At 36.1% G+C, this 60,978-nt stretch overlaps 1 protein-coding gene across 2 annotated transcripts; it reads left to right on the top strand.

Moving 5' to 3' along the window:
- Positions 1–4,606: 4,606 nt before the first annotated feature.
- On the top strand, positions 4,607–56,532 carry LOC105563330 (calexcitin-2). 2 transcript variants are annotated; one of them, XM_012014837.1, is made up of 8 exons: positions 39,864–39,896; positions 39,997–40,101; positions 45,304–45,370; positions 51,297–51,349; positions 51,585–51,704; positions 52,067–52,181; positions 53,158–53,255; positions 53,385–56,532. In XM_012014837.1, the coding sequence occupies exons 1-8, from the start codon at positions 39,879–39,881 to the stop codon at positions 53,490–53,492; spliced, it is 684 nt and encodes a 227-aa protein (XP_011870227.1). In that variant the 5' UTR covers positions 39,864–39,878; the 3' UTR covers positions 53,493–56,532. The 2 variants fall into 2 exon arrangements, with proteins under 2 accessions (XP_011870228.1, XP_011870227.1); XM_012014838.1 differs by lacking the exons at positions 39,864–39,896; positions 39,997–40,101 and adding an exon at positions 4,607–4,844.
- The last annotated feature ends 4,446 nt before the right edge of the window (positions 56,533–60,978 follow it).

Below are 60,978 nucleotides of genomic sequence, written 5' to 3' on the forward strand. Positions count from 1 at the left end.
TCCAACGAGACCAGGATCATCTTCCTACGATTTTTCTGTGCCAAGTTATTGACGATTATATCGACTCGCGATCTTAATCCTGACAATGAGATAGAAGCAGCAGACGACGCGGCGTCTCCCGCGGCGTCTCGCGCGGCGGTGTACTACCGAACCCCTGGGCCTCGTATGTTTTGATGCCAGTTTTTTGGGGACGTAGTAAGCTCGCGTAATACTTACGTAATACTCGCGCGGCCTTGTCTAATGAATGGGTGCGCGCGCGCCCGATTTTTAAAACGCTATAACTCGGCGAAAAATCGACGTAGCGACATGAACCAAAAACCAATCTTCTTCGTTTCGCATCCCGCAGATGTCTAAGTTGAATATGTATGCCCTTATCATAAAACTTACACACGACAATGGAATAAAAAGTAAAATTCTGAAATATAAATTATACGTATAACTGCTAAATATAAAAATTGGCTGACGAACTATAGTATATTAGACTGTATAGCAAGATTGCCCAATAAAATTGTAATATTGAATATAGAAGAAAGGCTAATGTAATGCCAATGTTACGTATCAATAATGGCACGGTATTGCATTATTTCCCAGTACTACACTAATACCTTGTGGCACCCGGGCTCTATCGACACGTTATATTATAATTCAACTACGGATTTAATATTTTTATTTTTATTGCAAGAAACCAACTGCAAAGTAACGATTCGTTACTTTTTGAGTAACTGTAACGCGTTACTTTGCAGAATTAGTAACTTGTAACAGTAACTAGTTACATTTTTAGTGAAAAAACTGTAACTGTAACTAGATACTTTTATAAAGTAACTTTCCCAACCTTGTATTTTTACTATTATAATTAAATATTTACTAATTTCATTGCTCATATAATCCCCGAGGGGATTATCGACAAAAAACCGTGCAATTACATACCTATATGTATATTTAGAAAAATGAATATTGAGTGAACATAAATTAGGTTTGCTTAAGGAATAAGTGTTAAACGCTAATGTTATACTCGTAGGTATACTTGATAAATGATGTCCCGTGACTCTTAAGATTTAAATCGCTAAACTCGTATATTGACCACGATGAAGCAACTTTAACGTAGGAGCCGAAAAATTGCGTGCCGAAAAGTGAAAGTTTTAGAAATCCATAGTTCTGACAGGAGTTTCCTATACGCCCGGACAAATCCTATCGATTTCTCTTAAGACTTGAAGCGCTAGAGTCATTATTGACAAAGATACGGCCACTTTAAGTGGAGGAGACGAAAAATGAAAAATCCCGAAAAGTAAAAATTTTCGAAATTCGCAGTTCTGACTATTATCTTAAGATGCTAATATGACTGGGTTTGCCCTTTCTACACCTATAAAAATGATCTTACTTTTGTGGCTCATCCGAGAGAATAGATACACGGGCAAAAATCGCCGTGCCAGAGAGAGAATCGTTTATAGACTCAGGTACCGTTTTTACATAAGAAGACGGTTAAAAATTATAGTAAAATCGTACAAAAATTATAATACTTTAGTACGATGGTTATGCTCAAATGTCTGTGTAAATTTTTCCATTTGGACAAGCCACAAGCAGGCATCCTTATGGCATTTATCTTCGTTGGATCTTAAGAACACATACTCTAATCAGACTCACGAATTTTTCATCAGTTGCAATGTAGTTTTGTCTGCTGAACGCAGCTATAAGGGAGAAGGCAGTCGTTATGCTGGCGATCTAGGGAGTTCTGAAATCATGCTGATTCGCAACGCCATCACATCCATTTTATTTTATCATGGCCGTGGGAACTTTGTAGCCACATCTATTCGCAGGATAGTAAACCGCTTTTTGGTTTATAACGTATCTGCTACCGTTTCAATATTACAGAGGTTACAAGTTTTCAAAAGTATATACAGAGAAGTTAGAAACTTCAAACTTAAATAAAATAAAATGGTGAGAGATAGAGAGTCGAAGTTTCAATAAAATTTGTAGCTCTGAGCGTGTCCTACACGGTGCCGCGAACGGAATCTTCGTATCTTCTACCGTTTCGGAATTACAGAATTTAGAAAATTCTCAAATTAATAAAAGATAGACATTTTAAACTTAAATAAAATAAAAACGGTGAGAGATAGAGAATCAAAGTTTAAGTAAAATTTGTAGCCCTGAGCGTGACCTACACGCTGCCGCAAATGGCATGCCACTGATTGTACATGTTTAAAGCGTTTAATCACCTTTCCCAAGTATCTTATTGTTAGATAACTTAGTACACTATTGTAACGACAATAAGCCAAGTCCTCTTTGAAACTTCGCCAAGGCTCTTTACAGTTCGAAGCCGTAGTAAGCTCCTGTGATAACTGCTCTCACAATAACGTTGCAGTCATCGGTATACTAAGTACTCTGATAACGTGAGATGTTACCGCAGGATGGTGACACCCTACGTACGTTCTAGAGTGTCGGTCGATGACGAGAAAACGTTACCGCATTACGGTAAAATTGTACATTGCATTTGTAATTTTTCCGTAAAAACCCGGAGAAAAGAATATTTAAGGATAATGTTCATTTTGAGACATACTCATCTTCGACCTTGAATATAATTGTATCGGATTGCCTGTAGCGTTGCAAAGTTGAAACCAAAAGAAAGGATAAAAAGTTCTTCATTTTCTTTTATAAATGTAATAATTTTAATGTCGCTTGCTATCTACAACATTATATTTATATTAATATGTACTGCAGATTTGTGTACTCATAAATGAGAGGTTTGGAGAGGGAGAGAGGTTTGTAATTTATATCCTGAATTTATCAAGAAATACGCTTCAATCAAGATAAAAATAATAACCACCCATTTTCGTGGAAAGCAAATAACGATTAAGCCGAAATTGTGTGAGGCTTAGTTAGGAGACTAGTAGTGTCATCAACAGACGTAAAGGCTTCGCGAAGCGTAACATTATGAAGGAAAGTAGTGGTTGAAGCAATTTCGCTGTCACAGGCGATATCACGAGGCTAGATAAATCTCCCGACACTTCCGCCATACCTCGTTTTGTAAACCATTTCGACCTAATTATCCGCAATAAGTGACAAAGCACGAAATGTATATCTCATATCTCGGCTTTTTTATCAGACGAACGATATCTCAAAAACTTGTTTTTAGGAGATCGTGATTATTCAAAGAGATCTATTTGCAATTATACGAATTTTATCTATAAGGGAGAAACGAAAAATAATTTAGGGCCAGTTGTTCCAACCTACTGGTAAATTAACTAATTGTATGTGTCTTTGTTTTTCCTTCAAATTAAACACGGTACTTTGCAGAAGTTAGAGACTCCACGCCAATTTTAGCGCACACAAACATACGCACAGACATTTTGGTCTAAATGTGATTTTTGGAACATTTCTAATACATTGGCAAAGAAGCCTGAGAATCCATTTTTTTTCACGAAAACGAAGCTTTCTCTGTAGTCTACTAAGAGTTTGAAAACATAGACCGTTAGGCTCGGTTTTTCATTTTCTGGTCAGCTGTTAAATCAGAGGTTAGTCGACTCTTTTTCTATATTCTTATATAAGAAGAGACAGGTAATCGACTAATCTCTGGTTAATATTTAACCAGAAAATGAAAAATCAGACCTTAATTATTTAATTATGCGTTTTTTTTCTTAAAGTATTTGGCTATGTTCTCAATTGTTCGAATAATAGTCGTTTAAGTGATAAATGAACTTCTATTTTTATATTGTAAAAGATGTTAAATTAGTCCAAGTCGATTTAAAAATTTATCGTATCAACACCAAGTAAAAATCTGATAAATCGGCGAGTTTGACGTCGAAAAAGATTCGTATGTACTTAATGCGGTTACAATTTTTTTACACTCGTTTGCTCTCAAGATGTCGACTCAGCAACCATATCGACGATTTTCCGACTCTCAAGATCTCGACTTGGCTCGAATTTTATCTCGTCAAACTGTCACTCTGCAGCTAGTCGCGTTCCAGCGATTCGCGGTCAAGTATCACTTTTCGACTAATCGTGATACATTTGCTACATAAAATTCAATATAAAGTAGTACAAATAGTTAAAATCTTTATTAAACTTTCAAAATTTAAACGTCATAACTAAAATTCAAAATAACACGCATCTTGTTCGATGGACTGGTCCACACATAGATTCGTATAACTGTTTCACCTGCGCAAAAATCATTGTATCCGTCCTCACGTACAATTTATAAATTACCTGGAAAACATAACCGAGTAACATCAGTCGTGATATAAATTATGCTACGGATTTTATTTTCCATTTCTATGGAGAATATTATTATTTATCAATGCGCGCAATTTTTCATTTCAAAGTCAAAGCGCAGAATACGAGATGCTGAAAAACTCGATCGCTTTTAAAACACGATCTGAAAGGCTCCGGCAAACTCGCGCCGCTCGGGCGAGAGTAAAAAAAAAATACGTCGTTAATGCGTGCACGTGTCCTCAATTATTTTACAAATGCCACGCAATCAAGCTGGCAGCAGACTGCGTCGTTGGTGCACATGGAGCCGGGGCTCCGCGAGTCCGTCTGACGAAGGAAATGAGCGGACGGAGCTTAAGGGGCCGGTCTGCGCAAGCACAGGTGCAAGTTCGAGGGTATAAAGAGGAGAAGCTCGGGCTCGCGGTGCGCACTTTGTGTTTCATCTGTCCGTCATACAGATCGCACGATCGCATCGGTCTCGATATACGCACGTTTTACTCTTTCGCTCTCTCTCTCTCTCTCTCTCGCGACGACACTTAATTCCCTGCTGCATTCGGTTGCTTCGTGCGTCGCCTCCTCACGTCTTGGACGGGATTTCTCGACAAGTTGGACTCTCTTTCTGCACGGCGACATATAATAAGGTGAGTTTTTGGGTTTTCCTGCTCCTTTCTCTTTCGCATAACTTCGTCTAGTACAAAACTTTACAGTGACGTTAAATACACTGAAACTTCGGATGAAACTACTTTACCTCGGTTGCGGCTCGCGTTATCGCGCTATTATCACTTCTCGGAAGTGAGAAAATTGTTCATTCGTGTTCTACACTGATATCCGTTAATACGGATAAAATTTATATCCAATTCGCATCAACATTCCGTGTAAAGTAGGAGAATATTAATATAGTATAATGTATAAAAAAATTCTATTTGTTTCGCGCGACATTCTGTGAAGTGGCTAGATATATCGCGCAGAATAATTATTAGTGCCGCAACGATCTCGCAGTGAAACACGCCGTGTCCATCGTAATCGTTGACAGCCGGAGGTGTAAGGGCTTGAATGCAGATTGAATGCAGATCGAGATTCGTCGAGGTTTAGCGCAATTGTTGTCGTTAATTGCCCGTTAATGTAAACGGGAACGGGCGTTGGATTCGTTCGATTGAGCTAAATAGATTTGCATTGGTCCGTGCGTAGTGTGTGTGGTCATTGGACTTAATGAAATATCGTCGCGTTTAAACGGAAAATTAGTTAAAAAAAAACAAGTAATATTCAAATAATTAAATTTATACTATTTTTTCGTCACTTAACGCGCACTGCATATGTGTGTGAAAAGACGCGAGAGAGAGAGAGAGATCGTTTATTAAAAAATTTTATACGAGAGATATAAAATAATTAACGCTGCAATGTCCGCATTCTTCATGCAAATTGAAATTGAAACTGATATAATACAACAAGATCTATGAAATATGCATGTGAACTGTGAAATATTTGCATTTACTGTTTTGAACATATTTATGCACGAACATAACACGTAATTTCTACTATCGTTTCCGCATGTAGAGCTATTATGGCTTTTAAAAAAATGTTATACAATACAAACAGTAAAATGGTTGGCAATAATGAATAAACAAAAGTAATTAATATTGCGATGTCCACATTTTTCATGCGGATTAACGTAAAATTTTCATTAAAACTGATATAGTAAAACGATATCTGTGAAATATACCGTGAAATTGCATTAACTGTTTTAGACATATGTATAATACATAGTACATAATTTTTATTCTCATTTCTGCATGCAGATTCTTTACGACGTTTTCATCAGCGCTCCGCGATCTTTCTTGAATTAATTTATGGATGCTCAGTTTTATTTACGCTGTTCACGAGGCCGAGGCAGAATTTGAAAAAAAATTGTCGGCGAAATGAAAAAATAAAAAATTGAATCTTCGCTTTCCATAAATTCATATGCAATTTGTTATATTTCGATGCGGTTAAAGCAAAATAGTGATTGAATGGACTTTTGCAGTATTTCATTGCAACGACTGTATTGTCGTATGTGCGCGTTCTACGACAAAACTGCATAGAAAATTTTACGTGACGTAACAAACTGCTTTTATTGGCATGTCATGTCTATAGATTGTGTTGTTAATTCGACATTTGATTTCAACGTAACGCTCTGCTCTTCGACGCGGATCGAGTGACGAGAATCCAAATACTTTAGCGAAGTTTGATACCTCTGTGTGGCGACCTCGAGTGACTAGCCTAGAGAGAGATAGAGGCAGAGAGAGACAGAGGCAGAAATTGAGAGAGAGAAAGAGAGGGGGTGGGAGAGAAGGACACTACAAAGGTGCACCAGTGTTATTTGAAGCTTCAATTACACCAAATGCGTGGTTTCCATGGGTCTATTTACATACGCCGTTTCTTTACCATTTTTTTACGGCGCACAATAACGTTGCGAAAACGAAGAAATAAATGCGTACAAAGAAAAGCGAAGATAAAACGCAAATTTTTATCTTATAATTGGTATTATCGTAAAGCAGATGCAGTAGGTATTATCGAAATCGTGCCTCTTTGGAAAGACTATTTCCCAAAAGTATTAAAATTAAAAAAAAACATTAAATTCACATCCGCAATCCATTTTTTGACAATTTTTTTTCACGAGTAAGAGAGAAAGAGTATATTTTTCAGATTTCTGCTGAACCGTCCACTTTTGTCAGTCATGATATCTTAGGTCAGTTCATAGAGCAAAATCGTTATGTTATCTTCGATTTTCCTCCCTCGATTTCTGCGTCGTTTGATATATGGTACTTCTCTATAATAATGCACGCCGATGGAAGAAGACATTTCATTTTTTATGATGCAATTACTACGCACGTGTGCGTTCACCGCCGCAAAATCACTATTTGATTATCGATAGGGTGCTGTGATATTTTATACATTGCTAACTATAGACAAGGCGAGCAATGGTGCGTACAGCATTAAAATTTGCGGGCTTGAGCGTGAATATTAATTGCACAAATGAATGGCATTAATAAATCTCATGGCACCGTTAATTAATCTAGTTCATAATGGCAGACGATCAAACCTAGATAAATTCTTTGCAAATTACATTTATATGTGGTTCTCACGGTTAATAGACAATTAATTCTTCATTAAGTGCGCTTACTGAGAAATGTGAAAGCAAGATTTTGACTGGACAATAAGAGTACAATCGATTACATACAGTATCTTAGCGCGATTCTTCAACTTCGTGCGATAAAAACATATCGTTCTCTGACAAAATCCCGTCTGGCTGCCGTAAAATTGTTAAGACCGATTTTATGTCCTACCACAAAATGGATCCGATTTGTATACACGTTATACTATCAACCAATCGATAATAATCGATATTAAATTTACGAGATGTTTTTTGTCGAATAGCAAAATAAACTATTGAAATTCTAGGGGTGTATCCATGAGTGCTTTCGGAAAGCTGTCATTTCTTAACCACTTAACGAATTCTTGCGAACTTTATATGAGTGTTAAGGAAGGATAGAATTTTTACACGCGCAGAATTCTTTGGTATAGTCGTGGTCATAAAGGTTGTCCGACAGCGAAATTTCGCAAATATAGTATATCGTGCAAGAGATTGTAGCTTTTGCTCACGGATATACACAGTGACGCATTAGAGCAAAGGAATGATATGTAGGGGAAAGTTGCCGAATACGTACTAGTCACCTAATGCGTGTCTCATCAATATTTCATATTATTATTTAACATAAGTACCATTTAGTAATAACAGTATGAAATCAACGAGAACTAAGTATTATAGACAAAAATATTAACATGATACATTTATTTTGTGAATGCTAACAACATTTAAAAAATTCAGGTATAACTGATGTTAATGTTTGATCAATTTACGTAACTGTTATAATGTAACTACGCTATTTTATTATAAATTTTTATTTGTTCATAAAAAGAGGTTTCTTGTAGAATAATAAATACTGTAAAATAATATTTTACATTTTTGCATATACATATTTACAATTATTATAATAACTAAATAAATATGTTTATAAAATCCATCAAGTTTCCTAAATCGCATCACGAGGTTTCCTCTCTCGTACGTCGATACGATTTTATAAGAAATAAACGATATATGTAAGAGTGATACAATTAATATAAATATCAATGTAAATTGCAAAAATAACTTTAAGCAACTTGTATTTTAACGTCCTTTCCATTATCGTTAATGATTATTTTTAAGTTGTTAAATATGTGATTTTTTAGATAAATTATTAATAAAATAAGTATTATGTATATATAGTTAATGCTTTCTTATATCAATCTTGTACTGTCTACTCGACTTTTTATTATTTTTACTCGTAAATTTGACTATTTCAAGGAGGTACGATTTAGGCAACCGGTTTCGTAATTTGTTAATAGGGAAATGTTAAACATACAATAATGGATGCTTGAAACATCAAACTACAATTTCCAAGGGTTGTTTGCGTACAAATTAGTACCAAATGGGATATATAATAAATAATGCTTTAAGTAGTAAACGTTCGGCAACTCTCCCCTATGAATATCTATGCAATGATACTTCCGAAAACTTATTTTAAAACGTCGGACACTCTTTCTGACCATGTTTCCGACTAAATTTCATAATTTTCTGACAAGCGGTGATGATCTATTTATTACACTCTTAAGGTTAAAATGTGTGAAATTTTTCGTAAAAAAAGAATCGAATAATGATGTGAATCGATTCTCGCAACTTTCGAACTGCTTGTAGGAAAATTACTAAATTCGATATAAATTGTTAGTCAACAATTGAAAAGAAAAATAATTACGTCTCAAAGAAAGTTCTACATGTGCTTACATAAAAAATTTCCAATTTTTCGATTTTGAGTCCTGATTAAATGCCTTCAAAGACGTTTACGATTATCATTAGTAGCATAAGATAAAAATTTAAATCCTTCCTTAATACTTTCGTTTAAAGGTCACAAGAATTGGTCAAGTGGTTTAGAAATTATAGCAGCTTTCCAAAAGTACTCACAATTTACCGATACATCCTGTATACACATCTATAAATATGGTATAGGTATAAATCAGTTATATATAAATGAGAAGAAATTCTCTCTCTCTCTCTCTCTCTCTCTTTCTCTCTCTCGTTACCAGATTTCTGAGAATACGTTACTTTTCATCGGGGGAGAGAAAAATCATGACATCTGCACGCGTGGTCATTAATATGTAAATGCAATCGATCAATTTTACATATCGTCTCGCAATATCCTGCTCAATCATTAAATATTACTATCGCTCTGTCGTCATTTAGATGGCCCGTTAAATCTTTATGAAAATATATCGGGATGTATTATCCGATACTACACGAAATCTAATATTGCCGGTGCACGTGTAACTTTTGTTTCGTATATCCGAACGTGATATAACTGTGACCCGTCCATTTATGTTCTCGGTGTACAAAGCGGCACGAACTCTACTGTGAAAAAGCGTACTAACAGTATCGGCTATTTAAATATCCGCGTATGTACGCACGTGTGTCGTTCGGATGCACCGAATACGTAAACGTGATAGGCCTCGGCGTTATTATTCTTTGAAATTTCGCGGTGGCTAATGAAATTATGGCGTGATTCATTTTCGTCTTTACTCCGGCGAACCGCCTGCACTGCGGGCAACTTTAAACGATTTTCTATCGCGTTGCGATACCGTAACTGGCATTAATCTCTAATGTGCAGCGGAACTTGCGCGGTGAAAGCATTGTCTGTTAAATCGAAAACTTTTATTCCGAGATCAAAATAGAGCTTCTTTCACAATTACTTATTTTATTTGAAACGTCGACTTATTAAGAAACGAGATTATTCCAAACGATACTCGTGAAAAACTCTGTCATAATCATTTCTGTCGATTCACCGAACAATTTCATTTTAGATAAAAACGGTATTTTCAATACGATACGCGTTTTCAATTGATCGTTACGTCCAATTGGTAGCACAATACAATAATAATTCTTTCCGTATGATTAATATTTAAGGGAATAATGATTTCATGAGAATCGTTTCTTGACGGCCGTAAAGAATGACGTCTAACTAATTATCGTGCCAACGGTAAGAGATAAATAGAGTTTTTCCTCTTTTGACCCCGTTCGCGAATCATGTTACACAATCACAGAGAAATTAATTTAATTGTTCTCACCGGGAAGCTTCGCTCGGCGTCTCTTTTATTACAACATTATTATCTCGCGCTGGTAATGATTTTGAAATCATTTAAATGCATTTACATAAAATGATTACTCGTCGCAATCTTCGCGGATGAAGATGCATGTATTCTTAATGAAGTACTAGAGAAATATTTTCACAATTCGTTTTTTTCGTAGAACCAGTAAACGCGCGCTTTTTCTTCCTCTCGTTAGAGGAGCGGCTCATGATCATCCTCTAAAATTTATGACACTCTCAACTACTTCGACTGCACAGAGTCTTTGGCATCGTGGGAATAATTTTGTGTTACGCAATCACAGACCCCCGTATAATTTCGTCGTCGCGAAGGAATTATACGGTTTGAACTTTCTGATTCTTGAGTGATTAAATTTAATAAAACAACATTAATTTTTTCAGAATAGAATCAACGCGTAACTATTCAAAATTGTGCTTCCTTTTTACTCCTTTGTCTCATATGTTAATAGACAGAATTGTTACGATACAAAATATTAGGTACACTATTTATATATACAATAAATTTATTCAATAAGATATTTTAACGTTTCACACCAAGCTTGTATATATTTAAATTTTTCTATTTAAAGGCGATGTTATTTAAGGATTAAAAATAGCATATTTCATAAAGCGGAGTTCTGCGTCGTCGAAGGTAGACTGTTATCTAATGTGATAAAATCTCATCTTTACTAAAAATATACCCAAGTTTCCCTCTTATTTCTTATCGCCATACATTACATTATTGAGAATAATTTGCTTGGAGGAAACCAGTGATCTTGAAAAAATCGCGAAGATATAAGAGATAAGCTTCATCGAATATCCATAAATGTGACTATGGTATAATATAATACTTATTACGCAACACTAGGTGTTCTTCCATCTCATTATTGTTCCGCTCAGTCAAATCGATATATTTCCCGAGGCAAATAAAATTTTCTTCTTGCCCGCTTATTATTCGCATCGATTCAAGGAAAGTTAGAGAGTGCCATTAAAATAATGATATTGTGCTATCAGATATAACATTCGCGAGATTGAATGCAACATTTATAGAGGACTTATTTTAATCTTTCCACAAATTATCTTGGAAACTTGCAGAGTTATCGAAGAAAGTATATCGGACCAAAATTATTATCGAAACAAAGGAACTTTGATGTGAAAAAAAACTTTTCCAATAATCATTACTTTCGAGAATAATCACACGGGGGGAATAAAATAGGACACTTTATATGTGCAGACTTGCAATGAAACTGGTAAACTGAAACTGCGAAAACATGACACATATAACAATTCACAAGCTCTGTTATCTTGTTTTCCCGTGTAATCGAGCTCGTAATATAATTTTCCACTTGTTTTCCCTCCAATTTATATAGATAGTAATAATTTCATGGTAATATAATTATGGTCGACTGCAATATACCATAAATAATCGGAGCGGATGCGATGGATATTAATAATTTAGAGTTTCTCTTATTTTTCGTTTATACGCACATAAACTTCATCAGCGGATATCGAATAATTTCTGAAATTATCGCACGCCTTAATAATAACGTCAAGCTCCACTACCGACTGTAACTTTCGCTACCTTTTATCTGGGCGGTCTCATCAATATGACCGAATGCAGTACAGGGACAGGCAGCGCATATACATACGCGTATATGTTGAAAACTTTACGGAATATACCGCGCGATTATTTCGTTATACATGAACTTTCGTATCGGAACTTACCGACGCGGAAAATTGGCGGTTCGTTCGGATATAACGAGCGCCGCAACATATTTCGCCAACAATAAGTGTAAAACCTCGGGCGATAATTTTTGTTTCTGACGTTTCGAAAATTATGCTGTGTATTACTTCCAATTTTCACCACGTCGAAGAACCAAGTGCTGTAACGATTTTTATAATGCCGAACGGCCTAAGAGCATTTTTTATCGTTAATCACGGCGCTGTTTCCTTCGCGTAGGTGGAGGAAAGTCCTCTATTATGCGATAGGATTCTAATGTGAGATAGTAGGTTTTCAACGTACAAATTCAATCGCAAATCTTTTTTCGCCACGATTACACAATCTAACAATGAATTTTCCACTAAACAGAGAGATTTCACTCCAAGGACAATAAATTCATGGTGGAACCAACAGATGATGCCTACTCAGTGAGAAATGATTCGTCGATCGACGTTGAAACGACGTCGAATCGACATCGACACCGTCGAATTGACGTCGATTCGACATCATTTCGACGTCGATCGACGAATCATTTCTCACTGGGATATTAATTTAGCAGAAACTCCGCTGTCTCATATTAGGAGTCTATCTCATGTAGAGGATTTTCCTCTACTCTCTGAAAGTCAATCAGTGGATTATAACTAAAAACAGTGAATACCACTGCAAGTTTTAGTGGTAGACTTATATCTGCAAATCAGTGACTATTCACTGTTTCCAGTGATAATCCGCTGATTGACTTTCAGAGAGTACCTGCGTACACGCTGATAAATTGTCCTTTCGAGGAAAGTTTTTTTAGTTACGTCATATCAGTTTTGAATGCACCTGCAAATTCATCGGTGCATGGTTTACTGTCGCAAGCCAGCAGTGCCACGTAACTTTAGAAATTGTTAGCGCAACGTTACGTACCATCGTTGCTGAATATCGCATATATAACACCCACGTCAGGAATGTGTCCATTTACATTTTCATAGGCAACAAGATACACTGGATGCAAAAACAGAACTGGCAAAATACCGCACTCTCTAGAGAAATTTAGGTATAATTTAGAATGTTTTTGTCGAACAAATCAAATTTTACAGACGAAACTCCGTCCCGAATTCTGAGTTGCGAATTGTCTCTAATAATATACCTACATAAAATTCGATGGTCATGATTTTTACTTGATATGTGACCATGATATGTGTAGACGAAATCGGAAATGTCTTTAATGTCGGCGACATTGGATAATGTTAATATTAGCGTAACTAGAACCTCTCATCTTCGTAAAACTAAAAAGAGACGAAACGAAATTGATAACACTCAAATCATGATGAAAGTTAAATGATATTGGCCGACGTCGGCCGCAAATCAATTCTTTAAACGATTTCGCCAATTATAAAGTAGTTAATATTCGAAATTTTCCACAGTTTTTGTTGATAATCGATCGTGTGAGGCAAAAAGTATATATTGTTCTTTATTAATTCAAGGAGCAAAATTGAGAATAATACTGCCAATACGATGCTGCCATTTATAGTATTATACATTATTAATTGGTTACATTACATTAATTGTCTTAACGATAATGTCCTATCGAACGAAATGTATAAAAAGATAGAACGATATGAACACCTGTGATAGATCGCTAATGCGTCGTTATGTGTTAAATCTTTTGCAAACGTACCGGTTCGAGCGCATATATTGACTTTGCATAGCAATCAGGCCAATTATTTGGGCAAATACAATTCAATACAATAACAGAGCAAGTTCGACTAGTTCCTCAACCACTTTCCGCACATTTGAGGGCGGGTTTCTTAATTTTGTCAGCCGTTCGTTTCTCGTTAATTTGTGTAAATTGCACAAGGGAGGTAATAAAAGAGTTTGATCGAGGTCTATTATATGATATATTAATACTAAAGATATTCTTAATTTCGTTTATAAATATTGACATGATGCTGTACGCGCGGTGGTATCGTTAGCGCAATAACAATATTATTTATTGATATAAAGGAATTTACATATTCGCACGAAGAGAATTGGATCGAGACTTTCAAAGTGTTATTTTAAAGTATTATTAAATTACAAAGTGAAGCCATCGAGTTTGTTGAAAAGATGCAAATTTATTCAAATTGTTGTAAATCTACGGCAAGATTAAATAATCAGTATTGTTACTGCCTCCTGCCACTTTCTAGTCATATATAAAAGTTATTATCATATTGAAAAAGCACATGTCTTTAATTCACCTAATTAATTTCTTCGCTGTTTTTAGAACAAAGTTAATTAATGTTAATTTATCAATGTGTTAGTATTTATTACAATTTTAGAAGAAAATTTATATCCTTTGCCTACTACAATATTACTTAATATTAATAATGTGTAGTTTTTTAAAGCAAATTTGAGGAAAAAATAGTCTAAATACACTAACTATTATACTTCTTTCTTGAAATTTACAAATAAAAATGTCTCTGATATAAACTGAGACACAAAAGCTGAGAAGTCGAGAACCAAATACATATAATGAAAGGGAGATTATTTCAAACTAATGTGATATTACACAGCGCTAGCTACATCTTCCTAACGACAAGTGTAATTCGAAATGCGCTTGTTACTTGTATATGTTCACGCACCGTTTGAATTATTATCGCTATCGTGCATTTCGTTAACGTTTCTCTTTAAAGTCTCTGTTTATCTTGCTACTTTTATTTTGAGCATTCAAGAATGTTCAAGTTTTAACAATATATTTAACTTCACAGGCGTTGCTTTATTTCCGCGTGTATATACACACGGTTTTCCATTTTGTAGCACATTTTAAGTGCTAATAAAATTAGATATATGTCACAGATTGTGGTTAATCTTCTTTTATTTGTTACGCTAAAAGGGAAGTCGGGACAGCTGACCAATGTAAGATATAGAAGCTATAGAAAAATAAGGTCTATTTTTGCATTGTAAATCCACGCTTCACATTTCCGAACAAATAGAGGAAAGTCCCCTGTTATCAGGTAGGATCCTAATATGGGATAGCGGGGGTTTCTATTAAATTAATAGGCATTATCAGTTGATTCCACCATGAATGTATTGCCCTTGGAGCGAAATCTGTTTAGTGGGAAAATCATTGTTAGATCGTGTAATCGTTGCGAAAAAAGATTTGCGAGATTGAATTTGAGTGTTGAAAATCTGCTATCTCATATTAGAAACCTATCTCATAATAGAGGACTTTCCTCTATAACCGTGAGAGAAATACACCTCGACCTCTGTATTACACGCATGAGAATCGAAAGGAAATATTCTTCTACGTACAAGGGTACAAAGGTTTTCTCCGATACTGTTCAAGTTTTTCCCCTCTTGGCATAATAAATAAATAAAACGGTATTGTTGCAATCATCTATGGAGTCTCGAAACACGGCGACTGTTGAATGCAGCAGCAGTGTAACGTGAGCAACCTACACACTATGCTGCAATTGGCTCCGTTTATTACGAGTGCCACTAAATGGTGCCTTAAATGCGATCCGATAAAAAAATGTTGTATTCATAAACATGAATACGTATATAAAATTATATAAAATATACATTAAATATGACCATACGTATTTTTACATTGCATATTTCTATGTAATTTTATACAATTCTACACAGTTCTGTATAATTTTATAAATTTAGACATGCTTTTGTATAAAAAATTGCTTATTTATAATTTTATATAATAATATATATTTATGCATGCTGATGCATGAAAAATTTGTTATCGGGTAGGAAAATCGGAAATGACTCAAAAATAATTACGTGGAAATTGGTAGTCTGGGCCGCGACATATCTTAATGGCAAAAGCAATTGTAAAACTGAGATAAGCACTATATATAATCATTACGGTATCTTACTCTCTGCGGTCGGTATCCACAGTCCGTTCTTGTATCTACTTGTAAGATGATCTTAAGTATACACTGAAAAAAATTTCTGGTTGAATATGGACGAATCAGATAATTCCTTTAGGATTTACCAGAATTCCTTTAGGATTTCTAAAGGATTTCTAAAGGAATTATCTGATTCGTCCATATTCAACCAGAAATTTTTTTCAGTGTAGTCTTACTGTGTTGTACACCATTCGCAGAGACGTAGTATCTTAAGACGTTACTTAAGATGAGCTTGATATAAGAATCGACTATGAATACCGGTCTAAAAGTCAATCAGTGAATTGAAAACAGTGAATACTCACTGATTCTCAGTTTCAAGAATACCACTGATTGTGAGATTTTCAGGCCCGGTTTTTCATTTTCTGGTTAACTAATACGATAAGGAATAGGAAGTCAGTCGACTCTCTATCTTTTTCTATATTATTATTTAAGAAGAGACAGAGAGTCGACTAACCTCCGGTTAGCAGTTAACCAAAAGATGAAAAACCGGGCCTAAGTGGTGAGCCACTGATTGACTTTTAGAGAGTAACGTGCTTTGGAACTTTTTGGATCTCTGAATGCAGACCAAGTAAATAATAGAAATAATGGACAGAATAAATAAAGAAATGAAGAGGAAATTATTTTTCTCTTTCCAAAATTTATTACTAATCTTCGCTAAACATCAAGCATGTAGTTTTTAACAACCCGAGTCGATTCGGAATTAGGTGGCGGCAGGAAAGGCGATATTATCTTCGAAATTCGAGACCGCGACAAGTGTCGGCGGCAATTCTGAGGTGATTAAAAAAGCATTTGTTGGAAGACATTTCAGATCTCCGCTGCGAATGTTTTCCACGACAATTGCGATCACTTTTGATTCGCCACGTGCGTCACCTTTCTTCCTTTGTGCGCTCTCTGTATAACTTTTAACGACACCTTTCTCTACATCTATAATTAAGTACGTAGAGTCAAGCCGAGCGTTATTCTATTGCGCGCGCGGAAAGCGGAGGAAGCGCTTTTTTCCACGGTGCTATTTTGTGACACCAGAAAAAAAAACATTTGACGACATTGTGACAGCTTTTGCCTCGCTCTTTATCTCGTGCCTGGCAAAATTATATGCAAAATCGATTGCCGAATAATTTTCGTTAGACGCCAAAAGCCATTCTGCCCGTTTGCAATAAGTATAATGTGTGGAAATGTAATTTAATAAGTGGTGTGCTTGCCACAAACATTGACCCGTGGAATCAAAATTTACTTTTACTCATGAGAGCGAGAGTCGAGCGGAGGAGAACATTTTATTACAACGTTCGTACGTTGAAATTAAGTCTCGTAGATTTGCAATTTGCCGCACTCGTGTTATCAAGGACTTATTCTTTTTCACAACAGGTGTTCTAATCAGGTGTGCAATAACGAGCCTGTACGGACGAGTTACTGCAATCATTCTGTAATTCATTATTTAAATTTTTTGCTGTGATGGTAATTTGCGTAAAGCATGGTGCGCTACATAAAGGTACGTTGTAAGTTTCAATTAAGACTTTAATGTAAAATTTTAATTAGATTCTTTTAGAGAAAAAATTATTATCGAAGCACAATTGTGCGCCGTTGGCTCGTTCTTTCTCCCCCTCTGCTCTCTAACCTTGCTCTTCCTTTCCTTCGCTGTACGCACCGTCTAACCGTATAATCTAAAAAAATTTTGATTAACTCGCAGAATCCGTTCATAACTTGTTCACACATTGTCTGGAGCGATAAGATAAACTTATCGATCGGGAGCAGCGTGTGTGTTCAGTTGCATCACTTTATCTGCTGTATGCATATGAGACGCCGAGAAGGTAAATGCAAGTAAGAACGTGCGGTTGATTGAATTCAGGCATGGGAAATCAATGGGCTGACTGTGGTTTGATGCGAGACTGCGAATAAATGCACTGTCGCTCGGTTGCGTGACGAGAATCGTAATCGATGGTTAATAAATTGAGAGAGTTTGGCACGTTGGGCATCGCGGGGGTGGGCAGACGTCACTATTTATTTAAGGCCATTGCAAACGCAGTCCGTCCACATCAACGATAGACATCTTATGAAATTCCCGACGATACACGCTAATTAGCGCTGCAGCGAGAATTGTAAAGGATACTTAATAGTCTTAAACTCGAGGAGAAGAACCGGCAGTTGGCGAACTTTCGTACATGTTGCGACGGCTTAGTTCGCAGTGACTCTGTCGGCAAATACCGGGGTATACCCTCGTCATAAGACGCGTTCTCGCGAAAAGCAGCGATTGAACATATTTATGAAGTTCGATTAAACTCGCGCCCCGCATTGTGTTACCCTAATGGATCGCCTAATTCCCGAAACTGTTCCGCAAGTATCGGCTCGCGAGCGAGCTATAGGCATCGCGCAGGACAAATTTTCCCATGTTCTACGCGCTGACATTACAACATTCTGTAGCATAGAAAGGATTTCTAATAACAAGGCAAAACATACTCTTGACATATTTAAGCGTATCACAACGGCTGCGTTCAGCAGCGAACGCTGCAATTGTTGTAAAATTCGTGAATCTGATTGGCGTATTCTCTTGAGTGAATTTAAGAGCACACACCAATCAGATTTACGAATTCTACAACAGTTGCAGAACAGCTTTTTTTCTGCTGATTGCAACCAATGTTACGCAGTAAAAATAATAAAGGATTGAGATGCTATTTTATAATAGATCGAAGTGTAATAGCATTGAAATCGGAAATCTTTTCTGCGGGTGTGTCAGGGTCAAAGGCTCTAATTGAATATCGGTAAATGCGATTATGCGGCTGAATTTTATTCATTCCTCGTCAACTTTCCTTAATTACGTCTTTATGCAGCGCGTATTTACAATGCTAATAACGACGGTAAAATATCTTTCACGGCACGTGCGTATGGATAATTTCAGATCTATTATATATACGCGTTTACCTCGCCGAGGATTACGAATCGCATGATTTGAGATGAATTTCTCTTTAGCGGCGAAGAACAATCGAGGGCTGTGATTAATTGATCGATGGAAATGTGGAAATCGCATAATTAGTCTTTCTAATTATGCGAGTTCAACGACTCGCGAAACAGACGTGCGTAACCGGAGGCTATGAAACTTCAACCGCATCAGAAGCTAGTTCTGCTATAGCTTAATTAAATTTGAAGATCCGCTTACTCGTCGCATAATTTCCGATAACTACGAATTTATAAGATATACTCTATCATTGTGCAATTGCAACGCATTAATAAACACGATGCAATTGTATGAAATGGAAGGAAGTTTGCTATTTTTGCGGTATATCACGATATCGCGAAAAAGACCGAAAAGTCGCCGAGAAAGAAAATACCAACTGAAATGGACTCTTTCGGACGGTCTTATATTTAATTTGTCGTGGATCCAAAAACCTTGATAAAATTTATAGGACTTCTATGAACAGGACGAGAAAAAGAAAGACAAAAGAGAGAGGGACAGAATCGAGCGTCTGAAAATTCTTGATAATGATCTTGATAGATTTCCTTTCTAATATAGAACAGTCATTTTCTAATTTCGTAAAAATCTTTATCTTGCCGCGCGGTATGAAATATATAACACGGTATAAAATGTGCTGGCATATAAAAACACTACTTTTGAAAAAAGAAGCCAAATATACATACGCGCCCATAAAAAAATAAACTATTATATAAACCAACTTTTATTTATGCCGATTAAAGTGTTTGTAATAAATATTTCAATAAATAAATTTATATACTTCAATTTTACACGGAAAAAAATGCTGTTGAATTTAAAAAATTAAGTTGTCACGGGCTACCACAAACATGAATAATTAACTCAATTGTGTTTGCTATGGATTTTAATTTTAAGCATTGAACTAAATATCCAGACTATTAAGACAACTATCCGATCTTTCTTATTCGTTAATACTGATGTTGTTTCAACCTTCTTATTTCAATTGCACTGGTATTGTGGATACATATTTTTTTCGTGTACAAAACTGTTTCTATACATCTAATAAAATTATAAAATAATCACATTGCAACATGAACACGTTGCTGAGTTTGTACAAAAAAAATTGTTTAAGTAAATATAAAATAAATTAATGTTTCATAATTTGGAAAGAAGTTCTTTTTAATGTTGAAATTATAAAATTACGTCAAATAAAAAATCAAAATATAAATTGTGAAATATTTTTTCGACGTCATTAAGTTGTCTTTTACCATAGACACGTACCTACGTCTAAAAGATGTCTTAAAGTTATCTTTATGGCGCCTTTTAGACACGTGTGCTGTCTGAGTAGGGAGGTCCAGGTTCAAATCCTGACTGAGGTAATATTTTTCGCAATAAATTCTCTGTATTATTAAAATTGCCAGGTACGGTCAAGAAAACACGGACGTTGTTAATTACCGCTGGCGACATTGCAAAATTCTTATTAGTCCATAAAAAAAGGTTTCAAGGTACGGACAATCGGCGACATATTCAAACGACAATATAGAAAGAAAAACGAAAAGAATGAAAGAATAAACACTGCCATTCCAGTTTGACGTTATTATACATATAATACAATCGCCGTTATATTTATCGTAAGCTCGACGATCCCGCGATAAGTCCGATATTGCAGTAACGTCTGCAATATGAGATTAACTTCGTGGTCGTTATATCACGTACGTGGTCTAATCCAATCTATTTAAGCCTTGTGTCAGACGATCACGAACGTTGCATTGATAATAAGCCGCACGTGAGTCGGCCTAAGTCTGATATTAGATTAAGTTCAATCGAGCAATCGTGCCGCGGGTCATCGAGACCGCGTCTGTTCGCATCATGCAACCATTCGATGTTTTGCTCCCCGTGTTTGAAACGCAGGAGCAGCGAGGCATCTCGCGTTCAAGCCTATAATAGAATGTTAATCGGCATATTAACAGCGGATACGGTAAACAGCTCCGAGCCCGATCGGCGCGAGAATTGGACCGACTCTTTGCGAGCGTTCGCTCTCGTTCTCCTCGAATTATCTTAAGCGTTCTAATGTCGCGGCATCACGCTGTTCGCTACCGCTCGTGGAGAGGCAAAATGTCAGTGTCGCGCGGCGCGTAACGAAGAACACGCTTCAAAGAGAGTGTAAAGGACAGGGGGCGGTTGGACTTTGAAGGCGGCTAATTTAATGGTCGCGCAGTGCCAACGACGACGACGACGACGACGACGGCGATGTCTCGATCGATCATTAGGAGAGCGGAGCGGTACCACACAGCCTGCCGCAGTGGTACCGCTCGTTTGCGAGGTAACGTTTGCCGTGTACGAGCACCCTGTGTCCCGGGCCAGGTCGACGCCGAGGGCGTGAGCGCGAACAGTTTCAATCGCTCGGAAGTCCTCGGCAGGATTTGCACGCGCCATGCAGAAGTTAGCGAGTAATTAATTTCAAGCGCGAGGTGACTTTTCCGCGCCACGGGCGAGCATTTTGATAATATCTGACGTAGAAACGACGTCTCTCTCCGCGTTTCTCGTTCGAAACCGTGGCACGTGTACGGGAGAAGTTCGTTCGCACGCGTTGACGTATCAGGCTTGACAGCAAACGTAGGCTCGAGATTCGGCCGAACGTATATTTGGAAGAGAGAATTTATGCATGACGTTTCCCTACGTCGTCTTAAATTCATATTTATCAAAAATTGTGCAAAGTTTGTGCGTCCGAAAATTAGTCGTATTTTCAACGGTTTTTAAATTTTCTCGCAAATCTTTAACCCTTTTATGACTACTTGTGCAAAGGAGACAATTAGATGACTCAGCATACATTCGCGAGAAAAACGTTATATCGACGCAAACTGAAAGAGCAAAAGGAATTTGGTTGTGAAGGGGTTAAAATCATGGTTGCAGCATTAATTAAATCGTTATCAGAAATAGCCTGTGGTAACCGACTTGATAGTGTAACTTACCGAGGAATAGAATTTGGGTGTATGAACGTATTATACACCATCGACTAAAGACCGACATAATACGGTCGCCGTAATTACTCGGTTAATAAACGGGACAACGTATATAAACAGTTTCGCTGGGAAACTCGTATAGGTGGGTAGACGAACGCAGTAAGGTAAACGGTACGGTTAATCGACTTGGTACGCTGATCAAATTTGCACCCAAGTCTTATGCACTAATTTTCCATTGCGCCCTGAACCGTCACGTGTCGATGAAAGTAGCGAAAGTAAAAGAGAGTAGACCCTCTCTCAGAAAGGACTTCTGATAACAAGACGAAACACATTCTTTGGGCATATTTAAACTTCACGACCTTATTTGCGATAAAAAGTAAAACAATATTGAGATTAAATCAATAATTCCTATTCTCTCTCGAATTAAATAAGATCGATTTGCTGCAGATTGAGATAAAGGTAATTTCTATAGAGGAAAGTCCTCCATTATGAGACAGGATTCTAACGTGAGATAGTAGGCCTTCAACTTCAATCGCAAATCTTTTTCTCACAACGATCACACGATCCAACAATAAATTTTTCACTAAACAGATTTCACTCCAAGGGCAATAAATTCACGACGAAACCAACAAACGATGCCTATTAATTTAGCAGAAACTCCGCTGTCTCATATTAGTAGCTTATGTCATAATAGGGGACTGTCCTTTAAATTTATATATTCCTGTGTATAGAACAAGTCTTCGCGCGATGTTATACAACGCGTTATTATACAACGCGCGCACCCACGTCATTTTATTCTACGTTCATCAAATGTTCGTCACAGTTAACATTTTTAATCTACTTGACCCCTTTGACTTCAGTATTTTAATTGTTCCAACATGATTTTGTTATGTACTCACCGTTGTCTAACTCAAATCGCAACGACCTGATTTTTATTCATTGCGCTGAAGATGACTCAAAATGGAATCGAAACGTTCACTAATTGTTACTATCAATTTTTTTTTACAAATGTAATCATAATTGAATGCAGTTGATTGTGTGATTCACACAACAATAGCCGCGTTATACTTTCATAGCTCAATTGTTATTTCTGTGTCTACTATCGATAGTTACATTTATTTATTTATTTTCTTAAGATTAACATTCCTTTCTCAGTAAAAATATGATTATCGCTATATGGATCCTATTTTGTAGTTCGAAGTGTAACAGCATTGAATACGGAAATCATTTCTGTACGTGAAACAATTAAAATCGCTACTCGTTTCTGAAGCGCACATTGTAGTTATGTGAAGAAAAATTTTAAAAAAGGTAAAAACAGACGCCATATGTACGCGCCATATGAAAAAATGAACTGTTATTCAAAACTACTTTCATTTACACTGAATAAAGTGTTTCTAAAAAACAAATATTTCAATAAATTGAAGTAAATTTTGCACAAAAATGTTCTAGTATATCCAATAAAAGATATAAAATGATTGTATTACAGTATAAACATGTGACTAATTTTTGTTGGTATTAAAAATTATATTAAAAATTATATGTATTAAACATTTTTAATTAAAAAGTATGGATACGTGTTTACCCAAATTATTCAATTTTAGTTATTACATAATTTAGATTTAACTGGCAATTTTTGATCAGTAACTGAATCAACTTGATTTCGAAAATAATTCACGTTTACGATTATTTCATCAAAACTCGGTAATTTCACGTAATTTTCGATATAATGTAATTTCACGTGATGTTACAAACCCGACGCGACATACACGTATGTATATGTGATCAATTTATGCGTTTTACCGCCAGGCATGCACCGCAATCGTCATCGATACGATATTGAATGCCTCGAGCTGCAGGACACACGTGTTTTATTTGCATCGGAGTGGAGATTATATTTTTCAGCGTGCCGCTGAATAAATTGCGAGGGATTAATATCGGTTGGGGCAGGCGTCGATTATACGCGACTGTGGATGTCCCCCCCCTCTCTCTCTCCCGCGTTGAATGCGCTTTACTTCGTCGAGCTTGTTTAATCAGGTATGCGGTGGTACATTAAATGGAGGATACGCGCAGTTTGTTGAAGCGCGCTTTTATTGACTCTTTTGTCCAAAGCTCATTTTAAAACGAGCGTTTAAGCCGGCGAGCTCGGTGCGCGCGAATGCTTCGAAACTTTTCTCGTATCGTCCCTATAAGCACTAAAATAAGCGACCGTCGCGGACATCTCAGCGAAGTTAAATAAAAATACCGCGAGACAACATCAACTTCAAACTGATCTCGTTTCGCGATTTATAATATCTATGTGCGCGCACGCGCGTGCATGTAAACGTAAAATAATTTTAATTAAAACTAGAGTCATAAATCAAGTTCAAAAATTAAAATGTAAAACGAAGCTGAAGTAAGTGCAGGGCGTCCCAGAACTTGATGGCACGAGCGATGGTGATTCCACGTAAAATAAGTCGAAAATGCAAAGTAACACTTTTTTTTAATAAGAAAGATCCCTGAGAGAAATATTTTGTCGAAAGTACTAAATCGATGAAAAGTAAAATAAAAGTTATTGAAACATTACTGAATGTACCTCAAAATGAATCATAATTTTCCTTACGGAGTTCAATGCAATAGGTACTGTGAAATATAAGAAAAGTTAAAATATAATGTTGAAAAGTAATAATAAAAGTATTATGAAATACTAGATATTATAAAATTTACTGAAATTAACTGCGTTATTTTTTAATAAAAAAATGTTTTAATGATTTGTTATTGAATTTTCACAGAAATATTGATAAAATGATAAGACGGAGAATTGAGGGATATTTTTCAATATTTTTCAGCAACATTTTATTATATTTTTAGTAAAATATTTCTACCAGTGATGCGCATCTGATTTGGTGTTATACGCGCACAATTTAATAAGGATTTAATAGGGATCTTTTTAATCTTGCACGTTTGCGAGAATATGTAAAGAAGATAAGAATATAACCCACCCGAATTTTGGCAAATGAGATAAAGTCAACTTATTTCGAACAACACCTTATTTACATACTCCATCAAAGTGGCCAATATTGACCACTTGCCTCGTCGTATTCCTTCGTCGGGCCAGATTGGACTTACCATTCGTTGCTCCTGGCCATACAATCTGGTCATTTTGACCAGAGATCAGGAAGGAAGAAAACTCCTTCCATAGTCGGTTATCGTCACCGACAAATATTTCGTACGGTTCGAATATACGAATGTCAATCGTATCGCAAAATGCACGACCGCGAGAAGTTAAATAAAGAAGAAAATTAATTAAAAATTTTTTTGAATAAAACTAATCAAATATATTTTTACTTCCGTTATTTATTGGAGAATAGATATAGAATAGATATATTATATGACTGTCTCTACGTGACTCAATCTTTAAATTCAAAATTCAAGTATATAAATATATAGAAAGAAACAATTTACTCCGCGATAAATTTATATTTATAATATCGATGAAATTAAACTATTAATAATTTTTGAAAATTTTTTGAAGAACTAATCGCGAAAACCGACCGCGAAAATACGAAGATGTGTGTAACTACACCCTCAGAAAGGATTTCTGTTACTGAGACAAAAATATTCTTAACGTATTTATATTTCTCACCTCATTTAGTATAAAAATAAGAAAATGTCAAAATAAAATCAATATTTCTTATTCTCCTCTATCGAATATAAAAAGATTGACTTACTATATTGAGACAAGAGTAACTTATACATATAAATGTAAGTTTATATATTCTTACGTTTAGAATAAATTTTCCCTCCATCTTACAACGCACAAAGTTGGCACCACGATATTCAACAAAAGACGATACATACTATCATTTTATTCTATATTTTAGATAAACATGATTGTGTGTTATATTGATCCTATTTTATGACACATTCAAGTGTAATAGCATTGGATCAAGAAATTTTTTCTGTAGGTATATGCATGTATTCATGCGAGACGCATCTTGACAGTGTATCGCGAGATACATATACAGAAAATGATATACAGACAACATATACAGAAATGACGTGAGACCTAGAGAAAAGAGACTTTCCGTACGATAGATAGACGGATAAATGAATATTCTAATTAATCAATAATTTCAAATAATATGTGAAAATAATATAAAGTTTCAGCGTTCTCAACAAAATATTAGTATCTCACGTCATATCGTTTCACTTTATATATAAATTTGTTAATGAAAAATGGATAGACTACAGAGGATTAGCTCGACGAATACATTAATAATATTCGTCATATTTTGCGTGAAAATATGTAATGTGCTGTAACGGGGCACCCAACCCTCCACAGTAAAAATCCCGATCGATAGATAGACGAAATGTATACAAATAAATATGAAATTCTGTTGTACTCTATCCATTTTGGCAACGGATCTACGAGATATACTAATCGATCTACGATCTACATCTACTATCTACGATCTACGAGAAGTAGATTCGTTGCCTTAATAAAAAAGTGTCTGACTCACCACCACACGATGCGCAGCAGCGGAGTTTAACTACGACGAGTCTGTAACATAGAATTAAAAAATTCACATTAGAACAGAGTATTCAAGGAACCCAATCTTCAAGAAGATAATTTTTAAATTATTGAAAATAATGAAAGGAAGATTAGTTTATACGAAATAAAAAATACTTACCCTAAAGTTGCTCCGCCGGCGCCTGATGCCTCTCCCGGGCCTCCTCCTCCTCTCAGATTGTCCACTGGCACACTCGCGAAAACACACAGATCGTTCGCGCGATTTTACACTCCCGTTTGAAAAGTCTTTGGTTCGATTATTTAAACGGCACTCCCGAACGCGACGAAAATGGAAACTTTATGTTATACGCGCACTTTTGTATGTATGATTGTTCGAGAGAGTATTTCCTGGCATGCGATCGACATATTATAATTGTTCGTTATTATTTTTATGGATCGCGACAATGACTCAAACGCGATTGACAAAAGTTAATATCACTCGTACGAGACGATCGAGATTCTCGTAGGAAACGATCTCGTTATGAGAAGCGACGCGAAGACACGCGGAAGGTCCGCCCCGCTCGACTGAACTGCGCTGAATGACAGACCGTTTTCGACCGAGGTGTTCAAGGCCCTACGTCATTTCTTGGAACCGAGTTGTTTACAACACTCGGTCTATAGCGCTACGTCATTTTCTTGGAATCCACGCTCGCTCTACGACGCTCGGAAAAAAAAACGGTCACGTCGTACGCAGGGATCATTCACGTGGCGACTGATCCTGCCATTGAGCAATTGAACGAGTCGGTTATGTCCGCGCCGTTTCGCATATCGTTTTTTCTTGATACGTTATTGTTTCTTATACGTTATTTAATACATTATTCTTTCTTGATACGATACTCGGTTAATCGGCAAGCCAGATATCTCGCGCAATTCACATATGAGATCTATGCATCCAAAAATCAAAACGCTAGCTAACTTGAAATTACTTCTTGCGATAATTACGGACGATAATTGCTTCTTTACACGATGCTCGTGTTCGGACACATCTCGTATCATCGCATTGAGTCTCTCGTCGCTACAAATATAATTGATAATTTCTTCGCCAGTGACGAATTTCGCCTCTTCTTTCGACAGGAGAAAAGCCAGCGGCGATAATATTTTTTTTTCCACTGGATTGCTTGCTTTATCGACACTTTACAATTCAAATGAAGACTTGATATTTTTATTTTCATTGCAAGAAAGTAACTGCAAAGTAACGATTCGTTACTTTTTGAGTAACTGTAACTGTAACGCGTTACTTTTTAGAATTGGTAACTTGTAACTGTAACTAGTTACATTTTTAGCGAAATAACTGTAACTTTTATAAAATAACTTTTCTAAATCTGCAAAAGTGTTCTATTTACGAATGTGTCAAAATAATATTAACCGTTGAAAAATGTGAGAAATTATTTTAATCGAATGTCGAGATGCGAATTTGATTCTCCATTTTCTCAAACTTTCCTAGGGATTAGATTACCGCCAGTAGATTGGAAGTGTATCGAGTGTTTCCTTAAGCGAGGCGACGTAATCGAGCGAAATAATTAAATAAGATGCGGTTGGCACTCGACTTCGTGCGCGATATCTCACTTCAGCAAGTTAAAGGGGAGTTAATTTTGTCCGCAGCGAACGAGCGGAATCCACATTTTTTAATTTCACCCGATCGTACCGCGATATTCGCCGTGCGAGATATACTTTTTCTGTTTCACAAGGACGCCTTACATACTTTATGACGTTAAGATTTCGTTATAGCAGTGTCTGCGTTATAACGAGACGAATTATTAGCCTCATTCTTAAAGAGTTCTAGTTCAACGAAGATTGGATAGAGTCGTGATCTGATCAAATATGCACGGGAATCTTCTTTTTCTGGCTTCTTCGGCCGAAGAAGCAGTTATGGTAGATTAACTAAATCAGTTTACTTAAATTAAAGTACTTGCAATTTCAGTTAATCACAATATCTTAAGATTTGGTGAAATATGAATATCGAGATAAAAAGAAGTTTTCAATTAATGTCTTATTTTGTCTGCTTAATTTTTTTTACTTTACGCACGAAACAAATATCAATGTCCAAAAACTTTTTGTAAGCGCTACACATATTTCCCATCCTTGTCAACCTTTTATTTCAATTTTTATTTACCAAGGAGTGATAATCGGATAGGTTCTTTTTCCTGTAATTCTTACAAATTTCTTATCGTCCAAGTTAAATGAATTTTACAATTAAATAGCGATAAAGTGCTATCTTTAGTGGGTTGTTCTTCCGAATGGGACACCCCTCCGATTGGGATAAATTTTTACGGATGATTTTGTTACGATATCTAAAAAGTATTTATCAAAGTTCTATCTTCCGGTTATCTATATTTTTCTAGATCCTAGCCCACGACGGGTAAACTTCACACAGAAATTGAACTAACTAAACTAATTAAATTAAGCTGAACTAAGCTAAAGTAATTGTTAATCGGAGCAGTTTTTTTTATAATAATTGTCGGTATCATTATTTACTTTTAATCCCTTTCTAAAAAAGATATGTTACCGGCGTGAATATTATTAATATCGAACAGTTGAAGCCTTTTTACAGTTAAAATTCAACATCTAATTGAGAGAGTAAAGAAGAATGACACTGAGAAAGTAAAATTTAATGAAGAAATGAGAGACAGTTCGAAAAAATAATCAGAATGCATTGCAATGATATCTACCAATTTAGTAAGAATAGATGAAAGTAAAAGATAATATAAAACAATAATTATAATGTATTAATTATGTATTCAAAATAATAATTTAACTATTACTAATTTATAATAATAATAATTATTATAAACGACATTTCGTGCTGAAAGCAAGAGCTCGTGTGGACCAGACCTCTCTTTGCCTGGAAAGTTGAAGATTGTTATTCGATTTAGCTTTCTTACCTACAAAATTGATGAAATTAGGCTCATTCGACGCGTTTTCACCCAAAACAAAAGAATCTAGCAGAAAACAATGTCGCTCTACCCCGCGAAGCAAGATATACGACACGAGTATGCTCTGTGGCCACATGCGCATGTGGTTACTTGTCGTTGGTGAAGAACTCGAAATTTAAATTCAATAATATATCTTTTTAATAAAACTGTATATTAGTGTCTATCTATTAAATCTTTGTTTCACTATAATAAATAAATGAGTCTACTATACTAAATTAGATACTGAAAAGATTAGACAGATTCCTACGCAAGGTGGGGTGCTGCTTTAAATCTTCGCCTTACTAAAAAAAATGAGTATCGTATATTAAAAATGGTGAAATACTGAACGGTGAAGAGTTAATAGATACTAATATACAGTTTTACCACGGTTAAAACACATGATAGGCGGGGGAAGTTGTGTTGACGAAAATGCGTTGAATGAGCCCAATTTCATCGATTTTGTATGTGATGCAGCAAAACTTATTTTACCCGATTATCAGGCTAGAATCTAAAACTATAAATATCCCAAAGACAGGACCGCGACAAATAATCTTTAGATATCGTAACTTAACCATCTGCAAGGGTTTATCCCAATCGGAGAGTTGTCCCATTCGGAAGTACAGCCTCCGGCTGTTTCTTAATAGTCTAATAACAATATCTTCGTGTCTGGTCTGCCTTGAAACACAATTTTCCGTTAAAACGGAAAATTCATATTTAAATCGATAATCGATTTTACTTTTAATGCTAATAAGCATTCTTTTTAAATCACTGTAGACAATTTCTTGTGAAAAATATCGTCTTTTCTCAAATTGAATTAAATTTGAATTTTAAATTAAAATAAATTAGAATCACCTGTTACTCATGAATGTGATACGCTGCGGCCGAATTAAATTACGTTGAACTGTGAAACACGAGTACACCAAATTAAAGTAACGATCTAAATAAATAGCACTTTATAAAATTGTTGTATAAAATAATTATAAATGAATAATTCTGTTAGTAACATAAGTAAAACGACAAATTAACTTCGTTCCGTGATTTTTCCGCTGTCATTCCACATCTCCGTCTTTTCTTAGACCTTCTTTCAGTTCCATCGTTGTAAACATCTCACAACACAACGTTTACGAAATTAACGTTAATTACAATTGTGGTACTTCGAACGGCTTTCTGAACGTGTACTTTAATCAGTTGCAATGAAGACTAACACGATAAAGTAATATAATCACAGTAATCGTATGGATAAAGTGGCTACTAGTATTTGTCGCGATTACATCTCGAAGAATAACAATGCGACGACGAATCTATCAAAAGAATTAATATCTAAATTAAGTTACTATTGTAGATAACTTTGTGCAAAACTTTAAGGGGGGCCAAAGGAACAAAATGGCGTTTTAATGTAATACATCGAGAAAATAATATTAAATAATTGGGAAAAATGTATTTTTCTTTTGCTTTATGGGCAACGGGCGATTTATCAAAATCAAAATTTATTGTTTTGTTACTGCAAGATATTTAACACGTTAGAAAATAATTCGCGGGATTTAATCAATTACGAATTGATAGTGGCTATTTGTTCGTAAAGAATGGCATTTCGGCGAAGCGATGCAATGAAATGTGGAGTGATTTCCTTATTATCTGGGATCTCCCCGAGAATAGAAGTGAAGCGGTAGACGTGGGCGCATATTGTATGTTCGAATACGAAAAAAAAAATGATTGTCATATCGAACGCGGTGTAGTACAAACCAATTCGTCGCCGTAACAAAATGTTTAACATGATATAAAATAAATCGCGGGAGTTAAGCCAACGGCACTATTTTGCCTACTGGATTGCTTACGGGAGCCAATCAGATTGGCTCTCATAAAAAATGCAGTAGGAAAAATAGTGTCGTGTGCCGTTGCACTGAAAAAAAATTTTCGCTACCGTAGCTAATCATGGTTTGCTAAAAATATTTTGCTGTCGCACCTAATACAATGGACACAGTAGTAAAATATTTAGCTATTACAACTAAATATTAGCTGTCCATATTTTACAACTGAAATTGAATTGCCACATGCAGTTTTTAGCTACGGCAGCTATACATTCTTCTTTCTGCGTGGCTTTAAACGTTCAGATTAATAATAGTGATCCGTTTGTAAAAGGCACAAACGCGCATTTGGAAGCTCTTGGTCGTTTCGAGAGATAATAACGCTTCAATATACAGTAACATCGTGCAGTAGGTCGGCCCTTTACTTGCCGCCTCGAGGCATGTCTGTCTTCCACCTGCCGCTATTTCGCAACTAGAGCGATAGTATGTACATCTAGCCTTGTATAAGCGCAGTGACTTTGTGTAGATACAAATGTACACTAATATACACGGTATACAATAGCATGCCGAGTTCTGTAATGTCAATTGATTGCCAATCACCGCTGCGCCGCCACGAGACGTTCAGCCGTAGAGCTAAGTAATTTGTTATTTGCATTTTAAGTTAATCATTTTAATTTCACTATGATATTAATTCAATCTAACATATTTGATAAAAAAAAGATCTTAAATTCTCACCGAAATATCAAAAGAATGTGTAAATTAAATTATTATTATAGATCATTGTACGGAGACTTTTCCTTTAAAAATTATATCCTGAAAAACATGTAATCGTAGAACAACGTGGCGTTTTGAAGAACTTTATAAGAGTTTTCTCAAATTTTACCATATATTTTACTATTTTATAAAACTTATATAATCAGTATGTTTTAAAATTGGGAATATGAAAACTATAAATAGAATCTATTTAGGTATTTCTGATTACACTACCTTGCGAACTAACATCGTTATAATGTATACTCGTATAGTATATTGTGAAGACGTAATGTAATGAAGTTAGAAAATGTCATCAAGATGGATAATGAATGTAACCTATGATACGTAATTTGGTAAGCCATTTACAACGCGCACGGTGCACGTATATTTCATTCAATAGCCGAGCAAAGAGCTAATAAATGTTGCCAGATTCAACCGAAACTTCCGGCTTCGTTTATGTGACTACAGGATGATTCGTCACCGCTCGCTACGCAACGTTCCTTCATTTAAGACCAATTGGCATCACAACGAGACCGTAATGTCTTCAATAGGAGCAAATGTTTTTTGCAAACTAAAAATGTGGAGGCTTCTAAGAATACATGTGTATGTGTCTATTACGTTGAAATTAAATCTTACGAGGAGACTCATATTTCGCGATTTTATTTTCACTGCATTTTGGTAGCAAGTTCTTGATTGCACGCTTGTTTGTTTGAGTACATTTCTGTAAAATTTTTCCTCTTTTCAAAAATGCACGCAATTTTAAATATAAAAATCATGCGCGATAATAAAGGTCATGTGAAACGCGTTATTTTGAATCTGCCCAGTAGTTTCTATGTAATTTTCTCTTTTTTTTTTAGTACCGCATGAAAAATTACAAAGCTCTATTGCAACTAAGTGTTTTACTTGTAACGTTTACAATTTTATTTTCTCAACTTATTTTTTCAGCGCATTTGTTCGTGCCAATTCCTTCCTACATTTCCGGGAGCGAAAAAAATTTATTTTTCGACCATTTGATCCTTTGAGGAAAGTACTTTTATTTGCGCGCCGCACTGTTATATTATAATATTATTGCGTGATGCATGTTCTTGAAACTTCTGAGCTCGACGCAGCATTGTTGCTCCCAGCGACCGGAAGTTGTAACAACAAGCTTTGCAAGGGCTTCGTGTTCCTGTCAGTGCAACTGTCTTCATCGTTATCGCGAAAGTTTTTAAGGTATTTTAATATCTGACGTTCCGTTAGCTTTTCATTACATAATTATTATACGAGATGTATGAAAAGCGCTTTCGTGCTTCCCGAAAGTTAACATACCTGCATGTGATAGAACGCTTTTTCTGGCACCGAGCCACATATCCGCATCAAGCGCAGGATATGGCGTCTCGAAATCTCCAGAGAATCCTTCGTAATATCACACTCTTATGAGAAAATTAGGACCTACGCAGTCCTTGGAGAACAGACATTTTTTTTTACGCGGCGTGAAAATGAAGTTTCAAAGATTACCTGGCGACATTGGTGCACCCCGTATAATAAGAACTATTTGCAATAAAAGTCTCGAGCTTAAAAATTTTAACGTTCGATAAAAGAACGTCGGAACAATGTTAATGATGTGGTATGTTGATTCATATTTTAGATAGTATCGCGTTTCAATCTAAAGTTCTCGGAGTTAGGAACGCGAAGAGGGAAGTTTCACAACTGGGTTTTCCTTTGTGCAATGTTTAATCGGGATTGCTGTGTGTTTTCTATTTGCGAATTGTTTTACAAGAATTACGATACATCGAGATGCGTAACTTGATGTAAAGCGTATCGCGTGACGTAAGTACTTTACAATCTTTTTATTGAAGTCTCCGTTTCTTTGCAAACTACTCGAGCGTTTGAGTGGGCGGAAAAGCGCAAGGATACTTGCCACTTTTCTTCTTATAGAAGGCGACGTTAATTTAGACACTCGCTTCTTTTTTTTTTAATTAAAGCGCCTACAACAAACAGAGCCCTTTTTCCGGCTAAGCTGTTTGCAATCGATCAATATACGGCGGTAATTTATTATCTTTGAAAACAGCCGGAACAGAAATTCTGTCGGTATTCCCTCTTATTCGGTAAAAAGCGCTCGTTATTACGAGAATTCGTGAAATTTTGTACTCGCGTACTGTCAATGTAACTCGACCTAATTTCTGAATTACGTTTTTACAAAATGCAGCGACATACTCTTCATTCCTGCAAAATTTGTGCACCACGAAATTCCCTGTCGGCAGTATTTAAGAGTACAAATCAAAAAGTAAAGTCATTTCTGTGAGTGAAGTAACGTTAAATTTCGGATTCCCGTATTAATCGAGCGTAATGAATACTGAAGTAATCGGTTTATCGTGTTTGACTAACGAAAGTTATTCAACCAAACGCAATTTTAATGGTCCGACTTCCAAGTGCCTATCGATTAACTTTAATATAATTTAATCGAGTTTCTCTTTCTCTCTTTAAATCGTAACATTGACTACGATCGTACAGACAGAAAATTAATATTCGTTTAAGCATCGATTAGCATTAGCTGTAATTGTCGAAACTATAACGCGTAATCATGATCGACTGAAGGGAGTATGACTTTACCTATTACAGCACATGCCCGGTAAAAATGTTTCATGCATATAACCATGAATAAATATACAGAATTATGTAAAAATATACATAAAATATGTCCACACATATTTTTACATTGTATATTTCTATATAATTTTATACAATTCTACACAGTTCTATAATATAATTTTATAGATTTATACATGCTTTTATATAAAACATTGCTCATTTCGAATTATATCTAATTGTATTTAGTTGTACAAAGTGATATACAGGGTGTTATTTAATACTTGCCTCGCCTCTTATTTACGGATAGAGCAGACTAAACAGAGTCGAAAAGTCCTGTACTATTTTGCAATTTTCGTAATCGTTCACGAGTTATTAATTATTAAACACGCTGTCTTAGCCCGGCCTACTGCCCAATTAAGGGCCTGAGCAGAGTGGCTGTCTTATATTCTTAAGACAGCCTTAAGACAATGTTTTATGTTTTAAGCCTTTGCCTTACGCCCGGTCTACAATGAGTTGTTAGTCAGAAGTCGGAACTATATGTCGGTCCTTTTTCTTCCACCCAGAAAGGAAAAGGATCAACATATAGTTGCGACTTCTGACTAACGACTAACGACTCATTGTAGACCGGGCCTTAAGGTAACGCACAATAACTGTCTTATGTCTTAAGAGTATAAGACAGCCATTCTGCTCAGGCCCTAAAGCTCGCGGCGAGATGCGGCCGTCTCGCGATCGACGTTGGTAGGTGCGCGGGGAATTGTTTATGATACACGGCGCAAAGGATACGCATAATAAACAACTCTTAGTATTTTATTATTAATATTAATATTATTATTTCCTTTATTTCTTCCGATAAAATTGTGTGCTCGATTGTTTGGATATAACATTTTAATATCAAAAATAATTAAGTGTCTAGTTTGTATAAACATTCCTCTCGGTGCCGTTTGATGATATCGTTACTTTTGTAGAGAAGATACTTTTGTAAAGAAGAAAAAAAATTTTATTTCCTTGACTCTCATGGCCTTGACTCACTGTGATTAAAAAATTTTAAATACAATCGCATAAATTATTTATGTAAGTCACCGTCTATAACCTGACAATTGAAGTTATCAGAAGAGAAATGTATGCCGTACGATTCAAATTGACTTTCGAAAACCTCTTTCGAACCACAATAAATTTCTGTCTCGCTAATAATTGCTAGCAATTTCCAGTACACCGAGCACCGATAACGGATTTCGGTTGCATCTCTCAGTTTCTGCTTTTTTTTTATTATCTGACACATAAAAATGTTACAGACCGCCGCTCGTGGTCGAATTCCACCGTAAAGTTCTCTCATTAATCGCGGGCAATCGTGCATATGCGATTCGTTAGCACCTCGACGAAAATATAAAGCGAACGTCACGAGGGTTGCTCGGTGCAATTTATCCGATAGAAAAATGCGTTCCGTTCGCGCGTTTGATCGGTACGTGGAAACAGCATCGACACGGTCGAATAATTGATGGCTGATTTCGATTTCGATACGCACGTAACGTATCGACGAGGAGAAGGATGTTTCCATATGAAGGCGTACGCACTTGCTTAAATTTAATTAGGGGCAGCTCTCGTTGAGTCTCGCTACAAATATTGAATTTTCATTAATCGTTATTGACCGCGTGGTAACATTTAGGGAAAAAAAACCGGCGCACGATATCGCCACGAGCCACGTTTTCTCTTTTAAACTTAAAATTAGAAGTCTCGAGAGACCATTGAGTTTAATCTAATTAAAGCGAGCTAACGTGGTGAAAAAGTGATTATTAACAACCAGGGAATGAACTTTGCGAAAAAAGCCCTCACGCGTCGTATGGATTTTCTCTAATAATTCCGCACTCACAACACTTAGGATTAAACGAACAGTTCTAAGCGCATCTGTTATCACGATATGAGAATGACAAGAGTGATATACGTGGCAGGATACAGAGAGCGTGATTTAATTAAACATTAAAAGCTGCCCGCGATACAAGTAGGCCATTCATTATGCCATGCCACTCTCCGATTCAATGGAGGAGTGCTCGCGCCTTGTCATTGTTGCGTAAATATCTTCAATCTTTCTCTCACGTGCTAGTAAGTGTATTTTTCAAAAGTTACAATGAGAAAAATTTCTTTAAAAAAATACTTCAGTGTTGATGAAACGATAATTGCGTAAAATGTCTAAGGGTTACCATCTTGTTTATCGTACGGCAAAGTTTTCAAGCGTACTGCAGGATAGAAAAATTTCTCGAGAAATTTTCTATTTTGTACCCAATTAATAAATTGGGCTAGAACTACATGTGGTAGCTAAATTTCAGTCGTAATATATGGATAGCTAACATTTTGATTGTCATAGCTAAATATTATCTGTGCTAGCCAAATGTTTTGCTACTTAACCTATGTATTAGGTGCGACAGCAAACCGTTTTGTTGTGGTTTAGAAATTTACGGCAGCAAAACAATTTTAGCAAACCATAATTAGCTATGGTAGCAAAAAATTTATTTTTCGCGTTATATTTTAAAAAGCCGAAATTAATAAGAACATGAGAGTACACGGAAAAAAAGGATGTTGTATCGAGAAGATCAGTGTAATTGAAATAAAGTCGTTGAAACAACGTCAGTATTAATAAAATGAAAATAAATTAAAAACACCAGACAGTTGTCTCAATAATCTGAACGTTTAGTTCAATACTTAAAATTAAAATTCCTAGCAAATACAAAATTGAATTATTTATGTTTGCGGCAGCCCATGGCGTTAACGTTTTATTTCAAGCAACTACATTTTTTATTAATTCAACAGCATTTTCCTTCTCGTGTAGAACACGGCTGTTGAAATTATTTGGATTTAATCATTACAGACTTCGGTCGTATAATCTCGTTAACCAATAGCTTTGGTTAATCTCAAAGTGTTCATCACCGAACGGGAGAAAACGTGAGAAACTTAATTTGTTACGGTAACTTAATTTAGTTTACACTAAAACGAAGCCGAAACGTCCGTCTATTCTATTGCGTTAATTATTATAAAACTAAATTAAACATATAGAAAAGTCCCCTATTTTAAGATAGACTATTAATATGAGATAGCGGGGGTTTCTGTTAAATTAATAGACATCATCTGTTGATTCCACCATAAATTTATTGCCGTTGGAGCGAAATCTGTTTAGTGGAAAATTCATTGTTAGATTGTACAATCGTGGCGAAAAAAGATTTGTGATTAAATTTGGGTGTTGAAAACCTGCTATCTCATATTAGAAACCTATCATATAATTGAGGACTTTTCTCTATCAATAATATTTTAACACAAAAATCGTGTTGTACTCTCACGCTCTTATTAATTTCGGTATTCTAAATATGGCCCTTATTATTTATTTCATAATTGAATAAACACATGTTTTCTACCGTAATGTACTACACATGACGTTTTTATCGCGTTTCTGATCATTTTCTATCAGCTCGTTGTCTCTGGAGAAACGTTATAATTTAAATGCGGATTTACATCCCGTTATAGCTCCGTTTTATCCCTCGAATTTGCCTTCCCGAGATTTGTAAGACGAATCTACGCGAAGTGAAATCCGCGGCGCTTCTACCCATTTTTTTTCGCTGACGCGACGTATATATTTCGCATTTATCGTATAATCCGACAATACCGGAAAGATTGAATATTTGCGAATATTTTTCGCAAAAAGATCAGTGATTGGATGAAACTGCTGTCTGCGACATCATTTGTAACGAAATTAACACGGTCGACACGCATCTCGAAATGCAACTGACGCTACAGAAAAAGCGAAGAATAGTGACAGTGACAAAGAGACTTTGAAATCTCGCGAACTCTGTGTTATTAATATAAAAATGGCATGGTAGCTTTAACGGATTCAATTTCATGGGAGAAAATGTAAGCCGGAGAAATGCAAATTGAATAGTTGCGCAATTTTCTTAAAATTTTGCATCGAGGACAAAAAAGTTTAAAAAAAGAATACAATAAAGAAGAAATTATTATAAAAGATAGATATATAAAAAGAAATTAATTTCATAACGCAAGTAACCATTTAAATTAGGGTTACAGACTCAAGAGAGTCAAAAGATTCGAGGATAAACCATTCAAATTATATTTTAATCTTATTCCCGAGATTAAGTTTATTCCCGAATCTCCTGATTCGAAATAAATCTTCATTAATATTTGCGATAAACAGTGACACACAATACATCTTTACAATGCGAAACGCTAATAATATTATATCATCTCTTCGATTCTGCTTGTGAAATGGGTAAACCCGACAAACATGAGAAATTATTCAAAAACGATCATAAAAGTCGTGCTTTTTAACCCTTTGAAGCACGGTGTAACATATATGTATGATATATCTCCTGAAATTAAAAAACCAACACTTCTTTTACTCCGATGTCTTTACTACTTCATATCTAGAAGGTTTATGGTTTGTTAATTCTGAATCGAAATTCTGAAATTATCGACAATTGTCTCAATATAGCAGCTCAAAGTTAAAGTTTCATTTTTAAATTTTGTTTTCTACAAGATATTCTGTAGTAAAAAAATTATTCCTATAAACAACATTTCGAAACTAGGTACCTGGGTTTTTTTTGAGATCACTGACTTCTAATCCGAAAAATTCGAAAATTTAAGATGACGGATCCAATATAAATAGTCAAAATTTGCACAAAACTGCAATCGATTTATCTGGAACTCGGTACTCGGAAGTTTTTCAGATTGTTGATTACACATATGAGGTCAGACTCACAAAATTCATAATGGCGGATCCAACATAGCGCCTGAAACTCTACATGTGAATTTTGTAATTTTGACGCCAGAATCGTAATCAGCGACCCAGAAAACCCGTAAGTATTAAGTTTCAGAAAAATCGGCTGAAAGGAAAAATGTATTTTTCAAAATGATTTCTACATTTCATGTATCGCCGGGCGATCTTTAAACGCAACGACCGCCACCTGGAGAAGTCATAGCCACCACTTTTGTGCGTGGACGTGAGGGTCCGCTGTAACATTATCAGGTGGAAAGTGCGAAGTGGGTACGTCAACATTTCGCGACAAGTTTCAAGAGGAGCGCACGATTCCTCGTTATAGAGTTCAAATGAGAGGCCGGAGGAAAAGCGAGCAGCGCAGTCATAAATAGAGAAAATTGCGCTTCACGCGACACCGCGCGAATAAGTAATCCGCTCCTGCGATTATCCCCACGGGCTAGGTGGAATATCAATCGCAGACGCTCACAGGCAAATGTCCACTCTTTATTTAGGATTCGAGCTGAAATGCCTCAATATCTGGACCTGTGAGACAAAACGTACCGCCGTAAACACACGGGACGCTTCTAAAGAAGAATAAGAAATAAACAAGAATAATGCGCGAATCTAGGATGCGATATGTTATACAGGAGAAATGTAAATCGAAAATAAAAATTCCTGCAATATATTCGTCTTTGGAAAATTTTATAAAATACGGCTGGTATTTTCTGAGAAGATTAATAGCACGATTCGACAGATCTCCATTCCAAGAAAAACGTGCCTCTCTGCGGTTTCGAAAGGGGCAGGAGACAAATGGCAGATACATGGCTATGATCATCATAGTTTCCAGCGAGTGCAGCTCGTAAGGACTCCTACGACTTTCTTGACACTTTCTACCTCAAACTTCGCTTCTTCATTATTTTTCCTTCACTTCATTACTTTCAGAAATAACAGCTCAAAAAAATCTCGCTAAAGTCCTGCACTTTAGCACACGATTCTTCAAGTCTGAACGTTTACTTTGGGTATTATAGTAAAACAAACGTAAAAGATGCGTCAGAAATTTTACTTCGACCTGTGCGTTGACAACCAATTAGAATATTTGTTCACACAGAAGGTTACATGTGTGCCAAATAGAAATCCTTGAAAAATTTTAGCATGTTTTTTTGTTAAGAAACAATATCTTTTTCAAACTGCCTTCTCGAGAAAAGTTTTCTGATAACAGACGAAACATATTCTTGATATATTTGAACTTATCACAACCTCAGGAAAAATATGAAACGATATTAAGATTTAATCAATAATTCCTATTCTTTTCTCTCGAATTGTATAAGATTAGCTTACTATATTGAAAGAAAGACAGCATATATATTTAAGATTATATATTCTTACGTTTAGAATAAATCTTCTCTCGATGTGTAACGCACGCACCAACATTACTTTATTCTAGGTTTAAGAGTGATTCAAGATTAAAATATTCCTTTCACAATACACCCACAGAAAAAATTCCGGATCAAATGCTATTACTTCAATGTACAATATTACAAAATAGGATCGATATAGTGCCAATCATATTTATTATAGAGAAAGGAATATTTTAATCTTAAATGAAAAATTCTAAAATGTAGAATAAAATGATAGTATCGTCGTATCGTCTTTTGTCGAATATCGTGGTGCCAATTTCATGCATTGTAAGATGGAAGGAAAATTTATTCTAAACGTAAGAATATATAAACTTATAATACATTTATATAAGTTACTCATGTCTCAATATAGTAAGTCGATCTTTTTTAATTCGATAGAGGAGAAGAAGAATTATTGACTTTATTTTGATATTGTCTTATTTTTATACTAAATGAGGTTGTGAGAAATATAAATGCGTCAAGAATATTTTTGTCTCGGTAACAGAAATCCTTTCTGAGAGTGTAATAAATATGATTGCTATATCGATCATATTTTACTAATAAATAAAAGTAGATAAGTGTAACAGCATTGGATCCGAAAACTCTTTCCGCGGGCGTGTATAATACATCTTATAAATAATGCTTTTTCACTTCTCTCTCTGTATATGACTAGCAGCGAATTCGGTTACTTGCACCAGTGCGCTCCGAGTGCAAAGCTAAGACTCCGTAAACGCGTTGAACTGCGGCAACGTGTGCGGCAACGAATCAAAAGATTTCAATTCCAACGCAGGAAGCTTGCGTCAAGCTTCTGATTGGTCCACTCGCATTACCGCACACGTTGCCGCAGCTCAACGCATCTATGGCCGCGTTCAGCAGACACAACTGTTGAGTGAGCGCTCAGTATGATTGGCTAATACTTTTAGATCCAGCCAATCATGTTAAGAAATCATTGAGCGCTCACTCAACAGTTGTGTCTGCTGAACGCGGCCAATGTCAATTCTTATATTTAAGGACGTCTTGAATACGTGCCCAAAAACTATCTAATAATTCCATTACATAATAATAAACGGATATATCCAATTAAACTGTATATTCGATGAAAATTGTGATCGGTTTTTCAATCAAATTTCATCGGTAACTGCGTTTCATCGGAAAAATTAACCATTGAAAACACTATTTAATTGGTTTATCCGATGGAAATTTTTCTCAGTGCACGGATGCTGTATAGATCACCAGTGAGAAACGATTCGTCGATCGACGAGCCATTTCTCGCTGGGTCATTTACTGGTTAATAAATATTTCAAGAGGTATTTAAGATGATTCTGAAATATAAGAATTGATTGTAAACCGTTTTAATGCGTACTCAGTGCGTACTAACGCAGACAACCAAATTCGCTATAAAGAGGTACTTTTAAAGCTTTTAGTACTGCCGATTGTATAACCGTTGTTATCCGTTATAATTGACATTAGAGCACGTTAACGAGCGCAGATAACGGGGCTGCGGTGATAATGATAGCATTTTCGTCCTCACCGCGCAAGCGCACGCTTATGGGACACAATGGTCCTTGCACCATAACGCCACAGAGATCTTTGCGCGCCAGGATATCATTCATAGGCAGCATGCAGCATACATTACAGACAATGCAATGCCGTCGAAACGTCGCGATCGATAAATCACAGCGGAAAACGAGTAACACAAAGTTCAGAATAAAAACAGAGAGTGAAAGTCAGCGATCAATCAACATCGCTTTTAATTAAATTGCATTCAACGTATGTATGAGTGTATGTAGACAAGCGCCCATATAAATGCCGTAAATTTCCTATCGAATTTTAATTATCCGATAATGAACGTACAGTCGCCCGGCGCATATCGTTACATACAGCCCGCCCGCCAAATTGTTGATTTAATTAACCACCAGAATTAACTATTAAGCCGTGAACAATATTACACGGAGCATCGATGCTTCGGCCACTTGTGCTGCGTCAGCGTCGTTAACCAAGAGCCCGATTATAAGATAAATGCCGAGAGTAACGGATTTACGTCAAAATCAATCTCAATGAGAATATTATTGGCAAGTTTGCAATACGGAAATAATCTTTTTGCGATAATGTTCTGATAATTATCAAATACTGTTGCTCCACACTTGCAAGCATCTAAAAATCAATATCTTCTTAGAAAGAGTTCAATTGCACGTAATTTCTTATAAGGTAAAAGTTCCAATGCCCGAACATGCGTCTAGAGGAAAGTCCTTTATTATGAGATAGGATTCTAATACGAGATAGTATGTTCCCAACTTCCGTCAATCACATATTTTTTTCGCAACGATTACATGATCTAACAATGAATTTTCCATTAAACAGACTTTACTGCAAGGACAATAAATTCATGGTGGAACCTACAGATGATTCCTATTAATTTAGCGGAAACTCCGCTGTCTCATATTAGTATCTCATAATAGAGGATTTTCCCCTACATCTGACCGTTTGTATTTTTCTCGGTCTTTAAATGCGGATATTTAAACTGAGCCATGTGTGAACATATGTATATACGTTTAATATACATTCCATATTAAAAGTTTAGATATCCGTATTTAAAGGCCAAAAAAATACGAATGTCCAGATATAGCTGCATGTCCGGGCATTGGTACTTTTACCTTAATGATTCTCTGCGCTTATACGCCCGTAATAAGAATTTCATTTGCATTAATTACCGCTACAGCTTGCATCTCGGCTATCATCGCAACTGTTTGCAAATCGTTTTTACTGGTAAGTTTCTTGTATTAACGCAGAGACGTCGACGATCGTAAATGAGATTTTAAGGATTTCAATTATTCAGAAAGATACTTAAAAGCAAGAGACAAATTTTGTCTGGTCGCGTAGAAAGCTAAATAAAATTGCTTTCACGATTGCACGAGTATTCGCGTCCGCTGTTCGTGCAAATATTCAGATAAAGTAACACAATTTTGTGAAAATTATAAACGTTAGATACATCAGATAAATTATTTCAATTAGCGAATTGAGCAAATGGCAATATAATGATTGATTATTTCGTGTAATCAGATTAGTATAATCGAATACAACGTCATTAAAATGGAAAACATAAATTATTTCAAAACAAACCATATGTAATTTGCGATAGTAATTAATCACTTCGTGAATCATTTAAAGTGAATTATCATGTATGATTTATGTCGTAAATATGGAATTAATATCGATGATAACGAACAGCAGTAAAAGTTTGTCATTAGTGTATCATTAGTTAAACGGTGCATTATTATTTATTTATTACTTGAAGTGAACGGACTAGCATCATTTTTACATTAATTTTTCCTGATTTATTGTATCGACTAACAGTAGATTTATGAAACGCAAAATCTGAAGTTTAATAAAATGCATTTTAATTTTATGCATTTTAATAAAACGAATTTAATAAAATTAATTAAAATAAATTTTAATAAAATTTTAATATTATAATTTCAATAAAGTCATTTCGCCAGCAGTCCGTTAATGTCCAAACTTGCCTTGTTCAAGTAACATCTTCGCTAAATCCCTAGATGTAATGTTGTGCAAATTTTTCAGTAAACATGATATTCAGCAAAATTAACATATTAAACAACTTAGCGGCTCTATGCGCGCGCGCGTTGTGAAAATCCAATTAGCTTATTAGAGAGACGCATCTCCTTTAAAAGAAAATCGGGGTCATTTATCGAGACACAGTCGACAATTATCGAGTGCCTTTATATAGACGGATCCAAAAATAAAGAAAGGAGGAACTGTGTAAAGCGACGCGCGCCGCTTATACATCGTGATGCGCTTGTGCACTTGCGATTAGTTAGATAACTCGAATTACCAATGTTCTGTCGTAAAGGACGAAACGTGCGTTAATACACGTTGGGATTGCGCTACGAGGGAAGAGATATTCTCTTAAACTCAAGGGAAGAGATTATTACATAAAGACTGACGTCGCCTGGGAAACAGTACAGTCGTTTCAGTTAGGGAGGAGAGTGCGAGAAAGCTCTTTTAAAACCTTAATCGTTTCTCGCAATCTCCGTCGTAAGAGTATCGGTTTTTATTCAACCAATTAATCTGTGTAATTAATTACACAGCTGAAATTACCACGCGCACGTTCCGTCGTTAAACAGAAAATTATGAGAATAACCGTGCTCTCTCTCTCTCTCTCTCTCTCTCTCTCTCTCTCTCTCTCTCGTTAATCAATTATTACATAATTTGGGATTAATAATTACTCATGAATGTCACTGCAATATTTTAAAATTATTTATGTCATTCTCAAATATTTCAAGATGTAATGAAAAATAAATGTTATAATTAAGCAGAAAATTTGTTAAAAATGGATAAATTTACAAGTCAAGATGGAATATCTGAAGAGCAATGAAAGAGGATAAAATTTTGGTAAAAGATTGTATATGTAACACGTTAAATCATTGCATTTTCATAATGACCTCGCGAATATTAGGTCGAACTGTGCGCAAAGTGGTCTGATACGCACACATACACCTGCAAGCGAGACACGATTACTTTTTACTCTCGAGATAAAAGAAGGGTCGGTCGCTCGAGACAATCGACCCTGATCGTCACTCGATCGCGAACGAATATTAACACTACGCACACATCTAACGCCCCTTTCTCTCTTCTTAACTTCGTAGGGTCCAAAGATGCCGTTATCGGAGTTCCGCAAGAAAAAACTACTCTTCGTCTTCAACGCTTTCTTCGGTAAGTACACTACTACCGCGGACAATTGCGCGATATTAATTTGCATTAGCCGCAATATATTCTGTTATTAATGACGATCGCGTAAATAAAAAGGCTAAGCTAGCTGAATCAATTTCACTGAAAACAAATAAAATTTCTCCGTGGTATTTATAATGAAAAAATCAGAAGCCTATCGATCGCTGTGAAAGCTGGATATTAAATGAAGGCAAATAATAACAGCGACAAAGCTGTCTCAAGCATAGTATAAGGGTGGTATTTTTAGCTCGTCAAGCCCGACTTTACGCCATTCATCCATACGAGGCTTCAGACATTCCTTTCTCACGATTGTTTATATTTTGTGTAACAATAAAATGCATAAAAATTCTTTCAAACATAATCTATAATATTATAAATTGCTCTGCTTTTACAAAGTTCTTTTTATTCGCGATACAAAAAGCCATTGACGAGCTTGTGTAATTCTGTGCATCCCGTCATTTTTCCCGAACGCATCTCTGACTGAACGGAATCCCGATGTAATCATTTTGTCTTTATTTTCAAGTTTCGTCACTTGTTGGACAATAAACATTAAATTTGAATATTTTCTCAACTTGGTTTCATTTTCCCTAAGAATTTACTTCTTTTTGTGAATATCCAAATATCAAAGTTGGGAAGTAACTCTTTACTTGTAACGAAGTTGCAGTTACAGTTTCTTTTTTTTTGGTAACTCTAACTTAACTTTGTTACTTTCTCTCCATCTGTAACTGTAACTTAACTCAGTTACATTTTTTCGATAACTGGTAGCTAATTTAATAATTACATTAATAGTTACTTCATAATATATTTTAAACCTCTGCAGATCGCAGGCCTTGCATTTGCGCCTGTGAAACGCCTTTATCAACACTTTACAATTGAAATGCAGATTTGATATTTTTATTTTTACTGCAAGAAAGTAACTGCAAAGTAACGACTCGTTACTTTCCGAGTAACTGTAGCTAGTTACATTTTTAGCGAAAAAACTGTAACTGTAACTAGATACTTATATAAAGTAACTTTCCCAACCCTGCTAATTTAATAATTACATGAATAGTAACTTTATATATATATGTGTGTATTTTAAGCCTCCACAAATCGCATTAGGCCTTGCATTAGCGCATAAACGCCTTTATCAACGATTTACAATTAAAATGCGGATTTGACTATTTTATTTTCATTGCAAGAAAGTAACTGCAAAGTAACGATTCGTTACTTTTCGAGTAACTGTAACTAGATACTTTTATAAAGTAACTTTTCCAACCCTGCCAAATATATGTATATCATAGTTCATACCTATAAGTGCGTATTATTCTTTTTATATAATAATAAGACTGAAGTGGTAAATAAAAAATACATAATGTTTTGAGGAAACCTAACAGCTCTTTGAGATTTAACGTCAAATTTTTAAACGTGCGTATAAGAAAGTTATTTGCAATTACTTAGATGAAATTATTTGTAATCAGATGAAAAGAAAATCGTATGATATCAAATGAAATCATGTAATCGTTAGAACAACATTTTAGCTAGTGGTTACCCCCCTGGCTATACTATTCAGTAGACCTGAGAAGCAGTTGATGCGAAGATTATTGCGTTCAGTTTCGTCAATTTTATTTCAACTCGTAGCACTTTCGGTAGTACGATTTTTCTTTACCGCGCGATTTGGTCCACGGTACTGGACCAAAAACGAGCGCTCGACAACGACGGCGAACGGTTTCCCCGACGTCTCGAGATAACATTTACCGCCCCCGCAGCGCTCGTTGGGCGAAAATCTCTCCCGTCGCCCGTCGTTCCGTACATCTCGACGAAACAAATCCTCATCGAGCGCTAACGTAACGAACGAGGTGTCGCTTCTTCCTTGATGGCCTTCCCTCCCTATCCCCTTCGCAACCCCGCTCGCGTTTTCGCCGAGGATTCTCTTGATTCTCCCTCTTAACGGCCCTATTTCACTCGCCCTCCCTTTCTCGCGAAAAGCCGCGCGAGCCGTATCGTTCCGACGCGAATGAAATACGGAGTGCGCTCGCCCTCGGATGCTCGCCCTCGCGGTCTCTTCCACGACTCTCTCCGGGGGGATGAATCCGGGGTTGCGCGCGCGAGCCCATACCCTCCATGTGGCACCTATGTGCCGGCCCATCCGGGTAAGAGCGAGGATGTGTACGCGCCTATTTACGAACTGCGAAGAAGATAAACAGTGGACGGCGTCGGGTCCAGTTAAAGGGTCGTTTTGCCACATATGACGTGTGCACGTGTTCCAATTCCCCCGGGGGTGCGTGCGTGGAAGTGAGAGCTTCTCTCTAGAGCGGAGAGTCACTTTAAGAGGACCCAGGGCTACTTTTCCCCTCTTGCGAGGATCACCGTATCGCGTCCCGTGTCGGATGTAACGGAGCAGCGTTACGTTTGACATTAAATAAAATAAAGCGGAATCACGTTAAATAGAATTTCCATTTATCTCGCCATAAAGTTGTGGCAAAAAAAAAAGAGAGAAAATCGCTCAACCACCAAAGTGACGCGTTTCGTTCGCGCGATTTTGAATTGGAAATGACGAAGGATAAAAAAGTTATAATATGTATTTTTAGTTTTTGCGCCAAAGCGAAGCATTTTACGATCGCCAGTTTCGCGACTACGTTGAAAAATTTGTCGACTGCGAAAATATCCGCAGATATAATACCGTGTTTAATCGAATCTTTATTAATGTTACGTTCTTTTTTTTTAGCATTTGGCAAAGTCATTGCGCTTTTTTTTAACAAGTCGCCGGAAGATTGCGATGCTTTTCTTGAAATATTCGCGAGCTCCATGCATTCTACTTAAGCTGCTTAATGGACGAAACGGCTCTGCCTCGTGGAGCCGCGTTTCAATGTGTGTGCTCGTGTTTTTTTATGAAGACACATAATGTAAAAATGCCGCGTACAAAGCAGAGGCACGTAGGGGGCGGAACACCGCGGGTGTGCGTGTACTCATGAGCGACACGGTGCACCGCACGTAGCGCGGATCACGGAGGTCGCAGGCGTGCATACGCCTGGCAGCCCTCATTAACCCCTCGTTTTCTTCTCCTCTTTCATCACCGCCGATTGGCCGCTAAACATATCCCGAACGCGAACGCTTCTGCGGGACCGACGGATTATTTTATCGTCGGTTAGAGGCGCGATGGGGTAGAGTCGCCGTGTATTTTCGGTCAACGGTTGCCCCGCAGTTCTTCAATTCGCGGAATTACGTCACCTTCGTTTAACAAACGCTTGTCGAGTGTATTTTTTGATCGGAAGTAGTCGTTTAACAAATAACATTCTTTTGTTGGTATAAAATTGTCAATATTTATTTGCTAATAATATCCCTAGTAGCACAATATATTGGCGCAATATTGGGAAATAATGTAAATCTGGTATTCCCAATATAATTAGTTCAATATTATACGATGGACATCTCCTCTTATTTAGCCAATATGTCTATTCAATAATATTGGTCTAATATTGCATCAATATTAGACCAATATTGTCATTACATTGTTAAATATTGGCCAATGCACTTTAAATATAAGTCTAATATTATATAATTATTATCGTGTAATATTTACATTTATTCCATGGCCAATATTGGCTTTACGTTGGACACGATCGGCTAATGCATTTCTAATATAACCAACATTGGACCAATGTTTAGCCAACGTATAGCCAATGCAGTGTGCTACTAGGGATCTCGACTAGCTCGAGCTCTTTAGATGCGAAGTGAAGAAGACGGGGCAGGAGAAAAAGCTCTAGTCCAGTATTTCCCAAACTTTTCTGGATCGCTACCCACTTGGACAAAACGTAACTTAGCGGTTCTTCCCGTAACTTACATTTAAAGATAAATCATATTTTACCGCCAGAAACAAACCTATTCTCACTGAATTACTCAGTGCTACACTTATCACTGTTTTCAGTGATAACGCACTGATTGATTTTCAGAGAGGACAAATGCCGTATCAAAATTGTATTGTAAAATTGTGGGCTATGCATTCATTATCAGCCCTGAATTGGTTCTAACTGGAAACAAATTAAATTCAACAACAAATGGAAGTTGAGATTTATCGTGAATAACGATTTCACGCGCGGGCCACCAATGGGCCGCGAACCGCTGTTTGGAAAACGCTGCTCTTGGTAAACGTTATCAACACTTTACAATTCAAATACAGATTTGATACGTTTATTTTCATCGCGTGGAAGTAACTGCAAAGTAACGATTCGTTACTTTTTGAGTAACTATATTTTTAATTTGTAACGCGTTACTTTTCAGAATTGGTAACTTGTAAATTGGTAACTGTAACTACTTACATTTTTAACGAAAAAACTGTAACTGTAATTAGATACTGTTGTAAAGTAACTTTGCCAACCCTGCCTAATTATTACCCGAACAGTGCTATTTATTAAATAAATGCACCGTGCTGTATATAGTTAGGTAAACATGGATATAAATTAAATAAAGAATAAAACAAGAATAAAATAACTCTAGATAAAGATCTAATCTCGAAATCTCATTTGTATCAGTGCCGTGATAGAAGTATTTCGCTAAGAATATTGAAATCGATGAAAAGTGAAACAAATGTTATTAAAAATTGTATACCGAATGTACCTAAAAATAAATCATATTTTCCTTGAAATTCAATATAATATTGTAAAATTTAAGAGAAGTCGAAGTGTATTGTTGAAAGGTAATAAAAAAATTACGAAGTATTATTATAGATATTGCAGAATATACTGAATTTAACTAATTGTGAGAACAGTTATTTTTTAACGAGAAACTGAAATGGTGAAATGATACTGAAACGGGATCAATTTGAGGGGAGAGGGATTTTCAAATACGTTTCAGTACAAATTAATTTCATTTTTAGTAAAATATTTCCGGGATATTGTTATTACAACGCTAATTGGCATCCCGTAAAGACCTGTGTCCACGATACTAGGACTCGGTCCAAGTTCTAGTTCCGAGAAATGTATAGCCAATCAACTTGCAGCTATTCCATAAAAGCTGCAAATTGATTGGCTACACATTTGCAGTGCATGTAGACTGGCTACCGTTACATATAGATTCTGAGACTATTTGAAGGATATTTCAAATATTGGGATGTCCCAGGCATATTGGAATATTCTTAGTACATCCTGTAGAAGTACGGATTTATTCGAATGATATCATTGCTGTTAGGGGATTTGACAGTAACTGACAATTTATCTCTGATAACATCGCTACACTTCGGAGTATTCATTCGCGTAAAAGGAGCAGATCCGTTATCCACATCCATTATATACCACCACCCTGTTGCTAACCAGAGCGGGGTCCTATATACGGGAATCCGATTAATCGATTTTTAATCTGTCCGCGAGTTCAGAGTTTTTGCAACAAGTTATACCATTAAAGACACCGGCTGCACGCCCGGACGTTGGTATTAATTATTTCATCGTGACCTCGGTTTGTCAACCGCTCGACGGAATACCGGGGGAGACAATAAATTCTACCTCGTTGAATCGTAATCGACGCTTAACAGGATTCCGACTACGACAGTCGGGCAAGGGTGAAACGGAGGGTAGCTACCTATTCTACAGTGAAACGGAATTAATAAACGACATGCCGCGGGCGGAAACCGCGCGAAAACGAATAAACCGCGCGGTGGAAGTGGGTCATCTTCAGAAAACTAACGATATCCGATCGTAGCCAAGCGGGACCAAAATCGAGCGGCATGATCGTTCATCTTGTCCCTTAAGTGAGAAAATGTACGATGTATCTCGAGAATGTTAGTGACAGCTGGAGTAGCATTTTATTCGAAATAACAAATAGCCCCGCGAAGGAATTCGGCCAACGAAAACTACGCGAAATAATTGAATTTTCAATCAAATCATCAATTTAAATAGACGAACGCCTTGACGATTAGATAACGTTTTTCTTTTTTCAGACGTTAATCAAAGTGGCACCATCGACATAAAGGACTTTGATCTTGCCGTGCAAGTAAGTATACTGCGTTAAACTGTTTCCTCTCCCGCTGCATACTTAATTTTTATTACTAATACAGATACCGGATCTGTGAATAGAAATAAAATGTAACAAATCTGACAATGTCTTAGAATCCAGGTTGAAACATGATCGATTAGCTCTTTTACGTCGGTACCGATCGCGCTCATCAATCAAAAGGGTTCGAGAATTTTAGGTAACGCGCGCTTATTTCTTTTCTTTTTCGTCACAGCGAATCTGCAACTCCAGGCATTGGAAACCGGACGATGCCACATCACAACAGATCAAAGACACTTTAACTAAAGTTTGGGAGGGTCTGAAACAACGGGCCGACGCCGATCAAGACGGACAGGTATGATTTTTAAGTCATTCCCGGCCATTTTAATGACAAAACCGTATTACGAGTTATCGGGCTTTAAAGCATTTCTCTCGCATATTTTATATTCTCTGATATATAACGTTCTGAATTTTTAGCATACCTGCGCTCCACTTTCTCACATTTATCGATTTTCAAAACGGTTTTCCGTTCACAGTTTTAAAAATAACCCCGCGGCTATTTGCTTGTATATTTGTATTTCGCTCCTAAAGGAATATTTCGTCACGTATACCTTCGCGACCTACGGTTGAAATATAAAAATCTTGCATGGAAAGCAGTGACGCAGCTCGCCGATGAAAAGCGGATAGTGCCATGTTTAACAGTCGCATATCTTTCAGATCAGTCGAGACGAGTGGTACTCGATGTGGGAAGAGTACGCGAAAGACCCGGCGCACGCACTCGAGTGGCAACAAACGTACATGAACTTCATGTTCGATCTGGAGGATTCTTCCGGTAAGTCTCGGAAGCACGTGCTTGTACCTCGGTAAATGCATTTACATCCTATGGATGCGTGACGGTAATTTATTATGCATTTGCGTGGAGATTCCAGAAATACTAATGTAAACATAATTACGAACGGAGAGTAACTGGGGGAAGCGCATGTATCATTAATTCTGTCCCCTTACGGAGTTTCGCAAATTACAGTAAACTCGGTGCATCAGTTCTCCCCAGGCTGCACCATTCCGTCAACCTCGTTTCACCTCGTCTTTTCAATGAACGGCGTTGGCGCATCAGAGGAAATCCGTAGTACGAGTGTAAATTACGCAATTCGCGCACCTTTCTCTCTTTTTCAATGCGCGCGCAAAGCGAGAGTAACATTTCTGTCATTACACGTCTAATCTTACGCGTCTGGGAAAATTTAGTCCTTACGCACAAATGAGGCAATATTAGTAATAGGAATAAATATGAAATATTAGAAGAGAGAGAAAGTAGGAGAAATTAAACGCACGCTGAAAAAGAATAAAATATAAGACATAAATATAAGGATATATATTGTGTCGTACAGTTATAATCCTAAATATTTATGTCCCAGCTTATGAATTTAAACATATGGATTTAACATTTATTCGTATTCCTCTATTTTGCGCAAGCCCTTGGACTTTCAGTTTATATTATGTCAGTCTGTTTCCTGTCGCTTCGATTAAATGCACGGTGTATTTTTGGAACGCGGTGAAAATTGATGAACCGATCGCGGGCTAAAAATGAATGATGGTTTCGGTCGGGGGTTAACAAGTTTATAAATATCAATTAACCGTCCCTTCCGCTCATTATCCCGCGCCCATTCAAACTAGTTTCTCGCAGTTGCTCCGCCCGACAAAAGTTCCTCAGCTATTTATCATCAGTTTCCTATCTTCAGTTTCTTATAAGAACTAGCTTAAGTACATGAAACGTGGGTAGCGTCAAATTCGTGTACGGTCTCTGTCGTCAGGTGATGGATCGATCGACGAGACTGAATTCAGCAAGGTGTGCGGCAGTCACGGCGTCGAGGAGGCCGAGGCACGTGAGGCGTTCAAGAAATTGGGGGTGGTGAGTATCAATCAGGCGGGGGAAAAAAGATAACGATAAGGGAAAAAAAAGGAGCGAGAGATAAAAAAAGAAACGCGACGACGTTACAGCGGCGGTGTCGACTCACAAAACTGTTTACTCTCTCCGCAGGGCACGGAGGTGACTCGTGAGAAATTCGCCGATTTGTGGAAGCAATATTTCTGCTCCGACGACCCGGGCGTACCTGGAAACTTTATATTCGGAAAGACTTCCTTCTAACTCCGCCACCCTGCGAGACCGAAGACGCGCATATACATATTTTACGACGGATTAACGTTTTACGCAAACACGCGACTCGTTAATGAGATAGTCGCGATCCTGTAATCTAATAGTCAAAATTCTATTTCGTTTATCACTCCTCGCTGTGTGATTATATCAAGATGGTGAGTATAATTAAACGATTGAGAGAACTTTGCCTTGTACCTTCTGCTCTTTATTACGGCTCTCTTGCACACAGTTGCAGCGTGTTTAAATTGCGTTTACTACGGTAAAATAATTTCAGCCGAATAGCAAAATTTCGTCACACTAGATCATTTAGAGTTTGCAATTTTATTTATCGCGTTACACCGGACATTTTTATCGCGTCCATTAAAGATTGGCACGCAACAAGGGAAAGTTAACGAAATAAAATAAACTTAATCGGCAGCTCTTTCTTTCGTTGCTACCCCGCGTTATTTCTTTGACGACTACTTTAATCTTTCTGCCCGATTCCAAAATTTTCTGGAGCTTTGCTTTCGATGTTCGACACGGCCGAAGTACTACGAAAACTCTACAAATAAATCTAAAGATGCATTGGTTTCTTTGATTACAAAGCTTTCTATGCTAAATATTTTATAAGTGCGTGCTAGGATTAAGTATCTATCTTTATAGCGCATATCGATCCATTATCACCGAGGAGCTAATTATGCTTCATAGTTTGTAAATAAATGCCCTTCAAATTAATCATAAAAGTGATTACGCTATTACGATACGCGAAACGACAGGCGGGTGGCGATCGAGATGTTTTTCATTGCATTGTATTCGGAACGCGTCCATTAGGATTGAGAGATCAATCAATGAAATCCGTAAAAGTTTACTTTTCTTGTACCGCCGATCTCATTTTGAGTATACATACGTCGAATTGAACGATACTCGTTTCGACAATTTGCTGAATCAATTAACATTTAGCGCCAAAATGAGAGACGGAGACAAAAAGAGAAAAGACAGTGAGGCTCCCGACCTGCGAAAGATATTTCGAGAATCGAAAAGAGTGCACTGAAAAAAATTTCGCTACCGTAGCTAATCATGATTTGCTAAAAATATTTTGCTGCCATGACTATAAATTTTTAAAGGCACAGCAAACGGGTTTGCAATCGTACCTAATACAATACAGTAGCAAAATATTAGCTATCACAACTAAATACTAGCTGTGCATATTCTACAACTAAAATTTGGTTACTGCATGCAGTTTTTAGCTACGGCAGCTACATTCTTTTCCGTGTACCAAACCCAAGCGAAACAAGAAGTCATGATGAAGTCAACATCACATCAAAATGACATAATGATGTAAAAGCCATATTTTGATCATGACAAAAAATTGATAAAATTATGATCTTGAAATGTGGAGATGCCGTTTTATTGATGGTTCGCCATAATTTGAACTTATTGCCAGGTTATTTCTGGCACTCAACATTGTATGTTAATAAATATGTATGCAAAATGTTTTTTTAACAGTACTGATACTATTATGATAAGAAATATGATTTGTAAGTATGATAAAATATTGATTGAGCTTTTATTTTGTATCTTGTGAATGGAAAATCAAGATATCATCGTTTCAAAAATGAACTATTTTCACAAATTCGTTAAGTATAATATTTGTGAGATTTTAATTATTCCTTGCGCATAAGTGATTCGTGTTCTTTCAGTAAAAGCCACCGAAAAATCAAAATATGGTCATAAATACGTCAAGTTAAGTTTCATTAAAAGTATTAAATGACATTATCTTGCGATATCTTTTCAGAAATGATTACTTTTTGTTTCCTGACTTTTAAATGACTTTTTGTTCTGTTTTGAAACAAGCTCACCTCTTGCAATATTTTTTTAAAGGTACGGTAGTATTCACTTTACCAATAGTTATCCTTTGCCAATCCTTTGTACAGAGCGAGGCTTTTTTATTAATTTGAATCCCTTTTACTCTCTCTTGTTTTGTTAGTATATATCGTAGTAGTTTGTATCTGTTTCCGAGCCACGCTTTTTTGCCGAAGAGAGGAATTTAATCGTCAGGTACGGAAACCTCGTGTGCGAGCGATTTACGAAAAAAGAAGAAAGCGCGAAGCAGATTGATAATAAACATGTTACTTGATTAACGACTGTTTCATCATGCAATGACGTGTGTTATATCACATTGTAAAGCAAATATTGTAAAGCGTACATTGTTACGTTGTACGAAAATTGAATTTTATATAGACAGTCGTTCGATCAATTGGCGATTAACTGGCGCCATATTGTCGCTTTACTGTCAATTACTATCTCATTGTGTTACAAATGTGACGGAAATTGCGTTGTGTAACAGAGATCGTTGTTGTGTCACTGTATCTTATATAAGTATATAAATGCATTCAAATGCATTGTGAAATTAGGTGTTTTTCGGAAATTAACGGTTGTGTTGTAACAATGGGTGTGTATCCTACTGTATGAAGAGCAAATTGAATTGCTTGGAACGATAGTAATCTAATTTGCGTATCTCAATGTTGATTTCCGTTAAACGGTAAACATTTTTGCGACTGACGACGCTTGAAAAATTGTATTCCTTAGATTCGTTTTAATTATCAATCACTGCCGCCGTAGAGAGACAAACATAACGTACGTATTATATCAAAACAGCAGTATGTTCGATTCCAGCGAGTGTAAATAATGTTAAATCATCATACGAATATTTTCTGTACCTATTAGAGAAAGTGGATGTATCGATAATAACCGCAGAATTCTCGTCCGCCATAAGTCACGTAACAATCATTCAACAGACATACGATAATGCGGCTATAAACTAGAAAGAAATATGTATATGAGTGTGATGAAACATACGCTGTCAATTGAAAACATCCCGATACGGATTAAGCAGCACCGTTTAATTTTAACAAAACAATTCACAACGCGTGCACTTTCGTTCGTAATTTTATGCACGGAAAAAAGTGGTGTTGTGTCAACAATATCAGTGTAATTGAAATGAAGTCGTTGAAACAACATCAGTATTAATAAATGAAAAATATCTGATAGTTGTCTTAATAATCTGTATATTTAGTTCAATGCTTAAACTGAAAATCCATAGCAAATACAAGTGAGTGAATTATTTATGTTGGCAGTGACGTTAACGTTTAATTCAAGCAACTTTATTTTGTCTTCAACAGCATTTTTTCTTCCGTGTAGTTATTGCTAAATAACTGATAAAAATTGCTTTTTAACATCGGATATACATGAAAATATTTTATGTATATCCAATGTATTAAATATTTTATGTGTATGTTAACACTATTTTTTTTCAATATAAATTAAAGCCCGCGGCTGCCTGGGTTTTATATTCCAATCTTAATCCAATAATTTTATTAACCATCTAGCAATTCTTTGAATTACGATCCCAATGAATACTATTTGAAGCGAATTATAATTTATTCATTCTGAAGAAAATTTAAGATATCTTAAGCTGTGCTTGTGGTAATGTACATGATTTTTTTCAAAGAAATATGCCGTGTTAACTTGTAATAAATATGTATACGTAATATATTACTGTTCCTACACAAGAAATACATATATAATTATGTTATATAAATATCACAGTATGTCTCTATATATGTAAAACATCGACGAAAAATATAAAACATATATATAAATATATTTATATTTATATATATTTATTTAATGTGTAAAAATTAAGATTGCATGTCACTCTTTCAATAAAGATATCCCCAGATATTCCCTTATTTTCATATATATTTATAGTAGATAAATCCACATTGTATTAGCATTGTATATTAAATATGTTTCTTACCCTTTAATATTTTGTTAATTAACATCTAAATGTTTTCTCTTTTAAAAGTTATTTAGGAATAACGGTTTATTGGATTAATTGGAATTAATCCCGAAACATTAAAACGAGAATCAGCTGCATTAACTTGCCGTAGAATTGAAGAAAAGCATACGTACAATACGTTAGTTAAAACAATTAATTCTACGTTTCTAGAATGTCAATCCAAGATAAGATATGGTGTACGACAACACATAATATTATAGAACAGATTTTGTTGAAGCAATTTTATAGATATAAATATATGTATATATAGAGTGAGATTTTTAGAGTTATAAAACTTATATCTTGGAAACAAAGTATTTTAGCGACAAATGTTTCGTACGAAAGTTTTTACAATGGATGATGTATATGTACGGATAAAGAACCAACTGATCTACCCTTTCAGAATTACGCGAGGGTTGAAGCAGGGAGACGGACTGGGCCCAATGCTACTCAGCAATAATTTCTTGATTTGAGAACATTGTAATTTGTAGTACTATTTCGTAGATATTTTTACAAAAAAATTAATGTTTTAACGAATATATAAACTTTTCTACGGAGAATTAATATATGTATATAATAATATATTAATATAGAACGGTCTATGGAGAATTAATATAATCAGAAGCTCTATCAACTGTATAAGAACCTCCCACTGATAAATCTTATGAGGCTATAGTGGCTGCGAGGCGCGGGTCGTGTAGATAGGATGGATGAGCAGAGAACCCCAAAAAGGGTCCTCAAGGAAAAGCTGGAAGATAGAAAACCGGTGGGGAGATCCAGAAGAAGGTGGCAGAAGGAGAATAAAAGGGACATTAAGGAGCTATTGAGGTTGAGCACTTGGAAGCGAGCGGTTAGGGACAGGAATCCATAGAGGTACAGTGCATTGGCTAAATTGGTCCAATGTTTGTTATATTAGAAATGCATTGACCGATATTAACCAACGTAAAGCCAATATTGGTCATGGAATAAATGTAAATATTTCACGATAATAATTATATAACATTAGATTTATATTGGAAGTGCATTGGTCACTATTTAACAATGTAATAAGAATATTGGTCTAATACCCCCAGAAATGTTTCGTCGATCGACGTCGAAACTTGTTTCTTTATCACCAAAAGAAACATCGGCTTTGCTATCCTTTATTTTAAGTTTTCTTACGATTGCCGCGTTTTCACCAAATCCTGTTAGTAAACTTATAGCGAATTGGGTTGCTCGCACTAGTACGCACCGAGTGCGCACTGTGGCTTGTTTACAGTCAATTCTCGTATCTAAAGATTGTTTTAAACACCTCTTGATGTACTTCGCAGCCGGTAAAATAATCTATATTGCATCCGTACGGATCATTTTTTCGACGAAATAGTTTTCACTATGTATTTAAGATTATCATACATACAAGAACTGACTCTGAACAAGCCTTAGTGTATATTCAGTGCTCACAAGTGCGAGTAATCGACTTCTCTATAACACTACTGGATATAATCTTGACAGTTTGTATATTATTGCTTGTATTGTATTCTAGCATTACATTTGGAAAAGTTACTTTATCATTTTAGTATTATACTCCAACTGACGAACAATTGCCACCGCTTATAATACACCGATGTATTATAACTAATCTTAAAAATTTTCTTGGAGCTTATTGTGACTGGTTGTTTTTGTGACGAACAATTACTTAATTGGATTGAAATCTTGTTGATAGTAAATCTTGATACTTATATCAAAGGAAAAGGTAAAATATTGTTTCTAATAGCATAATCTAACCGGTCTAAACTAATAGGTGCAGTATAGACTATAGAGGATATCAGTAGGAGAAAGTTTTTGTTTTAATTTCACTATCTCACCTATTTTTTGTCAATGTGTGTGAGCGTGTGTGCGTGTGTGTGCGTGTGTCGGTGTGTGTAGATGTTATGTGAAGAAAACTTCTTTAAAAACATGTACTGGAAATTACATACAACATTTAACGTAATTTCTTTATACTTCCTTTAATTTCCCCAAATCATTTTACATAATGCATTCATATGCGTTTCATATGCGTAGAAATTAAATTTGTGAACAACTTACACAAATTTTTTTTAAGATATTGACCGACGCACGCTTTAAATTTGCCCTCGAAAGCCTGAAGAAATGTATATTGATGGAGCCGAAACAAAACATATTCTTCAGCCCGCATCTCATATACCATGATCTACTCATGGTGTACTTCGGAGCTAGCGACGATATCGAGAATTCTCTTAGAAAAGTCCTTTACATTCCCGATAATATTTCCAAAGCTATCCTACAACAAGACTATGTTTCTGCAGAAGGCAATCAGTATATATAAACTTTTCTACGGAGAATTAATATATGTATATAATAATATATTAATATAGAACGGTCTATGGAGAATTAATATAATCAGAAGCTCTATCAACTGTATAAGAACCTCCCACTGATAAATCTTATGAGGCTATAGTGGCTGCGAGGCGCGGGTCGTGTAGATAGGATGGATGAGCAGAGAACCCCAAAAAGGGTCCTCAAGGAAAAGCTGGAAGATAGAAAACCGGTGGGGAGATCCAGAAGAAGGTGGCAGAAGGAGAATAAAAGGGACATTAAGGAGCTATTGAGGTTGAGCACTTGGAAGCGAGCGGTTAGGGACAGGAATCCATAGAGGTACAGTGCATTGGCTAAATTGGTCCAATGTTTGTTATATTAGAAATGCATTGACCGATATTAACCAACGTAAAGCCAATATTCTGTTACATTGTAAGTAATTTCCTTCGATATGTGTGGTATCATCGTACAAAGTCCGCACAAGAGTATACGATTTATCGCTAATTTTCCAGATACTTAAATTTAAAAGATTCTTAATAAAAGAAATTCGACACGATGGTACTTATACACATGTATTATATACACATAAGAACATGTGTCAGAAAAGCAATCAGAGATACAGAATATTATAATCTCATTGTTTTTTGCTTCAGATGAAGGGACCCCCAGGCTCCTTCGAGTGTCGAATTTCGAGTAAACTTTGGCTAAGTAACTCTAAATCACTGAAGCATGAAACATCGAGTTTATTTTCGTCTGCCCATCAGACTATGAAAAGTAGCGATTTCAAGTCTCTTCCCAACTTAACGAGGCGTTTCATCAATCATAATATTAGCAATGTAACGGAACGCAAAATACCGGATCTGCTAACACCGGACAATATTGACTGCAACACTAATATAGTTCTGTCCAGCGTGATCTACTTGAAAGGCTCATTACTTAGTAGTTTAGAATATTTTAAATTATATGCTCCTGACAGCTTCTCAGCTACTTATGATAGAACACTTAGTTGTGACGACAAACCTGGCACCAGTGGTGGCAGAAACACGAAGAATGACAGAAAGTCCACGTTCAAGAGTTTAAATGGTGATCATTAATCTTTTTAATTTAATTTTATTCATTCACATTCATAGCAACACTTTTATCACTTGTCACGTCGCAGTGTCTGAGCGCGCGAAATCTCAGGCCTATCATTGGTAGAATATACTCGCTTATTATTTAAAAACTCTTATAGCCTCGACATTTTTGTATTAGAATTTTTGTCTTGAAATTTCCTAAAGAATCTGCGATTAAAAGGATATCCAGTGGTTTTAGTACACCTTGTATACAGGGTGAGTCTTTCCATAT

The sequence above is a fragment of the Vollenhovia emeryi genome, unplaced genomic scaffold, assembly GCF_000949405.1.
Source record: "Vollenhovia emeryi isolate VEMERY1.0 unplaced genomic scaffold, V.emery_V1.0 DF939178.1, whole genome shotgun sequence".
In the NCBI taxonomy this organism is placed as follows: Eukaryota; Metazoa; Arthropoda; class Insecta; order Hymenoptera; family Formicidae; genus Vollenhovia; species Vollenhovia emeryi.

Excerpts from the sequence above, each read along its gene's own strand:
- LOC105563330 (XM_012014837.1), top strand. Across the intron at positions 45,371-51,296 it reads CGTCTTCAACGCTTTCTTCG|ACGTTAATCAAAGTGGCACC; the intron begins GTAAGTACACTA and ends TTCTTTTTTCAG. Across the intron at positions 52,182-53,157 it reads CGATCTGGAGGATTCTTCCG|GTGATGGATCGATCGACGAG; the intron begins GTAAGTCTCGGA and ends CTCTGTCGTCAG.